General features: G+C 34.4%; 2 protein-coding genes across 6 annotated transcripts; both read left to right on the top strand.

Moving 5' to 3' along the window:
• Positions 1-3,755: 3,755 nt before the first annotated feature.
• On the top strand, positions 3,756-21,793 carry LOC132283329 (uncharacterized). 4 transcript variants are annotated; one of them, XM_059785269.1, is made up of 4 exons: positions 3,756-3,867; positions 3,968-3,995; positions 4,077-6,340; positions 6,421-9,133. In XM_059785269.1, the coding sequence occupies exons 3-4, from the start codon at positions 6,089-6,091 to the stop codon at positions 6,907-6,909; spliced, it is 741 nt and encodes a 246-aa protein (XP_059641252.1). In that variant the 5' UTR covers positions 3,756-3,867; positions 3,968-3,995; positions 4,077-6,088; the 3' UTR covers positions 6,910-9,133. The 4 variants fall into 4 exon arrangements, 2 of the variants coding, with proteins under 2 accessions (XP_059641252.1, XP_059641251.1); XM_059785268.1 differs by having other exon boundaries at positions 3,756-3,995; positions 4,077-4,315; positions 5,975-6,340; XR_009472007.1 differs by lacking the exon at positions 6,421-9,133 and adding an exon at positions 21,553-21,793 and having other exon boundaries at positions 3,756-3,995; positions 4,077-4,315.
• Positions 21,794-23,340: 1,547 nt separating this feature from the next.
• On the top strand, positions 23,341-45,816 carry LOC132283327 (protein STRUBBELIG-RECEPTOR FAMILY 5-like). 2 transcript variants are annotated; one of them, XM_059785266.1, is made up of 16 exons: positions 23,341-23,940; positions 25,018-25,150; positions 25,279-25,350; positions 25,502-25,567; positions 26,077-26,148; positions 26,226-26,297; positions 32,227-32,298; positions 32,374-32,439; positions 34,292-34,357; positions 34,434-34,747; positions 35,831-36,051; positions 40,257-40,528; positions 42,771-42,891; positions 44,470-44,606; positions 44,721-44,877; positions 45,287-45,816. In XM_059785266.1, the coding sequence occupies exons 1-16, from the start codon at positions 23,847-23,849 to the stop codon at positions 45,404-45,406; spliced, it is 2,055 nt and encodes a 684-aa protein (XP_059641249.1). In that variant the 5' UTR covers positions 23,341-23,846; the 3' UTR covers positions 45,407-45,816. The 2 variants fall into 2 exon arrangements, with proteins under 2 accessions (XP_059641249.1, XP_059641250.1); XM_059785267.1 differs by lacking the exon at positions 23,341-23,940 and having other exon boundaries at positions 25,017-25,150; positions 25,265-25,350.
• Positions 45,817-56,943: the final 11,127 nt, after the last annotated feature.

Below are 56,943 nucleotides of genomic sequence, written 5' to 3'. Positions count from 1 at the left end.
AAAACAGGACTGACGGTGAATTGAGAGAACTGTCACAAATATGGAGAGTTGATATGGCTTTGTTCCAGTGGGATTGGGCACGTTCAAAGATTAACATATTACTCTCAAGTCTCAAGAGATATGGTTTGGTTAGATAGAAAGAAAATGCAATAAAATGTAAATACCGAAAGTAAGAGAAAGGGGTGTAAATTAAAAGTAAAAATATTCTTTTGAGCACCGTACTATAATTGAATTTGTTCTCCAATGAATCAATGTATGGTCCTATTATATTATGTGACATCACTGACATGTTTTATATTACTACGTATTAATATTACACTGTAATATGTATTATAATTTAATTGGATTTTAGTAGACTTGAATAGTTGTCAACAGTTCCTTTATTTTGAAGCCAGAATCAAATTATATAAGAATAGTTCAATTCGATTGGCCTGAAAAATAATAGCAAGACTTTATATATATATATATATATATATATATATATATATAAGGAATGAAATTATTTTATAATAACAAAATAAATTTGTCTAATAAAAAATATTTATATGAAATATGAAACCTCTCCTCAAAACTTAAGGTATAATTTTTATGTTTCCCACTCCATTTTTATATGATTAACAAACAATTCCAAATGGGTGTCCTACGCGGATATAATGAGTCCAACTAAAATAACAAGGATTTTACGCTGTATTTGATTGAATTTTTTGGGAATAAGTTGTGGTTCTTCAAAAATTGAAAAATATTTGAACTCGGTTTATTCTTTTTTGAAAATTATTTTTAGCTTAAAAATACCTGATTTAGATAATTGCATTTTGTAATTTTTAAAATTTTTCTATTTTTGAACTTGAAAACATATTTCAAAAAAACTCACCCAATAATCGTGAACGCGAATTGGTTGTAAATGATTGTAGATGATCGTGCCACGTCAAACTCCATGTGACACTATTTATTATTGAAAATACACCTGGTCAGTGCTGATTGGACCATGTCAGGACCTGCCTGACATTTCTCTAGAATAGCTTTGAGCTACTAGGTCGAGAATCAAGATGCTGAACTCACAAGAGGAAGAGGTCACCACCCTTACCTCTCCTGTGGAGGTAACCCCGCTCAAGTCGGATGGGTCTCGCCATCTTCTCTGAAGCTTTCCTCTGCAGAGGAAGCTTAAAACTAACTGTTCATCTCGAGCTCCCCCAACATAGGAGGAGCTCAGCTCGGGACCAAATAAGGCAAGTCCTATGCGATTTTCCTATCTCCTCCTGTTTCGCGGGAATCTGAGTATCAATGGTTAGGTGGCTGGGTTCCAAAGAATTGTCTCACCTCAAGGTCTACACAAGGGGAAGAGAATGTTTAATACCCAATAGCTGAGCTCGAGTAATAAAGACCACATAATACATTAAATATACCATTGATTGACTGTTAAGAGCTGCATTGAATACAGACCATCATCACTGCCTTGAAAAGTGCAGCGGCATGCCTCGGGCCGCCTGCTAGATGCCCCATATGTCAAAGGTCAGGTAAAGTGACCATTGGATAAAGAAGGAGCTAGCCCTCGTGACTAAGGGTCCTTACTTGGCAGAGTGTGTTGGGAAACGTGTAAGTTTTAAAACTTTTTGAGAAATTTTGATTCATAGATCATGATTCATCACATAGAGACAAGTTTTATGCAAAAATAAAATATGATGTATCATTCAAGTAACCGATTGAATACTTATATCAAAGGTCTGAGTAAACCTTTAAATCTTTCCTCTAAAGTGAACGTTCTCATTTATTGTAGGTCCCTTAGCAAGATGCCTTCTCCATAGATCTCCATCTTCTTGGTAATTGTTTTGCCTTTGGGAATCACTCATAAGCCTCCATGAGTGACCTTGGAAAACTAGGCTTATGGGAGCTTCCATTAGATGAGAACATAAACCCTAATTTTCTAAAGAGAGAAAATAAATTCATTTTTCCTTCTTTTAAAAATCACAAAAAAAATATACATAGACCATGTATATTTATAGGAAATATAAAGATAAAGAAAATGAAACAACAAATCCTTCTCAATCTCTAATTCACATGTCTCAAATCTAATATGATTCCAATATCAAGTTGGGCTATGAGTGAGAATCCATCAGGCCTATTATTTTATTGGTTACAATGAATTAATAATTGGTCCGGTCCATGGACCCAATTCAATTAATTCATAGATTAATTTTACTTCACTAAAAAAAATTAATTGAACTCCAATTAAATAATAAATAACCTCTAAGTCAATATTGCACTTTGACCCCTCTATGCAAAATTAGTTATCGGATAAATAAAGCCATCAATCCGACTACTTAATTAATATATTTATTTTGGTACCTTTGATTATTTTTGGCTCGATCACAATAAAACATTTGTTTGACAAAAATAATAATTTAAATAAATAAATATATAATAAATCATTTTGTCTAAAAACACACGAAGACCTTCGAATTTATTTTGTGATCAACCATAATCAATACAAAATAAATACAAGTACCAATGATGCAAATATTGAAAATATAACCCTCTAACTATTAATTACATAACTACCCAAAGTATCGGTCTAATGATCCCGAAAAATCCACCGAACAAATCAAAGTAATTATTAATTAATAAAAGAGTCTATACTTTTCTCATGCTTAAGAGTCAAATACCATGACGGTGATAGGGAGCAATTGCATACGACGGCTCTCGCAATATATCTCAACCTAACGCGGATCCAGTTCAAGTCTTAATTAATTATGATTCCATCCATAATTACTGACTATGAACAATTTATGATTACTATTTATATTCATGTATTGATCGCCATTACATATATATATAAATATCTCTTGTAATCAAGAGGACACTATCAATTCTATAATGAATCGAAACATAATACATTTAATTCACCAATTGTACAAAACATAAATATTTCAAAAACGTCAGGAACATATGTCACTTTAGTCAAAACAGGAATTTGCTATACCAGGACATATAAATCCCAACAGAGTGACCATTGGATAAAGAAGGGGCTAACCTTCATGACTAAGGGTCCTTACCCGAATGAAAGTACTATAAATAGGACTAAACTCTCATCATTTAGAGGGGTGGAATGCATATACAGCACCACAACAATAACCAAAGTTTTTTAGGACTTGAGCTATCATAGGGTGTTAAGGAAATCTATCTTTTCTCTCTCAACTCCTATACGGAAAATCTCGTTGTGCTAGTTTGGAGTTCCACTCAGCCTCTGATCTCATTATTCTCGACAGACATGAAATGATTTCCTCAACTTATCAAAAACATGTATCAACAATGATCATATCCCGTCAACATTGGGCCTAATAACAGAAGTAAACAACTGAGTTAGAAACCATCGGCTAAACCATTGACTTGATTATCAATTTTTATCTTATTTTTTAAATAAAATTATTTTTAGAGTGATTAAAGAAAGAAATATACTTATACGGAATTTAACTCTAATAAAAGTTAGGAATTTAGGCCTTGTTTGGTATGTGTAATGTTCTGTGGTGTAGTGTTCTAGGCCCGTTACAGTACCATTATTGAGGCCCAAAACATATTTGACACGGCCTGTGTTGGTTTCAACAGTGTCTAAACAATTTCTAAAAATGGGCCAAAAGTTGGAACAAGAATATGGTGTTCTGCCTTGTTCCAAAAATTTGACCAGCCCAGTTTTCACTGTAGCGGGTGTAACAAATGCCAAAACTTGTTCTGATTTGAGAACATATGTATAAATAGAAATTGCAACAATGTTCTAAGGCTAGGGTTATATCGCGCAGCTGAAGGCGATTCGGCTACTCCAATATGCACAACGTCGTCGACTCTAGTACGCAGAACGTCGTCTTCTTCTCACTGGTGAGCTCATATGGTTCTTCTTATATCATGTTTAACATACTTATCCTTGTTCTCTCTCTAAATTCGGCTACTCCAATATGCACAACGTCGGCGACTCCAGTACGCAGAACGTCGTCTTCTTCTCACTGGTGAGCTCATATGGTTCTTCTTATATCATGTTTAACATACTTATCCTTGTTCTCTCTCTAAAATTTCGACGGTGTCTGAAGATTGGGCTTGAAATCGACGACTATGTATGAAGATCTGAAGAGCTCTCTCTTCATCGCGTCTCTCTCCACTCTCGGATTCTCTTCTCTCTTTCTCTGGCCGATTTACGCCAACGAGAAACGTCGGCAGCCCTCTGCAACTTCCAGCGAGCTCCAGTCTTCTTCTCCGGCCATGGTTTACCAAGAAAATTTCCAAAATCTTCCCAAGCTCTCTCTCTATTTATTCATCTCTCTCATCTCGGGTATGTTGAGTTTTCTTATAATTGTGTTTTTAATTTTTATTTTATTTTATGTTGTTTGATATTTCATCTTTGTATATATATGCACCTTAAATTGAAAACTGAAAAATCAACACAAACTGAAAAACAAAAAATTGAAAAAACATTATAATTGTTTTGTTAGGAAGGAAAATTAAAAGTTTGAGAGAATTATTTTTCATAACTACCTAATTTTTTTGTAAAATTTTTCTTAAAAAAACACAAATTTTCTTTTTAAAGTGAAAGTCTTATGAACTCACAATAACACCCTTTCTGTTATTGTAAGTTTCATGTTATTATTAAAACCATACAATGGTAATTTTTTCATATTTTTATTGAAAAAAATTCAAGCTAAACAAAAACAGAGTGTTATTATTTTTTTATTTAGTTTATGTTTTTTGACTTATACTTTTTCACTATCAATTTCCGTAATACAATATACAAAGAAACTTGAACATGGGTCGATCTCACCTCACCAAGTAGTGGATGATCCAAAACTATCCAATAATGTCTAGATCCGTACACATACTACTATGGGAATTTTTTTTTTTTTTTGACACTACTATGGGATTAACCTATTTATGATATTCCCTTTCTTGCGACTCAAAAACCAACCAACAATGAACAAACGCAGGGAGAAGATCTGTTACACATGCACTAGTATTATACTAGACAATTATAGTATGCTTCAAACTGAAAAACAGATAATTGGAAAAACACTATAATTGTGAGCACAAAAACTGAAAAACAAAAAATTGCATATATTGATTTCAGTACTTTGTAAGCACAAGAACAGGTACACTGTACACTGATAATTCTGATTTATTGAGTTCAATGTAAAAGAATTAGATTTTGTAGCTTTGGTCATTAATATAGTTACGGATTATGAATTGGTTTAATTGTTTTGCTCACTTCAAATGACTTTGGATCAATGTGATGATAGTACATAAGTTTTTTTTTTTCCACTAATGTGTTGCATATATATATGTATGGAATAGAAGTTGGTTTAGTACTATATGCTCCAATTTAAAATTAGATTGATTTTAAGGAATGCTATGCCTAAAGAACTCATAATTAATTTCTTTATTCCTGATACGAGTCATTTTAAAAATCTCACTCAACATGCATAATTTATCTCTGACAAGAAGGTGCTTTAATTAAGTGCTTTCAATTTTTAATATGCCAAATATTTTCTCTTAGAGGAAAATTGTGCAGTTCATTATGGCTATGGATCATTTATCATTTGAGCTTTAGATACACTTCAGCATAAACTGATATAATATTGTAATGTTATTGTGCTATTGGATGCCATATATATATGTGTGTGTGTGTGTGTGTTTTGTGTCTATTCTTCTATGAATGGATGGCTGTTATATATACATGTTGAGATGGAAATTAAAAACATGAACTGTGATGTGAATTGTGCTTCAAAATTAAGATATGATGTTGAAATTTTACCGAACTTTTTTCATTACATATATGTTTTTGAAAGTTTCGAATTCTGAGATGAGTTTGTGAATTTGATTAATGAGACCACACTTGTGTACTGCTAGAATGATGAAACATGAGTTTATGAATTTGATTAATGAGACCACAGTTTTTAATGACCATTTTAACCCATTTATATTAAAACTATGTAATTAGATGGATATTAATGGTGACAATGTGGTGGGAGAAGAAATATAGGACCTTACAGACAATACCGGTGATGCAAAACTAGTATGGGATGATTCTCAGCTTGAAACTTTCATCATCCATATGGAGGAAGAAGTGAAGATTGGTAATCGGACTTCCAGAACTTTTATCACAATTGGTTGGAAGAATATAGTAGAAGGCATGAGGGTTCATACAGGGAAGAAGTATGCACCGAAACAACTTAGGAGCAAATTCGACCACTTGAGGGTAAAGTACAAAGACTTTGTGAGTTTGTTAGCAGAAACAGGCGTGGGATATAATGCTGAGACGGGCATGGTTATAGTTGAAAAAGAAAGATGGCCTAGGTTGATGAAGGTTAGTTATTCAAATAAATGTATATTAACTTTACAAATGTAGACTTAACTTAATATTAATAGTACTTTAATAATTTGTAGGTGAATGAAAATGCGAGTAAGTTTCGAAAGAAGGGATATAAACATTTTGACAAGCTCAGCATCATATTTAGAGGCACACACGCTACAGGTGCACATGTCCATACTTCGACTAATTCACCCATTATCAGCCAAGCCCCCTCACCCCATGCAGCTATACATAGCTCATTTGAAATTGATGATTTAGCTGAGTTAGACAGTCATGAGATCAGTCCCTCTCCTGAACCTCGTGGTAAGAAACCAAAGAAAGAGAGTTTTGCCTCCACAATGAGCGATGTCATGGATAAAACGAAAGATAATGATAACATGAAAGCTAATCGAATTGAAAAGGTTATAAAAGAAGCCTCATCATCTAGTATGAAAACATTCCATGACGAATGTCAGGTTGAAGTAAATTCTTTGGACAAGACAAAAGATGATTTTAAGTTATGTTGTAGTATTTTGAATCAATTGAAGGGCGTTGATATGAAACAATATGCTAAGGTCATCTAGATGTTACGTAGTGATGAAATTTGGAGGGATTTCTTTATGAATGACCTTCCTGATGATAAGAGGGTTGGTTAGATCATGAATCTTTGATTTGGTGTGTTGCTTTTATTATGACTTTGGATGACTGTACTATTAACTATACTTTATTTGGTGTGTTACTTTTATTTCTTATTTGGTTTTGTTATGACTTTAGATGATTGTAATATCAAGTACACTAGTATTTAGCTTGGGATGATTGTAATAACAATATCAATATTTGGCTTGGGATAATTTTATTTGGTGTGTTGCTTTTATTTCTTATTTAGTATTTGCCTTGGGATGATTGTAATTTATGTCGTTTCTTACATTTTGTATTATACAGATGGATATTAGGACAATCATTGAGTTGTATGATGATGATGACGACGAGAATGAATCTATCATCATAATGGCATGTATGTTGGATTACTAAATGAAACACTACCATAAACAGCCTTGTAGGGATTCAATTTTAAGAGGGGAAGCATATATATTGGAGATCTTGAATGGGCATAGAAGTAGATGTTTTGAAAATTTTAGGATGTCCACCCTTATTTTTTTGAAGTTGTGTGGGGAGCTTAAGTCATTAGGGTTGAAAGACTCTAAAGGTGTAAGTGTTTTTGAACAAGTTGGCATATTCTTGCTTACTTTAGCTCACAATGAAATGAATCGTGTAGTAGCAGAAATATTTCAACACTCAACCTATACAATTTCAAAACACTTTCATTTGGTTTTACAAAATGTGTGTGATTTAGGGAAAAAGATTATTGTCCCTCCAGATTTAACCCAAATTCCTAACTATATAAGAAAGTCAAAAAAGTTCTACCCTTTTTTTTAGGAATTGCGTAGGGGCAATTGATGGAACTCATATCTATGCAAACGTGCCTGTGGACCAACAAATACCATTTCGTGGTAGGAAGGGGGATACCACACAAAATGTAATGGTTGTTTGTTCATTTGATATGATGTTCACATACGTTGTAGCAGGATGGGAGTGGTCTGTTAATGATTCTAAAATATTGAACGAGAGTATTAATAATGAAAATATGCAATTCCCACAGCCTCCAGACAGTAAATGTCATACTATTTATAATTTTTTAATGTATTTTAAATATAATGGTACAATTGTTTATAATTTGTAAAATGGCAAGAAAATATTATTTGGTAGACTCTGGGTATGCCAATCAACCGAGTTTCTTAGCTCCCAGCAGGGGTCAATGGTACCACTCCCAAGAGTACCGTAGGGCTTCTAGGCAACCCCGAGGTAGAAAAGAAATATACAATCACAGGCACTCGTCTTTGCTAAATATCATTGAACGTTGTTTTAGGATGCTTAAGATGAGATTCCTTATCTTGAAACAAATGCCCCCATATAAGTTTGAAACTTAGGTTGCTATTGTTTTACACTGCTGCACACTTTATAACTTTATAAGAATGTCAACGCAAATAGATGCAATATTTGATGATGAAACTGTGGAGGCGCTGATAGATGAAATATTTGACGATGAGAATGATGATGTTTAGGTTGATGTGCCGTAGCCTCAGTCGCGACCAATGGATATTTTACGTGATCATATTGCTAATATTATATGGAATACAATTCAGCACCCTTGATGTTTATCATGTTTGGATAACTGTAATAACTACTTCATTTTAACTCTTTTTAAGGATTTGGATAACTGTAATAACTACTTTATTTTGTGTAACGACTCGAACCTGTGGGTCCGAACCATTAACCTGGTCCTTACCCGAACCTGAGGTCAACTAGGTCATACTCTCTACCTCCTATGTCCATAGTTGTCATAAGGGTCACTCCGGGGTTCAAAATAACCTAGAACATAATCTTACAATGATGGTCAAACATTGCAGGTCAAAAGGGGATGATCAGTTGGCTGATGGGCCTTCATCGGTCGGTTGACAGGGGCAAGTTCAGTCGGCTAACCTACAGGGTCAGGTCGTTACAAATTTGGTATCAGATCAATGGTTCGAAAACCATTAGGACGGCGCGTAGAGGCCTACCTAGGGCTATGTGGGAAGTCATTTGCATTATTTATGTGACTATGTGCTAAAGTGTTTTGTTATTTGAAAAGCAAGCTTAACTATTTACTTGTCTACATGTTTATATACTCACGGTTTTGAAAGACGTGCTTCCTTGCAACGTGTTTGCATGTTTATATGTTTATATGCTAAGGTTTATGTTACATGGCCATGTTCGAGGAATAGTTAGATGATCTAACCGTGTAAATGAAATGTGAAAGAAAAGAAAAGCATGTTGATTGTGTATGAGGAATATGGCGACGGAAGTGGTAGGCATGGTGTGTGCAGTGCTAATGTGACAAGTAATGAGCATGGTATATGCCAACGTGTTTCATGTAGTATTATGGGTTTCATTCATTTTGTATACATATATGGCTTTGTTTTTATGTGGTTATATGGTTAAGTATCGGTGTGATATCCCCTAATTTCGGAACAAGAGTTGATCAAGTTCACGCACAAAACCAGGGAATATCAAAACAATTAAAGTATTTAAACAAGCACATAATGCAAAGATGAATAATAAATAACTGAATAAAACTAATAAATAAATATTTCATTAGTTAATAATTCTCTAACAATTACAACTCGAGAATCCCGTAACTCGATCACTTAAAACATTATCCAATAATCCAATACTACTTAAAAGTACACAAGATGAATAGATGAATAGCAGTCTTCCAACTGCGGATCCTCAACCTCGAGACTGGAACTTCTAATAGCCTAAAAAATAAATTGTAGGTTAAACCTTACGAGCAAGTTCTCTCTACCAGACCTTTGAAAACCAATAAATAGATCATCTCTGATCAAAACTAAACATAATAAAATTTTAAGTTTAATAAACAATGATACGCATATGTATAAATAATTATATACAGTATAACAATCACATCCATTAATAGTTTCATTAATTTTCAAAATCATTAAATCATGATTAAAACATAATCATACCTAAACCAATTCAAAACTCCTTCTCTTTTAAAGAGAAACCCCTTTAACCTTAACTTCATTTTAAATAATTATTTAATCATTTAAATAATAAAATATAATTCAAGGAAAATTATATTTAATCCAAAAGCCAATAATGAATTTAATTATTTAAACCATACTGTCAATACCTAGGCTTTGACAAATCATCCATGTCTCTACCAATATTAGTTTATTAATATATATAAAATAATACACTAACATGTAACTACTAGATTATTCTAATTTAAGAATATCTAATCATAATCTAACTTATACATATAATAACCATAGATGCAATTTAAACATCTAATACCCATAGCCATTAACTTATGCTTTGACAAATCAACCATGCCATTATAAATATATTTATTTATATATTGGTAACTCAACCATGCCTCCTTAAGTATATATATTTATACTTTGGCAATTCAACCATACCTCCATAAGTATATTTATTTATATATTGGCAATTCAACCATGCATCCACAAGTATATATTTTATACTTTTAAACTAACAACCTATCCATGCTTCCTATGTATGTATTTTATTCATATAAATACTTAGGCAATATATTTACGCCTATGACAACTCATCCATGCCTATAACTTAATTATGTATCAACTTTAAACTTAACAGTAAGTTAATTCATACATAAACATCTCCCGCAAATTATAAGCATATCACAAATTTGCTAACCAGCCTCTCCAGATATATCAAATAAAAATAATAATAATAATTATCTTAATTTATATATATATATATATATATATATATATATATATATATATATATACACACACACTCGCATACACATATATTATATAATATATAAATATGTATAATACCATCCATAATAATCTTTGATGATTTAAATCATACATATACATATATATCAATATATATATGCATACATCCCTCCATACTTATCTTAAACAATTAAACCATATATACACATATATAAATAATTATATATATAAACATATATGTATATACTTCCTTCCATAACAATATATTAATTTAATTATATTTACGTAATTTAAATGCTACTAAATATCGTCAGAAATAGTTTCCCATAAATACCCTATCTCGGTAAATAATTTTCCGATACCGTCTCACTAAACGTAAATATCTCCTAGTATGATGGGAATCTGATAATGAAATTGGTACCATTGGAAAGAGGATGAAAAATCCTTGAATTTGAGCTAAAAAATGACCCAATTTCGATTTAAAATGATTGAGTTATGATCGTTTCAATGTTAAGTATCAAAACAGGCCAACATGGATTTCCCACGCGCTGAATCCAACCTCCGTGTGTGCTGGCACGTTCTTATTGGTTGAAGTATTTCAGCTACTGTGAGCTCGCCAAATTGAATCCATCACTTCATTTATGCCGCATCCAATGGTCATAAATCCGTACACAAATGAACACGCCCACACTAGATTATTTTCTGTTAACTAGAATATATCTAAGGTCCAGATCAGCGAGTGCACCATCTTCTCATGTTCTGTGCTACACCAGATAATTCCACAATGGACTAGACCACTTCTATGGACCAGATGCACATGCGCACCAAACTTTCATGCGCCGCTATGCACTATATCAATCCATATAAGTTTACTTAATCCTATGGCCCTGATTGGCGTGTACACCTACTTATCCTACACCGCGCTGCACAAGATTAAACACCTATGTATAGACTCCTATGCGCCGAATGCAACATCAGCCTCCAGTTTATATAAATGGTATATATATAATTGCCCAGAATAATTTTCAAATATTATAATAATATCAGAAAAATAAAAAACAAATCCCGAAAAAATCCTAGAAAATTCCCCAAAAATACTAGAAACTCTAGAAACCATAATTACCCCTATTAGGTCAAAGCTCAACCTATAAATTAATTTTAAAAATATATACAACACTTATATATACAATTAAAATCTAATAATCTAAATATAAAAATAAAAATAATTTATGCTTTTAATTATTCCGATCTAACCATGATTTTAAACAAATAAATTTAATCTAAACTTTGATACTCAAGGTGAAATCTTTATAAGTTCTAAGAGGAAAGTTAGAGAAGAACTCGTTTGAAGGTTTCGAAACGAAACCGACGTTTCAAGCTTCAATTGTCTCTTCCAATCCAACATCCTCTTTCTCTGATCCGGCCTCTTCTTTGTCAGGCTTCTCCTCTTCTCTCTCTCTATCTCTTTTATTTTTCTAACGTGTAAGCCTTTAACTATAAAACTTTATGTGTATATTTATACACATTAAAATCCAAATCATATTTCTAGTAGGACTACCAAATAAAATAATAAAAAAAATAATTATCTTAAATAATATATATATATATATATATATATATATATATGCAAAGATAATTACTTAAATATCTTTATAACCATGGGCCCTTATTAATTAATCCAACAAGGCTTCATTCAAGCCCAAGACCATATCCATAGGTCTCACTCCTCTTAAGTCCAAACCCATTAACTTAAATAAATAAAATAATTAAATTAAATCTAATAATTACAAATAATTAATTATCAATTCACACAAGCATAAATACATAAATTACAAATCAACAATTCAATCATACTGTTTCACAAATCAAAACATCAAACCAATTCATCAAATATAATGGCGAAATATAATTTAATACAAATAAGAAAATTAAATCATAACACTCAATTAACTAAAACAAATCATTTTAAAAAAATAAAATAAAATAAAAGAAATTAATCCCAAATAATTTAAACAAATCATTTAAAAATAAAATAAAAGTAATTAATCTCAATTAATAAATCCTTTAAATTATTGGGGTATTACAATTGGGATGGTTGTTAGTATGGTAGGGTACTTGTCACGGCATTAAGGATTATGTAAGTTTTGACTTGAGTAGGCGAGGAGCTCGGTTGCTCAGGATTGTTTGGGTGCCGGTTCTTATCGAACTAATGGCATGGGCTTCTAGCTCGTGGATTGAGCTATTTAGCATATAGTCATCCTGATCTTCTTAGTTGCATTTTGTACGGTGCTTAGAGCATGGCTTTAGAACGGATTCATATTTTATGGCAAAGTGCCCTTGTTGTGTGTGAGTTTCATGTATTGGTGTATGGTTTTGGTGACCGTGGAGGTCAAGTGTACGAGTGAAGGTTTCGGTATGACTTTAAGAGGTTGGTGTTTGCGACTTAAGTCATGGTTTGGTGTGGAGGTTCTTTTCGAACCAATCATAGTATGTGTGACGAGGGTTGATTGAGTCACAAATATAGTCTGTGGATTGTAAAGGTGTATCTCGAGCATATTGGAACGGCTTAAAGAAGTGTGTTGGTTTTGATTGTCATGAGAATTTGTTGGATCCTGTAGGTTTATGGTGATTTAGGACCGGTTGTCAGATGTAGATCATTTCATGGTCTTAAAGGAATCTATATTGGAGACTGGTTTATCGGGGAGTGGTTCTCATTTAGGATAGTTATAAGGGCATGTTGCGGGTAATCGACTCTCGGTGAGTTTGTTGCATGGCTTGGTCGATGAACGGGGTTTTGGGTTGGCACGGTTGTCTAGAGGGTCTCGATGTGAGGTATTGTAGTCAGTTTTAGCTGTGTAGTGCAAGGTTGCACGATAAGACAGGTAATACGGGGTTCTTGGAGTGCTTGGTTGTTTATGGGTGAAGTGATAGCTGGTGAGTATGTGTTATCAAATGAATTGTGTTCTAGAATTTGAAAGTTATGGACTTGGGTTGTATTTTAGATTGCGTCTGGTGTATCAAGAGTTAGTGCTTGTTGTTTGAGGATTCTAAGAGATAGACTAATGATTGGAGTGATTGGGAAGAGGTTGATTTTGTAGATTGGTAGCCATTTAATTTTTGTTGGGGCTAAGAGTGTTCTAAGGAATAGTGAAGAAGAGAGGTAGTGATGTTTAAATCTGGAGTGTGAGGTTTTCTCATTTAGCCACGTAGATCGCCTTATAAAGAGTGGTTTAAGTAGTTGGTTAAGTATTAATGATTGAGTGCATTATTGGTGGTTTGGAGAAGACTGTTGGGTGTTGAGCATTCTGAGATTGTTCTCATTTTATTTCGAGAATTTGTCGGCATGGCATTGCCGTATGGAGGATTTTTTCTAATGGTAAATAGTGGTTGTTGTGAGGAGTATCGAGAGTTATGTTTGTTCTTTTGTTGCGATGATATTATCTTAAGGATGTTCGAGGGAAAATCCTTTAGTAGTGGCTTGATGGTCCGGTGGGATGATAGGATAGAAATGTGGTTAGAATGAGTGGCAGTAAAGGTGTTATGGTGTGATGATTAGTACTGATGAACGGAACAATTTGAGGCATGATCTGAATGTGGTTTGGGGATTATGAGTTGTTTATTGTATGTTATTAGAAAGGTAATATGGGTTGTGCATCAGTTAAGGTGATGGTGGATGGTTTAGTTTTTAGAGCCAGTGAGAGCGGTGTTGCCATATAAACATCTCTTTCTTTTGATGAATCGGTGGATCGTTGTGACTAAGGTCACGGGTCTTATGTGCACGCTGATCGAGGCAGTGTTGCTTGGGAAGGTAGAGATGTATTAGGTAGTAAGGTATCATTTTATGATGCAGAGGTTGTTGTTTGGAAGTGAATGATTCTAGGTAGAACGGGACGCGGTGTCCAATGTATTGTGATTATTTCTTGTGTTTGTGTGTTGTGAGCGTTGGTGCTCTTGCCTGATTGGTTTTGGTTAGCAGGGGTGTCGCGGTGTATCGTATGCGAGGTTTCTGTGTGGTAGTGTTTAACGTTGTGTCCAACGTATTGTGATTATTTCTTGTGTTTGTGTGTTGTGAGCGTTAGTGTTCTTGCCTGATTGGTTTTGGTTAGCAGAGGTGTCGCAGTGTATCGTATGCGAGGTTTCTGTGTGGTAGTGTTTAACGTTAGAGTTCACCGGTAAGGTTTGGTTATATAGGTCGACTCACTCCCACAGGGGAAAGTGGAGTCTTGGGTTTTGTAGTGTTTGTTTTGAGAATGGTTTTGATTAGTGGAATATGAGGCATGGGTTACCGAATAGGGATTTTGTTTCCGGTGTAAGGTGTTATTGGAGATAGCTAGGGGTGTGTCGTGAATCATAAGCTTGAGGATGGTTAGGTGATGTGATACGAGTCATGTACTTGGATGTTTTTATTGATGTCCGATTTAAATAGTGTCTTGAGGACAAGTGTTGATATTGTTTGGGTGCTAAGCGGCTAAAGAGTGATTGTGTGATTCCATTGAGGAATAATAGAGACGATTGACTTTGGTTTTGAGGTTTTAAACATGAGACAGTCGTATTGTGCGTTTTAAAGAAATAAGAATCGAATCGAATGATGTTATAATGTTGATTACCTGTTGTAGGTAATATGAGGTGACTAAAAAACTTTTAAGTTGATTGATGATTGTGGTATTAGTGCTGTGTTACATTAGCTTGTTATGATTGAGGCATGATTAGGGTTTTTTAGAGCTGGTATGTGACTGTATAGTTGTTGAGGTTATGTAAAGCGACGAATTAATTAGAGAGTAGATCTTGAGGTTGCTTTGAGAACTATGTGGGGTTGTGTTTGAGGTTTAGATCAGAGGACAGGAACGACGTCTGCGTTGAGATCGGATCGATAATGAGAATGGCCTAGCCAACCATTTCTCCTGAGTCAGTCCATCTTTAGCACAATGTCGGGTCAAAGGTCCACGATTGTTTTAGTTTGTTAGAAACAATGAGAGCTCAAAATTACGGATTTTGTTGGTGTGACAGTGTGGATTCAGGTGGTTGTCACGGACAACGAGGTGTGTTAGGTAGGATCAAGTATCCGATAAAAGGTTCGTGGTACGATCATCGATTATTGAAGATCTTGTTTTTGAGGATTTGTGTCCAGGATACAGGACAGTATGTTTTATTTTTTTTTTGTGACTTATGATTATGTAATCGTTCGGGGATCTATCATTTTGTCTTTTTGAAGTTGTGTGGTATGATGATTGTCGTATGTTGCGGTTAGTGGTCGCTTTGTACCGATATGTGACGGTGTAGCTATGTGTTAGATGACGAGTATTGGTTGACAGAAATGTGTATGGCGTGATGGATATGGTTCTTCATTTGGGGTTTTGTGTGTGTCGTTTGAAGGATGAGTGGAGGTTGGATGTTGTTACGTTCCGAGGTCTTGTAACTGTTTTCCTTTCGGGCTTTAGAGCCTTTCATGGCTGTGTGGAGTAGATTTATGTTCGTTTTGAGTCAGGTGTAGAGCCTAGTTGGTCTTATGTTATGATGAGGTGAGAGATGAGTACCCGTATTGGGTTTTAGTGGCAGTGGTGTGTGATTGCTTGGTGACGTCCGGTGTCAAAGGCAATAATGTCGGTGAGTTCATAGTCTTGGGATTTTGTGAGGTATTCTCGGAAAGTGTGTAGTTGTAGGCCTTCTTCATAAGGAGGATAGATTTTGAGGACGAAATCTTTTTAAGGAGGGTAGATTGTAATATTTCCATTTTCCATCATTTTTCATTTTTTCGGGATTTTTTTTTTTTTTTTTTGTTACAAGGGCATTTTCGTCTTTTATCGTTTTGCGTACCGGGCACTGCAGAATGTGCCGGTTATGTCTGAGAGTTGTTTGTAGCATTTCATTGAGCTCAGGACTCTTTGAAATGTAAGGGTAACCATTTTCGCATTTTTTTCGTTTTTCGGGCCGGACTGTTTTGTGTGGGACCCGCTACCGGAAATGTCGCGTACGGGGGCGTTGGTTGAGTTCATTTGCATCACATTTATTTTTATTTGATATATTTTATGTGGTTATGAATTTTTATATGTGTACATCTATATTGTTGTGGTAGAAGGAAAATTAAAAGAAAAGAGAAAAGAAAATAAAAATTTTGGTGGTGGGACCCACCACTCACACAATTTATGGCCAAGAGAGATCCCTTTGATCTCATATCTCTCTTCCTCACTCTCTCTCCCGCTGGTCTCTCTTCCCCACCCTTTTCCTTGTTTTTTTTTTTTTTTCTTTTTCTTTTCTATCAAAGCTATAAAACTTGATTTCTCCCTCAATGGTTGGTATTTTTGAGTGCCGTTTGCGGCAAATTAAAGAGCTCGCAGAGATCTACAATTTGATCGGAGTAATTTCTTATTTGAAGCACTCTAAGGAATTCGTGATCTAGGGCTTAAATTGGGGGTTTTTGCTTAGACTGAGGTAAGAGTCTCTAATCGTCACTTTCTTGCACCTTTATGAGTTTTTCTACTATAATTGTTGTCAATCATGCTTTATTTGAATTGATTATCTCTTAAATGATTTAATCGTGTATATGAAACATGCAATTATGTGTATTTGTTGATTCACATGGAAAGTATTCCTAATTGTTGATTTTATATGCTTATTGTGTTTGTTAAATTGTTAGAAATTATTACGAGGAAGCATGTTAATTGTGAAATATTAAATTCCCCAATTCTCATAGTATTAAAAAAAAAGTCATGTGATATGCATTCAAAGCATTGGGCATGAAAAATGGTGAAATGATTTGAAAAAGATGAAAAAGGGATTTTGGGGAGAATTTTGGATAAACGGTTTTTCAGATAACCCAGTCACCGCGGAGTCACCAAAGGGTCGGTGTGTTAATATAACCTAGAGGAAACTAGGGAGATCACCCTAACGTGATTGAGCTATCTGGGCCCCAAATGACGCCGCGGGGGTACCAAGGGTCAGGGACAGTAGCCAATCCTTCTCTCGTGTCGCTGCGGAGTCACCAAATGACAGGTTATATTAACAGTTTGTGAAAAGATGAATGTTTTTTTTTTTAAAATGGGGAGTGACATACATGACATTGCATTCATGGCACGATATTTGTTAGTTTTGAATTTGGAATTGATATTGTATTTTTTCCCGGTTTATCACGACCCTGCTCTCTGCCCCAAATGACGTCGCGGAGGTACCAAGGGTTAAAGACAGTAGCCAACCCTTCTCTTGTGTCGCTGCGGAGTCACAAAATGACGGGTTATATTAACAGTTTGTGAAGAGATGAATGTTTTTTTTGAAAATGGGGAGTGACATACATGACATTGCATTCATGGCACGATATTTGCTAGTTTTGAATTTGGAATTGATATTGTATTTTTTCCCAGTTTAGCATGACCTTGCTCTCCATTGTCCTATTCATTGCTTAGATTCACGGGGTCCTGAGAGGTGCGTCTTAGGTACCACCTATTGAGCTTTATGCTCACCTTATCATTTAACATTTTTCAGGACTCGGAAAGGAAGTAATTGATGCAGACCCATCACAAGGCTAAGGAGGACTAGAAACCCATTTTTCTGTCATCTTTTGTATATTTGCCATTTTTTTTTATTTTTTTTATTTTTATAAAGTCTCAAACCTTAGTAAAGTGTATTCATTTTGTGAACCGTAGTCATGTATTGTAATTATAATACTTGGTGGTATTTTGAAGTAAAATGAGATTATAAAATTATTTCATGATGAAAGGGTAATGAAGTTGTAATCCGACCAATTATAGATATTTTTCAACTGTATTATATCATGTTCTATTGCAGTGAATTAGGAAATTGATGGCAAAACAGGTCCAGTAGAGATTTGGCTCACAATTAACACAGTTGGAGTCCCTTCCAGTGAGTTTTGGATTTAGGGGCCTTGTTTCGGTCGACTGATCCTCACCATTAGCCGACCGAAACCCCAGGTTCGGCCAACCGAACCCCCTCCACCAGCCGACTGACAAGCCTACAGTAAAAGTCCCGAGAGCATGTTGATCTCAAAATCGTTTCAGCTGGCCGACCCTGTAGGTCAGCCGACTGAACTTGCCCCTGTCAGTCGGCTGATGAAGGCCCATTAGCCGGCTTATCATCCCCTTTTGACCTGCAATGTTTGACCATCATTGTAAGATTGTGTTCTAGGTTATTTTGAACCCCGGATTGACCCTTATGACGATTATGGACATAAGAGGTGGAAGTATTACCTAGTTGACCTCGGGTTCGGGTAAGGACCCGGTTAACTGTTCGGACCCACAGGTTCGGGTTGTTACATTTTAACTCTCTTTTACAATTTGGATAAATGTAATAACTAGTGTGAAGTATACATTACACATTTTACCATTTGTATATGCAGTCATGGATGATATACAGGGTGACGGGCCACCTTGTGCATGCAGAATGGGTTGAATGAATCTTTATACGACTGGAACTTCAAAGAATTATGGATGTTCATTCTATAGATGTCCAGCTTTTGGGGGGGGTGTAATACCTCTAATTTTAAAAGGATGGTCTCGGTATTTATTTATTTGTTTTAATTGTATTTTTTTATTATTTAATTAATTATTTGACTAATTACTTATGTGTTTAATTGAATTGGGTATTACTTGATTATTTGATTATGTGTCTATGTATTATTTGTATTTGTCTATGTGTTAATTGTTTAATTAGATTATGTGCTTAAATGGTGCTTTGATTAATTGTAAATTAAATATTTTTTTTTCTTTTATTATTTTTTTTATTTTTCTTTTATGGTTATGGTTAGTAGTAATGAGCCAATCAATTGGGTCCCATGGACTACTTGGATAGGAGGTTGGATGTGTATGAATTATTACCCATGGATAATGTATGTGTATATATAGATATATATTATATACATATATAAAAAGGAAAGTAATTTATTAATTATTTTTATGGTAACTTGGGTAGTAATATTTAATCTGATGTATATGTTTTATATTTAAATAATAAAAATATACATAGATTTGATAGTTTTAAGTTACTTTATAATATTATGATAACTTAAGTATTATTGGATAATCCATTAATAAATAATGGAATGTGTATAATTTATTTATTTAATAAACATATACATAAATTATATACGTAACATATTTTACTTACCTTTTTAATATATATATAAAAAAGAAAGTATTTTATTAATTACTTTTATGGTAATTTGGGTAGTAATATTTAATCTGATGTATATGTTTATTTAAATAATAAAAATATACATAGATTTGATACGTGTTATGTTTTAAGTTACTTTATAATATTATGGTAACTTAAATATTATTGGATAATCCATTAATAAATAATGGAATGTGTATAATTTATTTATTTAATAAATATATACATAAATTATATACGTAACATATTTTGGTTACCTTTTTAATATTTTTATTATTATTATTTTTTTTTAGTTGACTTGGATTGGGAGAAGGGTTAGGGTTATTTTATTTAACCTATAAATTTATAGCTATAGGTTGTAAAAGGGGGTTAAAAATATTCACGTGATATATACTGGAGAGATAATGTTAGAGAAGGAAGGAGGAAAAGGAATGAATGAGGGGAAAAACTCTGTAGAGAGAATATCAAGGAAGAAGAAGTTTAACTTTTGATCCGAAAGTTTAAGGCAAGTTCTTCTTCTATCTCTTTCCCTTTGATTCATGTTTCTGTACATGCCTAGGAAATTTCAGGATTTATTAAACACATAAAATTAAATAATTATGCATGTTTAATTGGGTTAGAACATAGGTTTTATGAAATTGGTTCATATCTGTTCTTGTGTTATGATTTGATAAAATGCATGATTTTAATTTGATTTCTTATGTGAATTTTTACATGTTTAAATTATGTATTTTTCATATTTGTGGAATGATGGAACGTAGAAACATGCCTAGGATTCCTGAACATTAAATAGAGACTGGGTTTGGGTTTTAATAAATTTAAATAGACTCAATCATAATGATGCTTGCTATTTGAATGTTTTAAACAAATGAATGGATTTAATCTTTTAAAATATTTTAGCAATTGAGATTAAATGTGTAGGATGAATTGGATATAAGAATCCTTATTTAACAGTATAATAAAATATCATCATATATAAGATTCAGTTTGTGTAGGACATATGATATAGGAAGTTTAAAGAAATAATAAGCCATTCCTTTTATATGTGATAACTTGATATCATATTTATCATAGTTATTTATGGAATGTTTGATGTATTTCCTTAATTGTTACATCAATTGTTGGATTGTGTGGTTTAATGCACCGGTATGGGACGGTGACATTCTAGGGATGGATTAACTTATCAGTTAAGTCCTACCTATTTTATATAAGGGAATGGACTAACTAAAATGTTAAGTCCTACTTATATTTAAGTCAAGTCAGCTGAATAAGTTGAATGACTTATGGAGGATTAATTTATTATATATGGGAATGGATTAATTAAAATGTTAAGTCATACTTATATTCAAGTCAGGTCAGCTGAACAAGTTGAATGACTTATGGAGGATTAATTTATACTGGATAGGATGGTTACTAGATTATATATATATAAGTATGGTGCCATGATATGAGCTTGAGTCTCAGGATCAATGGTTAGGGCGCGTATATCGCCAGGGATGTGTAGCTAGATATAGTGTAGTTGTGTACCCTGGTAAGTCTAGGTACTCATGCCCACTATATGTGCGTTTTGCATGTTTCCTACTATTCAGGTTGAGACAACCCTATAGTCTAGTGAGGTTCCTTTAGTGTGTGTATATATATATATACGGACTACTAGTTACTGTTTGATTGATTAGGATGTATACGTGTATCGGATCTCTGCTTGGACTGTAATAGAGTAGAACTTGTTTGTGGGCCTGACCCACCATTATTTTTCAGGTGTTCGTCACGAGTAGAGGTTGTTCGTGCTGAGCGGGGATCAGTCTACTTCATTCTTCCGATGCTACATAGGAGTTCCTTTATGATTCAGTTTCCTATTTTAGATTACTGTCATTTGTTTAGTTTGGATTTTCTAGGGGTCCACAGAGTATGGATTCCCGAGTTGTATTTTGGAGGATCAGTTGTATTAGAAGAGTTTATTAATTAATTGAAATATATTATGAGGTTTATTATTGGATTATCATTTTAGTTTTTTGTCAGCATTTTATTTTTTCTTCTTTATTCTTTTGTACTCTGTGTTCGTTTATTATCAATTTGTTTTTGATATCCCCGGGTATTCGGGTGTGGGCTTGGCCAACCCGCATTTGAGAATCCGGGGGTATCACGGGGGGTATACAATCCTTTGCATTAATAATTTTTTATACGTACATGTTATTGTCACAGTGGCATTATAATAATATACAAGTCTTTGATATTTTAGTCACATGCCCGTTCATTTATATGATTGGATGATATGTACCAACGTTTGCAAATGGGTGGTCATGTGGATTAAGAGTTGGATGATGTAATTGCTGTTATGCAAGCTAAACAAAATAGGCAAAACTACATTATCTATGGTGGCTGTTGTTGTCTTACTATAATTATATTATTTGTGTTATTGCTCATGTTGTTGTTGTTGGTTATTGTGATTGTTGATAAATGATGTAATATATTAGTTCAATTTTACTTAGATACTTTTATTGTGTCTGTTCACAAGTGTTGACAAGTGATGTAATATTTATGAAACTCATGTCTGTAATATCTTCAAACTCATGTAATATGTTGAAATTTTATTTCAGTTCGATATTGAAACAATGTCTTTTACAATTGTCAAAACAATATCCAGCATTCATAGGTTTTACAATTTAAAATATATTTTATTAGTTTTTATAGATTAATTAAAAAATATTGTAAACTAAAACTTAATAAACTAAAATAAACTATAAAAATAAAAAAATATAAAGTTATATCAATTGTATAACAAAATTATACAATAATAAAAATTTACTTTATATATAATAAAGTTATAAATAATGTATTGATGAAAACATTATTTAAAAACACTAATTACCAAACATATTTCATGTTTTTGTTTCAGTGATTTTGATAACACTTTCACTCTGTCAAACATGTTTTATTCTTATATTTCTTAAAACGAAATACCTTGCCAAACATGTTTTACCATGTTTCTATTCCAAAATTTTCGTTGTAAATTTTCGGTCGCCAAACATATTTTGTTCTCATCTCAAAATATTACATTACAAAACACTTATTCTATTCTAGGCTAAAACAAAATACCCAAAAATACAATGCATATCAAACGGCCCTTAGTTTGTTGAAAACAATTTTCAAATTATTATTATTTTTTAAACTGAATATTGCTTATCGTGGGTGGGCTCTAGTGTGAATTTATATTTGAAAAATTAAAAATTAAAATATTATACAAAAATTTGTTTAATGGACTATTTAAGAAAATTAAATTTTTAAATATTTACTTAAAAAATACATATTATTAAAAAACTATCTTTCTTGACCTTTTGATTTTAGCTTTACAAATTAGGTTTAATTTTTTTTTTTTCCTTCCTAAATTAGGTTTGATTGTTTTCTCCGTCTAAACACATTCTTGCATATATATATATATATATTATAGTTTTGTCAAAATTAATTATTATTTTTATTTTTTCTTACAATTTTGAGAATTGTTTTTTAGTTACAAATCAAACATTTGTTATATATATTTTATTTTTTATTTGAAAAGTGGCCATGGCCTATGGGAAATGGGCGGCGCGGCGATGCTGCAGTGTTGCTCGTGCTTGCTGTTTTATTGTCTCTCTCTACTTTCTCTCTCTATCTCTGTCTCTCCCTAACAATTAGCGGCTCTCCCAATTCGGGGGCGAATCTGTCGCTGTAGACTTCCCGCCAAACCAATGCAGCTCTCAAATTATCCGAACATCATCAAACGGAAATCGTTAATGCACATTTGGTTTTCAATTTCCATCCCAAAAAAGAAAAAAAAAAAAAAAGGGAGAGAGAAAATATTATTTTGGGTGATAAGGGAAAGCGTTGCAGAGAGCAACATTAGGGTTTGTTGCCTCTCATTTCGTTCATCCGTTTTTATTCATTATGATGGCGACCCATCTTCATCCTGATCATCTTGGAGTATTTTGATAATTCTGAGGATTAAAAAGAGGGATATATATATATATATATATATATATATATATATATTTTCTTAGATATGATATGATCTGAAGATGGACCCTCATTCTAATTTTAAAGGGCTATGGATTCTCTTCTCTGTAATTGTCCTCATTACCTTGGTCCACTCCAAAACTGATCCATCTGATGGTATTCTTTCTCTCTACATATATATCTATTATCTCAATATCGAACTAGTTTGTTTTTTGAATTGTGATACTTGTGACATTGCTTTCTTTCTCAATTATGGTATCTATTGTTTGTCTATTTTCATTGAGAAATTTGAAAATTTCAGAATTTTACATTCTTATGACGTCTCATGGTTTCGAAAGTAAAGAAATGATGATGACACATTCATTAGTGGCTAATGCAACTATACTCTACATTTATAATCCAACTTTTTGTAACTTCTTTCGGTTTATTGGAAAAAAACTATCGCGAAGCTTACAAAATGTCATTGTTCTTTGGAACATCAAGTAATTTTTAGATGATGGAGGTAATAGTAAGTTATTTTTTGAATGCAATAAAGAAGATGCGCACACACTGCATTGCGTGTATACACATATATATAGGACTTTCACAGGCAGGAGAATATATGTGTTTGTCAATATCAGCATAAGAAACTGATCTGTTGAATTAAGCATCAAGCGTTGATGTTTTACAAAATTTTCAAGCTTATGTAATTATGATCCTCAGTATTGTTTTACTAAATGAACCTTTTGTTAGTTTTCATTGTTTTTAATTTCATTTTGCTTACATCCAAAGCCTAACTACACAAGGTCCAAATAATCGTAGTGTGGAATTTCCAATTTATCCGTTCTCTTGTTTGTATGCTTTGCATCAATTCTCGTGGCCGACTCTGAATAGTAGGGACAGGGCTTTATTCACTAGAGTATATTATTGTTGTGTTGATAATGCCAGCTTTTGACATGATTCAGTGTACCCAAATGAGAACATTTTTGAGTATTTCAAAAAATGTGTAGCTTGTTTTTGCTATCATATATGTAAAACATTGATTATCAGTTATTCCATCACCCAATGGTTTATTTTAAGAAAGAAAAAAGAAACCGGTACCTATTTCGTTTTGTATGTTCATGAGGAACTCGTTTTTTAATCTTAAAGTACGGTACATGAACTTGTTCTCTCTATGAAAGCAATGGTTGGTTATTGTATGACCAACCTGTTGTTTCATTTTGACATTCTGATGTTTGGTAATTGTTTCTGTAGCTTCTGCTCTCAATGTCATGTATAGTAGCTTGAATTCTCCTTCAAAACTAAATGGATGGAAATCAAGTGGAGGTGACCCTTGCAGCGAGTCATGGAAAGGAATCAAATGCTCAGGCTCATCTGTAACTGAAATGTATTGATCTTGTTTTTACATGTCTATTTTGTAAATTATACAGCATGTCCAACGCTTCCACTTCATAAAGAAAGATAAAATTTTCAGATTTTTCGATTTTGTTTATTTCTGTAGAACCCTTTTTGCAGTAAATTATCTGGCCTTGGACTCACTGGATCAATGGGCTACCAGCTTGCAAACTTGAAATCTGTATCCTACTTGTAAGGCCCAGCTTTTGAACACAGGAAATTAGGTGTTCTTTTTGTTTTTTTGTTTTCCTAGTTGTGTTCTTTTTGTTTGTAATTGTTATTTTTTATTATTTTTGTGAAGGAACTTTACCCCTAACTGATGAATTTGTTTTTCATATTACAGTGATTTGAGCAAAAACAAATTGAAGGGTGATATACCATATCAACTTCCTCCTAATGCTTCTCACATGTAAGTTTGCAGAACAACATTTTTCAATTACCGATAGAGGAAATAACAAACCACTAGTTTATCATATTTACATATATAATATAAGACGTATAATATATCTATGACACCATAAATATTGATAGTCTATTTTCCGATAACATTACCTTTTTCGTCGTACTTATGTTTCAAGTGATGGTCACTTTATGTCATTGTATTTTGTACTACACGCTTATTCAATAGAAAGGGTTGTTGCTTTGTGCAATGGTAAAAGCCCAGGATGTGAAACCTGAGAATGCAGGTTCAAAAGGTTAGCTCTATACCCAATCCAACCCTGTGAGTCCCAACAACCCACATTAGCAAGACCTAATGGCTATTTGAAATGTTAAATGTTGTGATCCATCATCATTATGAGGGTACCGTACGTAAATTTTGCACCTTATTAGCCCCTTATTGTTGCTAAAATAATCTTTTATCACCAGATCTTAGATAATGATCTTAAATATGTGTCATGAAATGAGCTTGCTGTGCAGAGATCTTTCTGGGAATGGTTTCACTGGTGGTATGCCTTTTTCAATATCTCTGATGAAAGGCCTTAAGTATCTGTAAGTGGCGTGTGTTTGTCTGTTGGCTTCTTAACAGTTGGTTTCACTTTTATGAATAATGTTTTTGGTGGTTGCAGAAATCTTGGCCATAATCAGATCAATGGACAGATGAGTGATGTGTTTGGACAGCTTTCTAAACTCTCGGAGCTGTAAGCTTAAATAACATGGAAGCAAGTTTTTTATTTTTCCCCTCCCCCCATATCCCCTTATCTGTTGCAAACAAAGTTATGGATCAACTGAAACTTTGGAATTGATTGAAGCTGGATTTTCAGTTTACTAATGAAGCATCATATATCATGTTCATAACTTAAGTTTGATCTAGTTCTGGCATGTTCTTTCCTTTTCCCCTCCCACCCCTAGTGGCTCCCTCTTGTACTATTCCCTGAAACTTTAGGTTGATCACTATCGCTGGATGTATAGGGGTGCGACTTGGTTGGGTTGAGGATTAGTTTGTCTTGACCCAGCGTATGAAAAACCAAAGTCAACCCTGAAGGGAGGACCTCACCATAGTTTCTGATACATCAGAAAATGTTGAGTAGGTGATGGGGAACGGAGTGTGATTTGCGCACATGAGATGCACATGTTTCAATATTACTTTTGGAGAAGAGGAAAAGAGAAATATAATTAGGAATTTTTGTAATTTAGGGCTACATTATTATGTTCCTAGTTATTCTTGAAATGCTTTGTTTTAGGGTTATTTTTGTATTTTCATATATTAGGGCTTGCTTAATATTTTGCCCATAAAAGGCTTCTTTGTAAATGTACAATTCAGTTTTGGAGATTATTGATTATTGTTTTCTTTGAGTTCTCTCTCTGTGTTCTTTTCTTCTCCCATTTATGTTCTTGCTTTTCTCACCCATTCCATCTATCCTACCTATCTATTCACTCTGTTCTCACCCCCCTCGTCTGTCTCCTCATCCTTTTCTTTTAGTCTATCTCTTCTTCTGTTTTCTCATCCCTTTCTTTCTTTCTGGTTACTATTTGTGCTATGACAGTAGGGCTAGACCTGGAGGAGTACGCTGAGTCTCTACTAGACCTAGGGGAGTAACTAGGTCTTTTCTAAAAACCTAACTGTCAATAACAATAATTCAAATTTTAATACTCTTAACTAAATGGCTGAATGCGTCAAACCCAAATAGCAATAATTAGATCAAATGTAAAAATTAAATTAATGATAAAAAGAAACAAAGATTTACGTGAAAAACCCCATAAGGGAAAAGAAACGCAAGACAACCCTAGGTATTAGATTGTCTTCCTGCAGAACCACCTTTGTTACTTCAGATCCAAACATATAGCAGGTATTCTACTTTGAACTAAGTTCTGTTAACCAACTCAATCATCTCTTCTTTTGTGATTCACTTTGCTGGTTGTTCAATCAAACTGATCTGATTTGTGCGGTCTTGGTGTTGAACTCCTTGCTGCTTTATGTATGTAAATTCAACACTCTGAATTGTAACTCACCATCTACTGAGTTTTCTAGATGATAAAAAGAAATATAATTGCGGTCTGATTGCCAATATGCTCTCACTATACGCATGTAGGTGTTTATGCTACGTTTGGTGTGCAGGAATAGAGTGGAATGCAAGTGGGAATGGAATGAGAATGAGAATGGAATGGTCATTCTCATTCTATTGTTTGGTCGCTAATATGAAATGTGTAGGATTGGAATGATAATAACCATTTTAGTATTTGGTTTGACCAATTTAAAATTTAGAATGGAATGAATTAAAATTGAATTCTCCAAAATACCCCTATTAGTGACAATTAACAAAATAACATTCTTCTATAATTTGTTTAAAAGAAATGGTGGTGGCGCTGGATGGTGGTAGAGGTGGAAAGCGGTAGTGGTGGATGTGGTGGTGTTGGAAGGCGGCTATGGTGGCAATGGTGGAAGGCGACGGCGGTGGTGGCGGACGGTAGTGTTGTTGGTGGAAGGTGGTGGAGGAATGCGTATGGTTGTGGTGGTGATGGAAGGTAGTGGTGGTGATGGTGGTGGTGGTGGAAGGAGGTGGAGGCGGCGGCAATGTGGCAGTCGTGGTGGAAGGTGACGGTGGTGGAATGCCGTGGTGGTGACGGCGGTGGCAGTGGTGGCGGTAATGATGACGGTGGCGGCGGCAATGACGATGGTGGAAGGCAATGGAGGTTGCGGTGGTCGAAGATGGTAGTGGTGGAAGGCAGTGGAGGCGGCTGCGATGTCGTGGTTGAAGGCAGCAACAATGATGGCAGTGGCAGTGACGGTGGTGAAAGGTAATAGAGGCAGCGGTGGCGGCGGTGGTGGTGGAAGGCAGTGGCGGTGATGGTGGTGGAAGGCAGTGGCGGTGGCAGCGGCGGCGACGGTGGTGGAAGGCAGTGGCGGCGGTGGTGGTGGAGGTTTTTGGACTTAGAACATGGGGTTTTTTTGGGAAATTGATTTTTAAAAAAAATTTATTTGGGAATGAAATAGCCATTCCATAGGTTTAGTTGTGGAATGGATTTTCATTCCCAGGAATGAATTTTCATTCTAATGGAATGGCCATTCCCACTTTAAATTGCATACTAAATAAAGGAATGGTTGGAATGGACATTTCATTCTTGCACACCAAACGCAACATAATTAGGGTTTTATAGTTGGAAATAAAATAAGAAAAAAATTCCCATAGGGTTCAATGAACTTAGAAAACTCAACAAAAATCACTGAAATTCATTAAAAACCCATATTTATTAGATTATGGTGTAAAGAGTTGCGTATTGGTAGATTTGAGATCCTATATGAACGGGATAACTGATTCCATTACCTAATGCCCGATATGGGATCACCCGTCCATGTTAGTGGCCACGGGCATGTCTTCAATCTATGGTTCCAATATCCTGCATGGGCAGGAGTAACACTTGATAATGGCATTTTACATCCAGACTGTTATGAATAAATATATTTTGAGTTGCTTATTATTAGTTTAGAAAGTGTTTTCCTTGCATTGCCACATTGGTCTATGTTACGAATAAATGCACATGTAGTTTCACATAATCTAAGAAAGAAGAGTGTTTTTTGCACTACTACATTGTCTACAATAGTATAGTACCCTTGGATGTTAAGTACAGAACCATACAAAAAGTTTTCATGCCTGATATAGAAACCTAAACATCCTCCCTCTTTTCAGTCATTTCTTTTTGCATATTGTTTTTGGAAGGTGCTGCTTTACATTTTGTTCATTCTACTATTTCAATTTCAATACGAGAGAGTTGTTTAAATAAATCATCTCTCTTAAAGAATACAATCTATTATATTATTTTGCCCAACTTTCTGTCTTGTAAAGCACAGTTGGTCTAATAGCAGTTTTATAGAACTTCCCCTTAAATCTTAATGAAATACTCCATAATACAATATACTGGATGCACTCCTTCATTTAATCCATGCCTTGATTCTATGCTTAACATCATCCTCAATTTATCCTTCATTATGAATAATTGAGTCTAAACATAGGAAATGTTGACTTTTTTGTACCTCTTAATCCTTGAGTTTTACTACCTCCGTATTTGTATTTCTAGATTTACTAAAATCACACTCCTTCTAATAATTTTTATTCCTACATATTAAACCTTTTTTATTCTAGAGCTTCACTCCAAACCTCCAATTTGTCACTTGCGCCTTTTCTAGTTTCATCAATTGAAACAATATCATTATCATAGAACGTACACCCTGGATCTCATCCTGAATGTGTTTTGTTAGTTCATCCATAACTAGGGCAAAAGATATGGACTTAGTGCTGACGCTTGATATAAATCTACAATAATTGGAAATTCAATTGATTCCCCCACAGGCTTTTTTGCTGTCGTAACATATCCATCATGCATGTCCTTTATTGTGTAAATGTATCGTTTAGCGACTCTTATCTTTTCTATAATTCTCTATATTAGATCTATAGATACTCTATCATAGGCTTTCTTTAAATCAATAAAAACCATCACTAATGCTTTCTATTGGTTACATGTTAAGCAATCAATACCCATCAAGACACTGGCTTTTACTTAGTGTTTTGGACTACGAATCATTAGGGTTCAAATATCACGCAACAGCCTGGAGAGGTCCCCTGATTATGTGACATGAAAAATTTCTCGCTGTGCTGAAAGTTCACCTTTACGTAATGGCTATAGAAACTGTATTCCAGAAACTATTTTCCAGATCTCTTCAGCTTATAGTCTCTTCTAAGATTCTCAAACTCATTGGATCTACTGATTTGGAAGTTAGAAACTACTAGACCTAAAAGTGTACACTGAGATAGAACTAGAGAGTCCATCAGCTCCATTACCCAATGTATATTTAGGGCTTTAGTTTTTTCTTTTTCTTTTTCTTAATTTTTTTCCTCACTTTGTTAGCATGAATATTTTATGCATATACAATTAAATCTTTGTTTGGGAAGATATTTAGAATCATCAAGACCCAAATGCCATTCTATTTGCCGGTGAAGTGACTAGAGTTGTGCATCATTGAGGTGTATTATATTTTACAATTTTTTTAATATATATATTTTAAGATTTATGACCTGCTAAGAAGCACGGATATGGACTCATGACACGGATACGACACGGAAAATCCTAAAAAATTAAGACAAAGATATGGCAAATAATAAACCTATTTTGTATATATATGCAATAATATATTATAACTAATATTAATTCTCATCAAATTAAGAATAAAAAATACCATATCATAAACTAATGAGCTATAATAACAATTTTAAGTTAAGAAGAGAACAAAGAAGAGAGAATGGGCTGATGTATAATTTATAAATTCCTTTTACAAAATTTGTTGTAATCTAAATTAATAGCTAAATAAAATATTGCAATTGTATAAAGAACTGACCGAAAGAAAAAAGAAAAAAGAAAAAGTAAAGAAAGAAAAAGAGAACTGGCTGAAGTAGAATTTTTAAATCCCTTCTAAAATTATGGTGTTGTTGAAAAAAGGAAAAACAATTGTACTCTGTGAGAGAGAGAGAAAGAGAGAGGGAGACAGAGAGAGAGAGATAGAGAGAGAGAGAGAGAGAATCAGTCAGAGAAAGAAAAAAATAATAACATAAAGAAAATACGGTGGTGTTGAAATTTTTTTTTTGCTCTGACACGCGCATCTGCATGTCTGTCACATGTTTGCCTTGCGTCCATCTTGTATCCGGGGCATGTCCAAAGAGACAAATATTCAGACCTTTTTTTGCATGTCCAACACGGACAATTTGATCTTTTAGACTTTTGTTTTTGCTTCCTAGATTACTTGTGCATTTTTTATTATTACTCAAATGTGTTGTTCTTTACAAATTGAGGTACTTTGTTCTTAAAACCAATATAAGTTCTAAAGAGTAAGAATATCATCTTTTTAGGTGTCATAGCATTGACAGAAAATAATTACAAGCATTCAAAAATGATAAATTGTGAACAAAATATGCGTATACAGCTGCAATAATAGATTTCCTTTGCACTTTGAATTGTACTTTTTTAAAAAGTAAAGTATATTAGAAAAGCGCTCAACGGGGATTTTGAGTTAACCTTTGATACCGTCACATCATTGTTACTGTACTTTACATAACTTGATACCACAATTTAAAACAATGACCTAGACATTTTATAAATAAATAAGAAAGAGCGACAAGTAAGCAAGTTGAGAGAGATGTAGCCTCATGAGGGTAATCAGTGGATGGGTAGAGCTGTAGTCACTTTGGAGATTTGGAGACTGTGGCCAAGTAAGGAGGTAGGACTTTGTTGATACTGACATGTCTTGCTAAGATTAGATGTTTGTGTAAGTTGTGAAATGCAATTGAATAAATCAACTCAGCACAATGAGATTACAATAAGAACAAAATAAATATAGAAATAAAAACTCTGAGAATAACGAGAAATTGTTTTTATGTATTGTGAGTTTATTTATTTTGATAAGTCTGTATTGTTAGTTTATTAGAAAAATAGAAATTGAGAATATAACGTTTGGTGATCTCATTGGAATTTTCTGAAGTGCTCTCTCTCCCCTGTTTTCACTAACTTGTTATTTTACGTAAGAGATATCTATTAGCAAGAAGGTTTGAATTTCTGTCTAACTCATGAGATGCCATCCAGGGATCTCTCCTTCAACTCACTGTCAGGGGATTTGCCTCAGAGTTTTAAGAACCTTTCAAGTCTCACCTCATTGTAAGTAGTAATTGCATTTGCTTTTAGAACCTATTCAGTTCATAGTTGCTAACTCTGCTTTTTGTCTTTGCACAGGCATTTGCAAAACAACAAATTTACTGGTTCAATAAATGCCCTTGCCAGCCTTCCTCTAGATGATTTGTAAGTAGCTCAACAAGTCAAATTATATCAACTTTTATGATGGTTATGTTATAGGTCATAAATGTAAACAATTCTTCTGCAAACTTCTCTCCTTTTTTCTTTTTCAAGTCAACCTTTTCTCTTCTTTTTCAACTTCAGGAAGACTTGGTTTTTGATTTTCCTTCTACATAATTTTCTATGAAAGCGCAATGGAAAATCAATATATAATTTTTATTTACATAATAAGAACTTTTATTGTTTTTCCTGGTTTATGTAATACTAAACTCATCTTGTTGTCTGGTCCTTGTGAAATTGAGGCAATTGCTTTACTTATGGTCAAGTGGAGTTTGCTATAATTTTAACCACTAAGGCTTTAGCTCAAGTGTCAGTTCCTTCTTGTTATGAATTAATCCCTTTCGTACCAGATCTGATACCACTTATTAAGAATTAATCTGCTCAAGATCACACACAACAAATATGAAATGGTAACGAAGGAAAAATAAGATGGAAATCACACACACAACAACGTCCATGGGTGATGAATGACTAACTTTAATTAAAAGAAAAGAAAAGATTACAACACTCAACGCATTACCAAGAGGTATTCCACACACACACTACAAGAAGACACACTCTTCTAAAATGAATACTCTCACTCTTGGCCCTCAATAATTTCCTCCTCTTTCTCTATCTTTTATCCACTTTCTTCACACTTCTTCACACACTGCTTGGCTTCAAACACCTATATTTATAGGTGAGCATTTGCCGTCTTAAGATTTTTTCTCTTTTACTTTTCTTTACCTTTACGTTTTCTTGATTAAGTGCACTGCCACTCTTCATTAATGCACAGCCGACACATTGACCAAACATTTCTGTTTGACTACAACATACACCTCACTATTGTATACACATTCAATGCATATACACTTCATGCACAACTGTTTTTTCTTCATTCATTGGACTGAGTTCATCACCAGCACGCATTATTCTGCCAATAATTTTAATGAAATTTGAATAATATTAAAATAAAAAAGAAATATTTGTGTTGGATTGGCACTACATAATCTACATAGATACAAACAAAAAAGTGTAGATGGAAGAATAAATAAGGAAAAAATAGAAAAAAATATTGGGACAATAAATTATAAATCTCCACTTTTGGTGAAAATTCTCCACCTTGACTCAAGATCTCCATTTTTTTTTCTTTTTAACTTGCGAACTTGGGAATCAATCTCATATCACTGAACCGTAACCGGAATATCTTCTTTTCTGGAATGAAGGTTTGTGATGTTGTGATTGCCAAGACTTCATCCTTCCCATGTCGCTCGTGATCTTCCACCACTCTAGTAGATCTTGAAATAGGCTTACACTTTGTCTTTGCAACAGCTCCACCCATCAAATTATTCCCCAATGTATGCTTAGAGAGCTGTGTTCTTTAAATCTCATTGGAATCCACTGTCCCCGTCAAAAATATCAAATGAGAATTGTAGAATGATTTATCTGTTAAAATGTCATAAGCTCTAACCAACAAAAATTTTCAAAGCTAGAATTGCTCTAGAGTGGAAAAGTTAATTGGGAAGGGGGAACCAGTGTCAGTGTATGTAAACCTACTAACCCTTCATGTTTTTTTATTACATTTCTTTTTATTGTTTTCAATCACGATTATATGTTCCCATTTTGTTTTAAGGGAGTATGACACAAGGCATAGTTGTGCTTAATGAACTACTTTGCTCATGGAGTTCATTACTTTTCACATTTCTCCAACCCCCTTTTTAATATTTTAAGTAATCTTAAACTTCTACTTGCACGTGCTGAAGTTATTGGTGAAGAATCTGGAGAATCTTACTAGATAAATTTATTGAAATTTTGGCAGGAATGTTGCAAATAACAAATTTACAGGCTGGGTTCCTGATGGGCTAAAGGACATAAAAAAACTTGAGTGAGTTTTGGTTCGATTGTTTAGAATGCTATGCTGCTTAATTTCTTTCCTCACTTTACGATTCTCATTGCTCAAGGACTGGAGGAAATTCTTGGTCATCTGGGCCAGCTCCCCCTTCTCCCCCTGGTCACAAAAGTAAATCTCGTGCTAATAAGCAATCGGAAGAAGATGGTGAGAAAAAGTCTGGTCTGAGCACAGCAGCCATTGTTGGAATAGTTTTGGCTGTTCTTTTGGCAGTTATAATCTTGATTGCTCTATTCTCGAGAAAATCTTCTCCTCCTTCACATTTCCTTGATGAAGAGAGGCTTAGCCAGCGCAAGCCATTTACGTCACTTTCATTCGACGACTTATCTGATGACAAACGTAATGAAATGCACCGGAAATTCAAAGGTATTTCTTCACTTTGATATTTCCTTTTTCTTTTTTCCATTTTTTCTGTGTGTTGCAGAAGTCCTTGTCACTGATTAACATGAATAATGATATAGGGTGGCTGTATTATACTCACACAATTAGTTGAGTGACATGTCTCCATTAAAGGTTTTCTCAGGAAGGAAGGCTATTAACATGGATTTAGGTTGCAAATACAGGCATGCAACATATGGTTAAACTCTTATAATGACGTTCATGCTGCTGTGGCAAATAGTTGGGACAAGGTTTTTTTGAAATGATTTCATGAGTTGTGGTTTGTTAGTTATTGATGTTAATAGTTTTTCCTTTTTATTTATTTTTCCTTATTAGAATCATAACAGAAAAAGGTCAAGGTTCTGGTATGAGAATACTTGTGTGTGTCTGTTGGGGGTGGGGGGCTATGAATCATCAATGAACTACTTAAATGTAAAATTCTTTTTAGTGATTTATTAGTAATTTTTCTAAACATGTACTCAACTCAACAAAGCATTTTCATAATTATTTGGGGTTGGCTACATGAATCCATTTTGCCATTCTGTACCTTGCTAAAGAGATGTCTGATGAATTTTTGCCCATGTCTGTGTGAATTTTTTTGAAGCATTTCCCATAAAGTCCAGAATCCTGCACTGAATAGCATCTGACTCTGCCTATGCATGCCCCAAGAAGTGGACCATTGTTTATATATGAAAGTATTAACACATTTTGGGGCTGTTTCATCTCCTTCGGACATTGTTGCTTTGCAGTATTGGTTATAACACAAATTGCTAACACATATCCGATGAATGTCTGTCCATATCCTTTTTATTTTTATTTTTTTATAAGTGAATGTCAGTCCATATCCTTGGCAACCTTTCTGTCATATGATGTTTCTTGTTATTTTTGTTTATGCATTTAAGGTTGATTTATTGCTTGGAAATGCCATATCTGTTTCCTTTTTGATGTTGTCTTTTATTATTTAACCTTTTTTTTGTTCTTGTTTCTTTTTACCTTTTAATATACTTCTTTTTCTGCTTAGTGTAAGCTTCACACTGCAATTCAACTGATGATTTGCTTTTCCGGTGACAGAACTTAAGTCGTTGGAATCGTCTTCTTCAATTCATCATAAGCTGTCGTTCAATAATAATGACTTTGTTAACCGAATGAATATCAAGAGGAGCGGTTCTGTTCGTGTTACATGTTATTCTTTGGCAGATTTGCTGACTGCCACTGGTAACTTTGCAACGGGTCGCCTTCTTGGTGAAGGATCCATTGGACGAGTGTATAGGGCCAAAGATGCTGATGGGAAGGTATGCTTTATTTGCTTAATTTTTACTTTAACCTATTATCACTTGAAAAATTGTGTATTTTCCATTATGATGAACTTTGGCATGGTGATGTGTTGATGCCAGGCTTAGGAGCATCATTCATTTTGAAAGCTTCCAGAGGTTTTACGAGTTTTCTTATCATTTGATGCTTCGTCCATGACTTTTTCAAGTGTTGTATTATTTTTCTTTTTAATAAAGTAACATCTTTCATGCTTCTAGAGATTAGACAGTTTTTCCCCTCATAGTTTTAGTTTGAGGCTTTTCTTTTTCCCAATGGCCTTAATCATAACTGAGGGTCATTAGTGGCATTGGGGCTAATCTCTAATCCTGAATGATAGAGAATGGAGACCTACCACACACCGCGGGGTACTCTCCATCTATATATTTGCACTCGAGGTGTAGAATGGGTACTCTCCATCTATATATTTGCAATTCAGTTTGGGCCTAACATGTGGAATGGGTACTGTCCATCTAGATATTTAAGTCTTACTTCTGGAGCTGCAATCAAGGGTAAATTAATTTCGAAACCAATCACTGAAGGTTCCATGAGAAATTATTTAGCAATATCTCATGAGTTGGGGGCTAAGCATTATCAAAAGTTTGTCTTCCAACTTGCTTACCTACTCATTCTCTCTGTAGTTCAAAAGATCTCTTCATTGGATGCAAAGAATGAAGAATTTAAGTACCTTTAGCATAAAGGACAAGGTTTGTGCTCCAAGTGAAAGAGGATTAACCTGATATTTGGCATCACTGATGAAAAAAGCTCTTTCGGCAAAATGGTATTAAAAACTTGGCACCAGGCGTAATGAATAAGCACACTGGTTGAGCAGTAAAATTAATTGTTGACAATGGAGTCATGCCTAAACCTAAACATAACTGTTCGGTTTACTGGCCTGTTCTCTAGGGTTTAAAATTAAACTTTTTTTGTTTGAATGTTGCATATAGATAGGTAATCATTGTTCATTACAATTTATTTATATTTTATTTCATTGATCGTGCATGTGTGGGTTTGTATACATTGCTTCACACCCTAAATAATATCTTTGTAGATCCATTGTGGATGTCATTTACTTAACAATACAATTAATAGAAGATCTCACAAGAGAGGAAAAAAAAAAAAGAGAGCAAAAAAAAAAAAAAAAAAAGCTTTAAACTTGATTTTTGTAGGCTGAAGAAGCATATGATAGAGAATTCAAGGGGCATAACTTGGTAGGCCGTTAAGGAAAACTACTTCATATTGATTTTCTTAAACTTATTCCGGATAGATTAATGACACCGGGACCAGAGTTTTACATCAAAGATTAGTGCTAATATCACTTATAGGTACATATAAGGAAATCCTAGCATTTAAAAGGAACTTGAAAAAAAGTACTTCAAATTTTATTTTATTTTTTAAAAAAGTCAAACTTTAGAGTACTTTAGAACATATGTAATGTAAATTCAGCAAAGATACTATAAACGACAATATAATAATGACTATTCCTGATAAAGGTATTACTCAAAATAAGCATTTTAGGATCAATAACACAATAGGAGATAGAGATAAATGATGATGTAACAAGGACGGAAACAGATTTAGCAAAATAGAGATGAACTATTGGTATCCGGTGTGATAAGAGAATATTAAATGATTGAAAGGGAAATTCTAAATGACAATCATTAAGCCAGGTATCCTACATAGAGCATAATATATGGCTTTGAAAAAGTACCAAGAATAACACACCCATGTTATTGAAGTGAGATTGCTGAGATAGATGCTAGGAATAATTGGAGGAGACATGTTGATAATAATCATGTTAGGAAGAAATTATGTGTTGCACCTATTAGTGATAAAATGAAAGAAAGTAGGCTTAGATGGTATGGACATATACAACATGTAATGGTATATGCACCAAAAAGAAAAGGAAGCTTATCTCAAATAGAATATAAATAAGCAAAAATACTAATAAAAACTAAAATGGGATGAAGAATAAAATAATAATAATAATAATGGCCTTAAGCAATTAAATATAATAGGAAACATAATTTTTAATAGAAAAGAGTGGAAGAAAGTTTTGTGGCTGACGCCATTTCATTGACGATGAGCAGGCTGTACCTTTTTGAAGGTTCCAATTCAAGTAAAACTTGTCAGCTAGCAACTTCATTTTCAGTTATCTATTTTTTTTTTTTTTTCATCTACAAGTTATGCTTTTAACTGCTTCCTTTTGTTAAGTGATCATTGTTGTTAAAGATGAAGAAATGTCACGGATGGAGCTTTGTAGTACTGTGTATCATGATGTACTTTAGCAATAGATATTGTCAGAGAAATCATTTAGGCTTAGTTGGGTTCATATAGGTTATAATTCTGCTTTCCAATCTGTATATACTCTGTTGGGTTCGGTTTGTGTTTTATTTAGCTTTAATATATTCTTACAGTTGTCATATCACCATTTTTATGATCCAACGAAGTTATGTTTCGTCCATGAGCTTTGTCGTATTGTGTATCATGATGCACTTTAGCAATAGATATTGTCAGAGAAATCATTTAGGCTTAGTTGGGTTCATATAGGTTATAATTCTGCTTTCTAGTCTGTATATACTCTATTGGGTTCGGTTTGTATTTTATTTAGCTTTATTATATTCTTATAGTTGTCATATCACCATTTTTATGATCCAACGAAGTTATGTTTCATTTTGATGTGTATGGCTAACATTTTTTCAGCTTTGTCTCAATGTCTGATTTTGGTCTTCATGTGCTTAGGGCCTGTTTACTAACGGTTTTACTTTTTGATTTTACTGTCAATTTCTAAAAATGTGAAGTAAAAGTGAAAATTATGTTTATTAATGTAATTTTACTTTTCGCCTTTTAGAAAGTACTTTCAGATTTAATGAAGGAAGGAGACAGTGAGGATTTGTTAGTTTCTCTACTTTCTACACTGTAGACAGAAAATACTTCCTGTTACAGTAGCATTCATTCACCCATTCTCACCCTACCATCACCCATTCTCACCCAACCATCACCCATCATCCTCTCCCTCTCTATCATCATCATCTCATCCCACCCACCGGCTAGACACCAGAAAACAGCACCACCGGACTTTCTATCAGTACTGCTCTCTCTCTATCTGGACGAAGACAAGACAATGCCGACGAATTTCAGACCACCGGAATCAGAGTCTTTATCTTTCTCTAAACCTCTATAACTTGGAGTCTCTCTCTTTCTCTCAACCACTGTAACTTGGAGTCTTTGAATCGCTGTCCATTGTGTTTGCAATAGTTTGTTGGGGCTTTGCTTTAATTTGGGTTTTTTGTTAGGTCTTTTCTCTCTCTAAAACTCACTCACTTTCATATCTCTCTCTGTAATCACTATAATCAAACCCAGATTAAACTTTCTTTTTAGAGAGGGAGACCCAATTTGGGCATCGGAGAGGGAGACCCAAATTCGCATCCACAAGCAATTTTGGTTTGCACCTATAAAGCAATTTTGGTTCGCACCTATATACAGATCCGCAAGCAATTTTGGTTCGCATCCACAAGCAATTTTGGTTCACTAACAGGAGATACAGAGATGGTTCGCACCTATATACAGATGTATATATATATATATATTTATATATATAGATATATAGATGTTTGATGGGTTTGTTGGTTTTCTTTTCTTTGGCTGTTGGTATGTTCTTTAACAGCATTTTCTTTGGCTGTTGGTATGGTCTTTGGTGAGATGTGGAGAGAAGAATATTTGCAGAGAATGAGATGGGTTTTGGTGAGCAATTTTTGCAAAATGAAAATCATAATTACTGAACACGATTTCTAATTTTTTACTTTCAAAATATATATATATATATATATATATATATATATATATATATATTTGATAAGTTTTTTACTTTCAAAATGTTGAAAGCATAAAATATTATTGAACATGATTGTACTTGATATTTCAACTTCAGAAATGAAAAGTATGATTTTACTTTTGGAGAAAGTAAAAATAAGAAAGTGAAAGCGTTAGTGAACAGGCCCCTAGAGTATGTGTAAATTACTTTACTCAGTAGTGCTCTCAACTATTTTTGTTGCATTTAAATTTTTGGTTGCTGCTGTTATTTTGATTCATATGCTCCTGGCAGTGTATACTGGCATAAACGAAGTGCAAATTAGTCAGTGCTTTTGTGGCTTGTATATATTCTAATTAGATTTGTACCATTTGTCAGGTCTTAGCAGTGAAGAAGATAGACTCATCATTTTTCCAAGGTGGGCAAGGGGCAGATTTTACAAATATTGTTACAAACATCTCCAAGCTTCACCATCCGAACATATCTCAACTTGTTGGGTATTGTTCAGAACAAGGACATAACATGCTAGTCTATGAGTATTTCAGGAATGGTTCACTTCATGAATTTCTACACCTGACGGATGACTTTAGCAAACCACTTACCTGGAACACCAGAGTAAGAATTGCTCTAGGCACGGCCCGGGCTGTTGAGTAAGTTAAATTTATGCTAATATTACCAGATCATTTCTTATGCCTTGCTAAGGTGGTTTATGAGAATTGAGAAATAATTTATGTATTATCTTGGACTCAGATATAATCTTCCCAATTCTTGGGATTTCGGGGCTCAGGTGAATTGTTGAGCATTTTATTTGATTTTCTTGTAAATTAGCATATTACTAATGTAACAATAACTTAAGGATGTTTTGTTGCACTAAAAAATATCGTAACAGATCTTTTAAGGATGCTGTACTAAATGGAATATATGATCTGTTGATCTGCTCTCCTTTATAGTTATTGGACATGCATGTTGAATACATGTTGTTAGAGGATTTAAAAATTATAGTTACACCCTTTCTAACAGCACTAGCTATTAGAGTAGATGGTGGTTAGCATGGTATCTGAGCCAAAGGTCTCAAATTCAAACCTCACCGCCACCGTGATAATTAAAATTGAAAAATACGCGTTGGACTAAAAGAAGGCCACACTTGGGGGGCGTGTTGGAGAATTTAAAAATTAGGCCATATTTGCAGGGGCTCGCTCAGGGACGGACCCAGAACATTAGGTGAGGGGGGGCAAGAATGAATTTTTTAAATAATTTCAGGGGGGGCAATAGCAATATTTTATTGGTATATAATGGAAAAAGGAAAAAATAGCAAGGTACTTTAGTAAAAAATAAATAATAATTGCCCCCCCGGCATGCATGTAGGTCCATTCCTGGGCGTGCTACACCCTCTCTAACAGCTTAAGCTTTTAGAGTGATGGTGGTTAACACATGTCAAATAGTAGGAGTTGGTATTCCACTGATGTCCATGTCGTGTTGTGTCCAAGATACGCAGTTCACTCACCTTGAAGAGTTCATATAACATAGATATTTACTACTTAGTTGGGGGTTGGCTTGATTCTGTAATCTCGGTTAGCGTCAACATGTGGAATAGACATCATAGGTGATGTTTCGGTGGCTACTTGTGTCTTTGCATGAATGGACCTATTTATGGCTGCATCTTGGGTGGGTTGAACTTAGCCTAACCTAAGTCCATCCAAATTGTAGGACAGGCTTGGGCTAGTCTTTTTGTTACTTGATTGGGCTAGGGCAGAAAAGTTTCAACCTGATCTAAATTAAACCTTTATGATACATTGACAGAGGATGGGTTTCATGCATTGTGACAATATAGAGTTCAATCAGCAAATAATCTTTAGCCCTAACAACCAACGCTAGCACTATAACTTTCATTTGGAACCTCAAGGTGTTTTACTTTAAGTTCTAACTCTTCTGCTGATCCAGCATTCTCACCTATGCATCTTGCTCTCTCTACCATCTTGCATCATGCTTGTTACCTCAGTAGTAACTGATTTTACACATACTTATCAATCTCATGTCTTCTGATCTATCAGTATTTGGCACTTGTGCATCTACCAGTGTCCTTTAATCCACTTTCTTGAAATTTTTGGTCTGTCTAATGGAACTTTGAGGTTTCAGGCACAGTTCTCAACCATTTTAAGTTGTGTAGGGTTTCACAATGATTTTATTGCTTGGACTTCATGGGTTTTGAATTTTTTTTTTATAAAAAAAAAAGACAAATTTCGCATCTGCCTGCCTACTCCTATCACGTGTCGTCCAGGAGTCCCAGGATCCAACTCATCATAACTTGTCAGCTTCTGCTTCGAAGGTTGGGCTTGGGTTGGAAGCTTGAATCTTCTGGCTACTGGAAGAGGTGGTTTATGTTTGGTTGAGCATAGGTTAGCCACTAACCTTGTCCACCCAACCTGCTCTATTGTCGTCCCATGTGTTATATGCATTACACCTAAAATGCATCTGTATATCTTATTATTCGTTCTCCCAGCTCATTACATTTCAGATCCAATGAATCAACTATGACTTGTGAAATGCAGAAAAGCTATTGCTCATTTGTCCTTAAGTTTTGGGTAATATAACATTATTCTGTATCAGCCAGAGTTGCGTCCTTAATTTGCATGCATGTGTGTGAATATTCTTAGTAGCATTTATTTGTGGCTTTGTTTCATTACCCGGCATGTTTAAAAGCCTGAATTGGATCACTAGTAAATATCATAGGAAATATCATGATGGTGCATACGATTACGGGGGTGAGCAGATGATCAATGTGGTCGGGTCAATGCATTGGGGATACCAGATTGTCTGCTTTCTCATTTTGAGATTAAATGGTTTTACCTTAATGATCAACATTAATTCTTTGGATTACTTTTTTATATCTAGGTACCTGCACGAAGTTTGTTCTCCATCCTGCATTCACAAAAACATCAAGACTTCCAATATATTGCTCGACACCGAACTCAATCCTTGTCTCTCTGAATGTGGCTTGGAGATCTTTCATCAGGTACTTTTATTTAAATAGATAATAATATCTCAAAATTAGTAGCAGTTGCTATGGTTTCAAATGGAGTACAAAGAACCACATAAATCCAGTTTAGGTCTGTATGATGTGGACAGTAGTTGATAATCCTCTCCTGGATTTAAGGCTTGTACAGACTTTTGTTTTCTAAGTTTCATATCTCTTTCCAACTTTTATGTAAGTGATGCTCCTTCCCTCGTTAACGGGGACCACGCTGGGTGTTTAAAGTATTTGATGATAGAAATTATAATTTTCCTTCCGTGTTCTAGGTTAAATAATTTCTGATTTAAATCAATAGAGCCAAATGGACAGCAGTGAATGAATGAAGCGACCTAGCATTTGCCAAGTGTCGCGTGATTGTGGAATGCATGGCAAGTAGAAGGAAAATTTTATTGGACATATGTAGTGCCACTTATGCTTCAAGTAATAGAATGTTGGGGAAATGAGAAACATGTTGAAGAAAAGAATGTTGCAGCAGCAACCAGTTGATTCATTTGTATTGTTGCTGGGCACTTCACAAAGAGATTAGGGGTTCAAACGTTGTGGACTATCTTTGTTGGATGGCGTCCAACCAGTACATGAGCAGGATGGAATAATGTTTCATGTAAGGTGTTGAATGTGTAATCAGTAAAGAATTAACTAATGGGTCAGCTACTATGATGACGATATGATGGATGGGTGACAACATAAGTTAGAATATGAAATTGCATTCATGAGAAGTTTAGAGGTGGTACTAACTGAAGCTAAAATGCAGGAGTGTTGTCTAAGTTGTTCTGGTCTTGATCTTTAGAAAAGCAACAAGTGCATTGACATGGCAGAGCCACACACCACATTGTCCCAATTCTCCTACCCATTTTAGAAACCTCTCTGATTGACGAGTGTATACCTTGCCAATCTAGGCATCACCCGATTAACTTCAAAGAGGGTAAGAAACGTGGCCCCCAATATTCTAACCACTGGACAATGAATCAGCAAATAGCTAACCAATTTCACTCCCTCTACATATGTAATGCAAATTACTGTAATCTGCCCTTCAACAAGCTGTTGATAGTCAAAATTTTTCCCAAAACGGCAGTCCACTCTAGAAATGCAATCTTGAACGGAGCTTAGTACACCCAGTAGCCCTCATGGACATCCAAGATAGTTCTCTCCTTAAGCTCCCTTTTCAAGGATCTCTCAAGATTTTTCCTGTAGATTCCCCTTACCTCATGGTCTCCTGCATGAGGTGGCAACCTTCGGGAAACATGTTAATCTGAAGTTAAAGGCAAGAAATGGCAATAATGCAGGAAGATGATATCTTGAAGAGTGTGCTATTGTGTGTATAACATAATATACATTGTGATTTTTTCTACTTCCATGATAATGGCGTTATGTGTCATTGTGGTCCATTACATTTCTTTATTAGTCTTCTTTATGATGAGTTTTGGCACTAAATCTGTTCTAGATCTTCACTGTGCGATTGTCTTCTCGGACTGTGTATTTGTTCATCTTTCATGTATTGTTTTATCAATTTTGGAAAGGAGAAACTATATTTCTCATTATCCTAGTTGACTTTTTTGTCAGAGCGCAAGCCAAAACCTGGGAAATGGGTACAATGCTCCAGAATGCACAGAACCTTCAGCGTTTACACTGAAGAGCGATGTTTACAGTTTTGGCGTGGTCATGTTGGAGTTGTTGACAGGTCGAATGCCTTTTGACAGGTGTGTAACATTTGGAGGTTCAATTTTACTTTTACAATGCTGGTCTACATGAACCCCATATTTTAAATGGTTCAGTTAAGCACCCCCCTCCTTTTCTTTTTTTTTTTTGTTTAGTTCAAAGCCAAGATTAGAACAATCTCTAGTCCGGTGGGCCACCCCTCAGCTCCATGACATTGATGCATTGGAAAAAATGGTGGATCCTGCATTGCGTGGACTGTATGCTTCTAAGTCAGTTTCTCGATTTGCTGATGTCATTGCTCTCTGTGTTCAGGTGAGAGCCTCCGCCCTTTTTCCCCCCTGAAATTTAGGAAGAAAGAAATGCTCACACACTTAACATGATTCTGATGGTGTCAATTTTATTTTATTTATTTTATTTTTTTTGTTGCATGCCAACATACCAACAGATGCATGTAGTCTCTAATCTGTTTTGAAGTTGGTTTACTTGGATATTGTGTTTTGTTGATGTATAAGCATTTTCTATCCTGTCCATGTAGATTCCAGAAGATGCAGGCATATATGATCTCTACTCACCAACTTCTAGTTTACATCTTATTTTTATCTAGTTGTCACTTGTCACAACATTTTATCTGTAGATTGAGTATTGGAAAGAATCTCCATCTTCATTATCTTTGGTATCTTTTTGTAGATATCTAACCTTTTCCTTGATGTCTTTGTTTTAGCCGGAGCCGGAATTCCGGCCACCCATGTCTGAGGTGGTGCAGGCATTAGTCCGGTTGGTTCAGCGATCAAGTTTGAGATTAGATTCCAGTGCTTCTCGTCGGGCGGATGATTATGACTAATAATCAGGTTACTGCTAACTCAGCTTGTGGAAAATGAGATTTCCAGGTTTACCTCCTGTCATGCCATTAAGTGTCTAAAAAGGATTACAATATTTGGCTTATAAAGAAAGGCTCTTTCAATCAACAATACAAAAGGGGATTCTGTGGGGACAAACAACAGTATGTGTCTGAAGCCAACTGGTGGTTCTATGTGTAAAAGTTTGATATCAGTTGCTGTTTTTGGGATTTTAGGTTGTTCATGTTGTGCCCATGACAGATTTTTGTGATAAAACTCTGGATATTATCATTATACTGAATTTAATTTTTAAGGGATGTTTTTTTATGATTAATTGAATATGTTCTTGTCTTTACATTGGGAAAAAAAAAACCTACACCTATTTTATATCAAGTTATTTTTGTTTATATAGCAATGTCAAGTCCCAAAAGGATGAAGGAAGGACTAATTTTGGGACAGGAATGAAATGAATCAATAAATGGAATGAGAATAAAATGATCATTCTTCTTGTATTGTTTGGTTGCAGATATGGAATGATCATTTCCATTCCAGTCTTGAATGAGTTTTGAATTGAGTTTTCCAAAATAACTTTGTTGATGATAAATAAATTAAAACAAAACAACATTGTCCAGAAATCATAAATTTGCATTCCTTACTGAGATAAAGTTCATAAATTTGCATTTACAAAACCATGCATACTACAACATCAATTTCATTGAACATAAGTACTTGTTGGAGCAGCATTTATAACAAACTTCGTTAATCCTTTTTTATTTTATTTTATTTTTTATTCTATATATATATATATATATATATATATATATATATATATCCAGATCTATAACATATCGGGAAGTATCAAGCATGAAAAGATTTAGTGCAATACTCATGAAATGATTGTCTTAATTCTTCTCTCTCCCTCAGCTTTTGATCACTCATTTATATTGAAACTTGGTAATTTCTTTCATTATTTATTTAGTCTAATTTTTGACTCTTTAATTGAAACATCTTCAGTCGCTTGACTAAAAGATTTCAGTGCTTACTTTTATCTTGAGCCAATATAACTTTGAAGAATTTTTCACCACTTCAGATAACAATCCTTTATCACGTTTGGGTTGCACTTCTTTTAGTTTGGTCCCGACTTCCACTTCAGATAACAATTCTTATCATCAGGGACGGAGTCAGAAATTTATTTCAGGATACAAATTATAGTATTGTATATCATAATATATATTTATAATATATAGTACATATATATTGGTCAATGTTTATGAATATATATATATATATATATAGAAAGAGAGGGAAAAAATCCTCCCAGGGAAGGGATGGGGATGTGCCCCCGTCCTTAACTCCCTCCGTCTTTTTGGGATAGGCTTCTTTTTATTTGGTCCTAACTTAGATGTTGGAAAATATTTTAGGCAAAATAGCAAAAAATTTCCCTAAACTATTCCATCGTTGCATAATGCCCCTTGAACTATTTTTAGGAGCAACTCAGCCCTCTCAACTATAGGAATGCTGCATATTGCCCCCTTGATAACACTTTTCGGCCACCAGAAGCTAATTTTTGACCAACAGAATGACACAATTACTAATTTACTTCTTACTTATTAATTTATTATAAAAATATAAAATTTATGGATGTAAAATACCAATAATGCCCTCATTTTTATTTTATTTTTTTCTTGAATCTTCCCCGCCGCGGAAAGCCCCGACGAGTCCAGAAGCAATCCAAGATTTTGGATACAATCTTATAGGGAGGAATTTTCTAAGATTTTGGATACAATATTATAGGGAGGAATTTTCTAAGTTAATGTATCATCATATAGGGAGGAATTTTCTCGGGAAAAGGGTGGCAATCAGCATGATAATATTAAAGGGTGGTCAGTGATCATTTTCTCTCTCTCTCTCCATCTCTTTCTCTCTCTTGATATCTTCTCTCTCTAAATCTCTCTCTCCTACACGGTATCATTATCAGTATCTGCCTCCTGCACCTAAATGTCCTCCCTCCTGGTCACCCTCTCTTTTTTTCTTTCCCTTTTTTTAATTTATTTTTTACCATTTGTATATATATATATATATAAAATGGGACAAAGGAAAACAAAAAAATAAAAGAAGAAAAAATAGGTGTTTATTTTTAAAAAATCACACTTTCATTCAAGACATATTATTAAGGCTGAAATACAACTGCATTACTAGAGTGATTTCGACAAAAATGATTTTCCGAGACAGCTACTGCAATGCTTTCTGCAGGAACTAATGGGAAATTCGTGGAGAGAACAGGGTCTCTCGACAACAATTGCCATAATATCAGCGGAAAGATGGGTTCGCCTTTTTTAGAAGACATGGAACCACCAGTTGGCTTCAGAAAAATGGTAACATGCTGAAGAAGATTGGGGTGTTACTCAAGAAGGGTCAGAAATTGATCAACCATTTATCAGGTATGATTATGTTCTTCACTGACTGTTTAATTATTTTTTAATTAAGTTATCTTCATGTAATGTTCAAACAGTTTTCTTAACAGGTATTTTGGTGGGATAGACTGTCACGATCCTAAAATGATACAAATTCTAAAAAAAATTCAACATGACCTTTATTAAGGTCATACCACAATCTGTTCAAATGCATAAAAAAAAAAATGTAATGGCCTCACTTGGCCATAAACTAATTTATCATGTCCCAACGCACAATGCAAACAATATACCAATTCCTAAAATAACTATATACATATAATTAGAGTCTCTTCCCTCCAATTTCTTCAATAAAAAAAAAATATGGAAGTGCCAGTCCACTACTTAGTCCGGTACTCCTTTACAAGGAACATAATCTAATTACATCAACTTATAGTCCATGAAATACAGCTGAAATCAAAAGTCCATAATTTACAACATTATACATATTATACTAAAATTTTACAGAATAGTCAAAATTTACATTTACAAAATATTAAAGTTGTAAAACAAAAATAGCAAAATAAAAATTTCCAATTGTGATACCCCTCGAATCCGAGACATAGGTTGATCAGGCCCAAGCCCAAACTCAAGGGAAATATAAGACAATTAATATATAAATGAACACATAATATAAAAGATTTAAGAAATAAAATAAATAAATAGCTGAAAAGAATTATAAATATAAAATCCTCAAATAATAAAGATCAAAATATTCCAACTCTCCAAAACCTCCAAGAGTATAACTTGGGAATCCATCTAGTGGACCCCTAAACAAAATCCCAACTGAACATAAAGAACTGGAAAAATAAATCCGAATCTAAAACATAAAATGAAATCTTACGTCGTCGATAAGGTGAATGACCGTCTCTGCTCAGCCCGAACAAGCCCTAAGACTGGAACCGTCCGATACCTGAAAATATAATAGTGGGTCAGGCCCATGAACAAGTTCTATTCTAACTGCAATCCATACAGTGACCCGATACGCAGATACATCCTAGATATCTCACAAATCTATCTAGTCCATAACTATATATATATCCACATTAAGGGAAATTCACTGGACTATAAAGAGGGTCTCAACTTGAATAGAAGGCAACATGCAAAAACGCACCCAAAGGTGGGCATGAGTACCTAGACCTAATAGGGTACACCTCAACTTATGATAGCCAGCTACGCATCCATTGCATATATGCGCCTTAACCAACGAGCCTGAACTCAAACTCATCTCGTGGTACCATAACCATATATTTAAAATCTGTCCAAAATCAGAGTATGTCATTCAACTGTTCATTGATCTGACATACCATTTATAATCGAGTTAGTCACTCAACTTATTCAGTTGATCAGACATAACTCCAAACACTAGTTAATCCATGTAATCACTCAACTTACTTAGTTGATCTGACCTAAATATAAGTAGGATTCAATTTTTACAATCCATTCCGTTATTCCAATAGGGTAGGTCTTAGCATTTTGAGCTAAACCATCCCTACTATGCCACCGTCCCATACCGGTGCATACAAACCATAACATCCAGATAATTGACCGAATTTAATATATTAATTCAGCAATTATAATCTAACACCTAAAACCAGCTAATTGACAGAATTTAATATAATAATTTAGCAATTATAATCCAACACATAAATCCAGATAATTGACAAAATTTAGTATAATAATTCAGCAATTATAGTCCAACACCTAATTCCATGTAATTGACAGAATATATTTTAATAATTCTTCAATAAAAATTCGAGAGAAGCATAACAAAATCTAATATGTATAAGACCCTATTATGCATCCAAAACAAAATTAGAAATCCTACTCCAGTCATCTAAGTTGCTAAAATAAGTTTAAGTAACTAAATACTTTATATCCGTCATCAATGTGCAACATTACTTAAAACTTCCACACTGTGAATACCAATAGCATACAAAGATAAATTATGCACCGTGGGTTCCAATATAGCATAAAATCATGTTTAGAGTCCATGCTACAGTCTGTTAAATTGTTAACACAAGATGAAACAATTTAATCATTCATATCCGTTAACAGCGTGCACAGTTGCTTATTTTTATACTGTTCATTCTATTTGCACTACGGATCAAATTATGCAATTAAAGAGTTTAAAATCCCATGAAATTACTTTTAAAATCCTCAGTCCAGTCCTTGAAACAATCCAGAATACCAAACACGTCTAAAACAATGCCCAAAACAGTTCCGGAACGTGTCTAAACAAGGCCAAACAAGGGAGCCTGTTCTCAAAACCACAGAGCAGGCTCAATGCACCATGGAGCCGGCTCCCTAGCCCTTGGAGCCGGCTTTGTGAAGAGGGGAGCCGGCTCCCAACCTCCTGGAGCCGGCTCCCAACCTCCTGGAGCCGGCTCCCAACCTCCTGGAACCGGCTCTCTCCCCCTTTGAGAACACTGATCTCCTTTCAGCTCCGTTTTTGATCATCTGCTTCGTCTCTGGCCTCTTCTTACCATTCTGTTCTTCTTTAAAACTGATCTTAACAGTCTAATATATATCCAGTATCATCCCAGCCCTTTGTTTATGACAGTGAGAATTAATACAACAATTAAAACAGTACCAATTTGTATACTTTAAAACAGACGACAAACACCAAACTTGCAAGAACTATTTCAGATAAAATTAAACACATACAGATGATCAAGTTGACATATATTATGCATGCAAGATTCAATTAATATTCAATTACAATCCTAGAGATCATCTAGGTATGCACAAAACACAGGCCAACGGGAGAGAGAAAGAAAAGAACTTGCCTGTGCAGTTTTGGAATCGAAACCTTGTCGCCGTCTTCCTAAGCTTTCCGACAACGTCCGTTTACTGTCAACTCAACCTCCTACTGCTCAACCTTCCCTTCTCCTAGGTTCGGCCTTTAATCCACAGCCGAAACCCTCATTGCAATTGCTCTGTTTTTCTCATAATTGTTCTCTGTTTCTCTCTGTATCTTTGGTACGTGAATAGGGTTTTTCCAACCCTTGTTGCTGTAATAACTCAGATTTTCATGGATAATTTTTTTCCGTTGTCTTTTCCTTTTTGGGTTCGGTTTTTCATCACTTGATGTCGTCTCGAGTGCTCTGGAATGATTTCCGAGACTTTTTTCCTTGGATTGACAACTTCCTTCGGGGATTGTGTCATTTCCATATTTTATTTTTCCGAACACTATTCACATTTTGTCTTTTTCTCGTTTATCCTTTTTCCTTTCACAACCTCACTTTTTGTGCTCGGATTTGATTATGGTTTTGCATGCATTCATGATATTTGATTTCCATGATAGTGGTATTTTTACTTTTCTAGAAAAACATGTTGATTGCTTACTTCCTTCATAAAGGGGCATTAATGCATACTTTAGTGTAATTCTTCTTAACTTGTGGGGTTTTAGTGTAATTAAATAAAGTAATTATTTTTCATCTTGGGGACCATTTTGTAATTAAATTTGGAAGATATTTTCAAAAAGGAACTTTTTGCAATTTTTGAAAAGTGTGGCAAGTGTTATACTCTCATTGGTCCACTTGTTGACATTTGTGTGGAAACACTTTCATGCATTGGATGATGACATTTGGAGGGTGAGGATTCACCCACTTGTTGGCCTAGGATTGGTGCACTTGTTGGCTTGGATGGTTGACAAGTGTAGGTGTGGGATTAAGCTTAGGAAGGAGTCATGTATTGGTGACAAGTGTAGGTTCACAATTTAGTCTTGCAAATATCTTTGGGCTACTTTTGGATTATGGTTTTAAAGGAGGGTTTTTGTGCAATTGACCATAGATGTGTGTGTTGACCATTGTGTAGGATCACATAGTGAGTGGAGGATTTCTATTTCCTCCACTCACACATTTTCACATTTCATCTCTTTCTTCCTCACCACAAAACCCTAGCATCCATGGATGAAGCTTGAAGCTTTAGGCATTGACCTTGATCTTTGAGGCCCTTCCACCTACTTTACACCATAAAGCTTGGAATACTTTTTATTCCCCTCATCCTCCTCTTCAAAACCCTTGAAGGATCTAGCCTAACTCCTAGTTTTGCTTTGGTATCTAGGGATTCAATTCTCTAGTGAGGTATTGATCTATTATTTTGAAGTATTTTTATGTCATTATTGAGTATTTTACATGCACAGAAGAGAAAGACTTGTATTCTGCCCTTAAACTGTTTTAACTTGAAATAAATCTTGTCAAATTAAATATATAACATGAAAATATAATCAATTAGCTTCCATTTAGTTTTGGTTTCATGTAATTTGGATTTAAAATGAATTAGTTATGAATTTTTAAAGTTGCAAGCTAGTTGCAGGAAATTTAAATCTTTTCTTATCCGGTCTGGAAACAAATTTTTATATGGAGCTGTGGTGCTTCAATTACCTTGAAATTTTTTCTGGAACTTTCCCCATAGATTTTACACTACTCAGAATTTTTTCACGATTTTAGAGCATTTCTAAATTTTTTAAAAATCCAAGACTATCTGCTGTTCATGTTTTTATTGCAACTGGAAAACATATTTTTAGATAATTTATTTCACTAACCTTTTGACATTGGATCATGGTTTAAATTTTTAGTTTTACACTCTCATATGTTTACTTCCAAAATAAATTAGGTTTGCCCAATTTGGATGTCAAATGAATTTTTCATGAATTTTCAAAGTTGGAAGGTACAGGCTGAAAATGTATTTTCTGGGCAGAATTTGTTTCAAAGTTGTGGGTCAAAACTGTTTCAATTGGGAAGATATTTTGTTAAACTAAATTGATATTATCAAATTATAGTGTTTAAGTTTTCATTGGGTTTGGATTCATTCAATTTGGATTAGAATTGAAATTTTTATGAATTTCCCAAGTTGAAAGTAACAAGCTGAAATATCTGTTTTGCAGACCAAAAATTTGGAGCAATTTCACTTCGGTGGTAATTGGGATTTTCATTCCAATTGAGGTAGGGGATGTTCTAGGCTTTTGTGTGTGTTGTATTGAGTGTTTAGCATGATTGTACAACTTAATTGCATGCCTTGTATCGATTCTAGAAAATTAGTATTAATTATTTCTTTGTATGAAATTTAATTCACAAGGATGTGTATAACTTAGAACGGAATTGTGGCATGCTAGAAAATCATGTTTTAATATGTTTGTTAACATATATTAAATTGTGATTAATTGAATAAGAATTGCATATTTTATTTAATATTTATCTTTTGTGAAAGATTAAATCCCATAGCCGTACCTAGCATAAAATTGACTTGTGATATGCTTTTAAATTATGTCTTGGTATGTTGTTTAATATACTTTAATTTGAGAGCATTTGGACAAGTATGAAAATCTAGAGATTTTAATTAAAATGATTAATTAAAATCTAATTAAGGGTTCCATTGGCCTAATTAAGTGTTTAACTTGATATTTGTGATAACTATGACTTATGTTCTAGCATATGTTAATTTGGAACCATTTCATATTGTTTTAGAAGTTAGGAATTTGATTATCATGATTTAATTAAATTTCACTTTATTGTTCTTATGGCCTAATTGAGTTTTGATGTGGTGTGTGTAATGACCATGCTATATTGTTTATCATGTATTAATTGGAGGCCATTTGATTGAGATTTGAAACCTAGGGAATTTAATTAGTTTATAGATTAAATTCCGTTTCTATGGTATTATTGATTAACTCATGTATTTGACATTGATAGTATGTTTAAAGCATGACTTTTGACTTATAATGAATTTATGAGTTTATGTTTTCAATATTTGATTATATTGTTATAGCATGTAACGAATTGCACTTTGAAGATTCAACATTGTCATCCTATAATAGTTGTGGATTTAGAGCATGTGTTGTGTGGATACAATCTACTTGTGCATGGAAGGTGACTTAGTGCATTATATAAATTACGTATAAGTTGTGAACTTATTTGATTATTTTGGAATCTTGGGACATTGTTACTGTGATATGACTAAAGTTCGGCTTTAGTGCGGGAGGTTTGAGTTCTCCCCAATTGAGATAATGCACACTAGGGTAGTCTTCCCAGCGGGTTAATGCCCGGAATAACCAATTTGTTCTTGGTTTAGTCCGAGACGTGATGTCTAAGTCTTCCACTATTTGTTTTCGCATTTAATTCCAAGTTATCAATCATGTTTATATTGTGACTGTGGTTTTGGCTATTGGAGATTTGATATTGTTAAGTACATCCATACTAAATTGCTATATTTAGTTGATTTAACATTTAGATTTCAAGTTGATAACTTTGAGAATCTATATCTAGTTGCTTTGTGTAAGCATGTTTCTATCTAGTTGCTTCGTGTAAGTATGTTTCTAACTAGTTGCTTTGTGTAAGCATGTTATATCTTGTTGCTATGTGTAATATGCTCTTGTGTTGTTAAAATTGCATAAGGGATGTGTTTTATGCTAGAAATGATCTTAGGTAGCTAGGATGCTCCCTGAGTTTCACCTTTGACATAGACGTTAGGTGGAATGAACCACAATGATTAAATCATGTACACTTGTAAAACGTAGGTCGATGCATGCTCATTTCCTACGAGTAGCTTTATGTTACTCACCCCTACGATACTGGGGCATATTTCAGGTACAGGATACAAGATTGGAGATTGCAATTGCTTGGGTGATTTGCTGAGTTGAGCTTCTTTAGAAACATTCTTGTTCACATGCAAGTGTTAGCATGTTCATGATTTGTCTATGAAATGTAATTTTTCTAACTTGGAGGTCTGACATGTCAAATGTTGTAAATGAGTTGTAATAAGGCCATGGGCCATTGTAGCATGTTTAAAACACCATTTTACACTTGCGTGTATGTTCACATCATCACACAATAGCATATAATGCAATTTGATCACGCCATGGGGAGTCATTTTGATGCCTTAGGGATGACGTACATCTCTAGTGGCCACTTAGTTTCCTTCGTTTCCGCATTTCGGATCCGTTATCGGGTCATTCTTTTGGTTCATCACAGGACACACTGGGTTAAAAAATCTAGGGTCGTCACAGGTGGTATCAGAGCTCCTAGGTTCGAAAACCTTAGGACGATGGGTTTTGGGTGCATATCATGCTTTTGTTGCCATGCTCTATGTGTTTATATATTTTGTGATAACATGTTTTGGTTGATAACATGTTTATGTGCTTACGTGCTACATGTTGTATGACGTTTGTTTAGCATTGTTTTATTGTAATGTAAAGAGCATGACATGTGACGTATGCTAGATTAAAATTGTATATGCATAATTGTGTTGCATATTTGGCATGACATGGGATTGGTCATTGAGGCACGAGTTGAGGTTGATGGTGATTGTAGTCACAGTTTCGTGGTAGTATAGGTTGTTGTCGACCTAGTATTGGTTTTGAGGTAGGTGGATGGTCACCTTTTGTTTAGGCTCTTGTGAGATGAGTCATTTGGCGTTACTCTAGTGGTGGATTTGTTGGTTTTGGGCCATTATGAGGTTATGGACCTCTTAGGATCCTTGATTGTCCAGGAATATTCCTCTAGAACTTGCATTTTTCGTGGGTGGGTATGTTTGTGGGCAGGTGCATGGCACTGTCATGCTACCGTGCTGGCTAGCTACAAGCGCAGTTCGGATGGAATCAGTGTTGGTTTTGTTTTGATAGGCATTGTCCTTTGATCGGTGATGATGATGGTTGTTTTGGAGATCATTCGTGGTGATTGATTTGGTTGTTGTTGGTATGGCTATAGTTGCCATTTTCTTTGAGTTCTCCTTGCGTAATGACGCTTTTGGGACCAAGTCCATTGATAGATGCTTCGGGTAGAGAGAGCATTGCATTGTTAGTGTCACTTGTAGTGTCATCCTTAGATTCAGAGATGGATTGTAAGAGTCTTACCATTGTGGTAAGGGCTCACGTTTGTTTTGAGACAGGTTGTTGTTGCATTGGTTTTTGGAGTCAGTGTATGGCTAGGATTGGTCCTTCCTTTTTACCTACAATGCAAATAATATGCAACACAATTACCAACGCACAAAACTATGACTATAATCACCATCAACCTGTTGAAATGCATTAAAAAAAAAAGTATATACCATTCTTTATCAACCTGTTGAAATGCATAAAAAAAAAATGTAATGGCCTCACTTGGCCATAAACTAATCTATCCTGTCCCAACGCACAATGCAAATAATATACCAATTCCCAAAATAACTATATACATATAATTAGAGTCCCTTCCCTCCAATTCCTTCAATAAAAAAAAAAAAAAATATGGAAGTGCCAGTCCACTACTTAGTCCCATACTCCTTTACAAGGAACATAATCTAATTACATCAATTTACCGTCCATGAAATACAGCTAAAATCAAAAGTCTATAATTTACAACATTATACAAATTATACTAAAGTTTTACAGAACTGTCAAAATTTACATTTACAAAATATAAAGTATAAAACAAAAATAGCAAAATATAAATTTCCAATCCCGTCTAAACTTGTGGTGGATGGTCGTTCGCCACATCCTTTTCGTGTCCTGAAAAATATATTAAATGATAGGGTGAACATAAAGCTCAGTAGGTGGTGCCTAAGACATATCTCTTGTGACCCCGTGAATCCAAATAATGAATAGGACAATAGGGAGCGGGGTCATGCTAAGCCGGAAAAGAAAATACAATATCAATTCCAAGTTCAAAACAAGCAAATGTCATGCCATGAATGCAATGCTATGCATGTCACTTCCCATTTTCAGAAAACATTCATTTCTTCAGAAACTGTTAATATAACCCGTCCTTTGGTGACTCCGAAGCGACACGAGAGAAGGGTTGGCTATTGCCCTGACCCTTGGTATCTCCGCAGCGTCATTTGGGGCCCAGCTAACTTAACCACGCTAATGTATTTTCCCCTAGTTCTCTCTAGGTTACATTAACACACCGGCCTTTTGGTGACTCCGCGGCGACCGGGTTTTCTCAAAATCATTTGATCAAAACTTCTTCCCAAAATTCCCCATTTTCATTTCAAATAAATTATTCCCATTTTCCTCCCGATGCTTATGCATGGACATGTCATGCCATACATGTGTATTCATCATTCTTCAACAATTTCAACTTAAACTACACAAGAAAATTTCACATGCTCTC

The sequence above is a fragment of the Cornus florida genome, unplaced genomic scaffold, assembly GCF_030987335.1.
Source record: "Cornus florida cultivar Cherokee Brave unplaced genomic scaffold, ASM3098733v1 CherokeeBrave_3.0.0_Hap2_Chr11, whole genome shotgun sequence".
In the NCBI taxonomy this organism is placed as follows: Eukaryota; Viridiplantae; Streptophyta; class Magnoliopsida; order Cornales; family Cornaceae; genus Cornus; species Cornus florida.
The sequence above is the reverse complement of the archived record's forward strand: the minus strand, read 5'-3'. Positions and strand labels throughout refer to the sequence as shown.

Excerpts from the sequence above, each read along its gene's own strand:
- LOC132283329 (XM_059785269.1), top strand. The coding sequence starts at position 6,089 with ATGGAGGAAGAAGTGAAGATTGGTAATCGGACTTCCAGAACTTTTATC. Across the intron at positions 6,341-6,420 it reads GATGGCCTAGGTTGATGAAG|GTGAATGAAAATGCGAGTAA; the intron begins GTTAGTTATTCA and ends AATAATTTGTAG.
- LOC132283327 (XM_059785266.1), top strand. The coding sequence starts at position 23,847 with ATGGACCCTCATTCTAATTTTAAAGGGCTATGGATTCTCTTCTCTGTA. Across the intron at positions 34,358-34,433 it reads AAGGACATAAAAAAACTTGA|GACTGGAGGAAATTCTTGGT; the intron begins GTGAGTTTTGGT and ends TCATTGCTCAAG. Across the intron at positions 44,607-44,720 it reads GGTCGAATGCCTTTTGACAG|TTCAAAGCCAAGATTAGAAC; the intron begins GTGTGTAACATT and ends TTTTTTGTTTAG.